General features: G+C 32.7%; 4 protein-coding genes across 4 annotated transcripts; 2 read left to right on the top strand and 2 right to left on the bottom strand.

Moving 5' to 3' along the window:
* Positions 1–16,472: 16,472 nt before the first annotated feature.
* LOC101221879 (probable protein arginine N-methyltransferase 6) lies at positions 16,473–31,675 on the bottom strand. Its single transcript, XM_031885986.1, is given in 15 exon segments — positions 16,473–17,055; positions 17,135–17,253; positions 17,975–18,168; positions 18,540–18,624; positions 19,032–19,126; positions 20,408–20,486; positions 26,061–26,138; positions 26,269–26,337; positions 27,402–27,436; positions 27,439–27,466; positions 28,290–28,326; positions 28,938–29,005; positions 30,389–30,454; positions 31,265–31,314; positions 31,317–31,675. Coding segments are annotated over 15 exon segments (1,089 nt in total). The 5' UTR covers positions 31,381–31,675; the 3' UTR covers positions 16,473–17,033.
* Positions 31,676–35,809: 4,134 nt separating this feature from the next.
* LOC101220233 (cysteine--tRNA ligase 2, cytoplasmic) lies at positions 35,810–43,170 on the bottom strand. Its single transcript, XM_004150144.3, is given in 12 exon segments — positions 35,810–36,462; positions 36,838–36,866; positions 36,869–36,953; positions 37,237–37,430; positions 37,433–37,469; positions 37,646–37,771; positions 37,859–38,140; positions 38,227–38,397; positions 40,260–40,421; positions 41,860–41,923; positions 42,449–42,640; positions 42,989–43,170. Coding segments are annotated over 11 exon segments (1,707 nt in total). The 5' UTR covers positions 42,616–42,640; positions 42,989–43,170; the 3' UTR covers positions 35,810–36,072.
* Positions 43,171–48,402: 5,232 nt separating this feature from the next.
* Positions 48,403–50,571, top strand: LOC116403668. The gene is made up of 2 exons (XM_031885064.1): positions 48,403–49,114; positions 50,185–50,571. Exon 1 carries the CDS (start codon positions 48,433–48,435, stop codon positions 48,979–48,981), a length of 549 nt encoding a protein of 182 aa, XP_031740924.1. The 5' UTR covers positions 48,403–48,432; the 3' UTR covers positions 48,982–49,114; positions 50,185–50,571.
* Positions 50,572–57,245: 6,674 nt separating this feature from the next.
* LOC101221651 (calumenin-B) lies at positions 57,246–64,780 on the top strand. The gene is given in 8 exon segments (XM_031886416.1): positions 57,246–57,924; positions 57,927–58,083; positions 58,370–58,472; positions 58,577–58,642; positions 63,023–63,193; positions 63,301–63,397; positions 64,107–64,242; positions 64,313–64,780. Coding segments are annotated over 7 exon segments (1,128 nt in total). The 5' UTR covers positions 57,246–57,516; the 3' UTR covers positions 64,233–64,242; positions 64,313–64,780.
* The last annotated feature ends 7,309 nt before the right edge of the window (positions 64,781–72,089 follow it).

The raw sequence follows: 72,089 nt of genomic DNA, 5'->3' as shown, positions 1-72,089 counted from the left end.
TTTAATTGCTTGGGAAGGACTACCCGAAAGCGAAGCAAGTTGGGAAAAGGAAGACACCCTATGGCAATTTCAAGATGAAATCAGAAGATTTCAAGAAAGCACAACGGGGACGTTGCGAAATCGAGTGGGGGAGGGTGTCACGCCCCAAAAATGACCCAACAGATTTTTCGCAAATTAAGGCTCCTTAGCATTGCCCAAGAGGAGCCAACCAAGTCCCAAGCAGTCCAAAGACCCAAGGAAGAGGAGCAAGTTCACGCCAAGCCTATGACACGCCAATGTGCAGGAGATTGGCGCGCGCGGCCCTGTAATGACATGGGCGCGCGCGCGCGCAAGGGCGGCAGGCAGACAAGCGGACGCGCACGGAAGCGGACACGGAGCACACGGAGCGCGCGGAGAAGCATCCGGGAACCTCTCGAAGGTTCCAGAAGAATCGCGAGCGGTCGAGAAGGCTCGCGAACACGTGCGAAGGCGCGCGCACTCCAGACGCACGCAGACGCGCGCGCACGACACGCCTCCAGAAGGCCCGCGCGCGCGCCAGACGGCCCCAGACGCTTCCAGAAGCTTCTGGACAGTGTCATGAGCGCTCGGGAATGTTCCAGATTGCTTTTGCCGACCTTGTAAGGCGGTTTAGGGCTTGTAAATAGATTGTATACTTCTATAAATACCCCAAAGGGGTCCATTTGTACAAACAACACAGAATCCTTGGGAATTCATCAACAAAGCTCTCTTAAGCATTTTATCAAACACCTTGTCTAAAACTCTTTGCCTACTTCTTACCTACGGATTTCCTTCTTCCTTAGTTTGTTCCAACAAGTCCAATTACTCTTAGGCTTACATTGGTGCAACCCCAACACCTTTGTGTCGCACGTTGGTTTTGTGATTAAAATAACCACGTGACACTTAGCCACCTTCTACTTGCATGAACCACCATTTTGCATGCTAAGGACACCTGGAAACCACTTAACCGACTGTCCAAAATGCCTAGAAGCACTTTTAAATGGCTATCCTTCACTTCTTCCTCGCCAAGTGTAATGCCTCCTCACCAAACTAACCTTTAATCACCTTGGACGCAAACCTCTTCTCGCCTAAGCTTGCTTGCTCGCAAAGCACAAAATAACCTCATAACTTCTTCAAATGCTTAGCCAAAACGCCAAGACATATCTAGCAAGCTTCCTCACCTAGCACTAAACGCCTAGGACATTCTTGTAGACCATCTCGCATAGCAACTTCCACACAATTGCCTCCTAACTTGGCACAATGCTCGAGATAACCTCTTTAGAGGTTTTTAACAAACCATCTCGTCTAAGCCAACCAAAACGGCTAATCATCACAAAACACTCAACACCATGTACAAATATAACCTCTCTAACACTTAGTCAAATTTTAACATCAACAAGTTTCTCTTCTTCTTTCCCTTTTGGGTTGCCAAGTAAAACCTTTCTTACTTAGCTAAATTTTACTTTCTTCTTCCCACCTAACAGAGGAAAACAACACTAAGCTTCTCAAAACACTTCACACTTAATATTTTAGGGAGTTCAAGAACTAGGGTTTACAGTCGCCGTCACACCTCCACATGAACACATGGAGTGACTGTGGAGTGGAGCTTGACATGGATACTTCCTCCACTGTAGTTTTGAGTTGTCCAAGGAGAGAGACAACATCCCAACGCACTATCCCCTTTGATCAGCATATTGTGTTATAGTTAGAGACCATTGGATTTCTTAGGGTTTCTTGATTCATGCAGTTGATTGGCACCTTATTATTGCTTTAGTAAAGCATTGGAGACCAGATACCTACACATTTCATATGCCTTATGGGGAATGTACCATCACGTTACGATCCAGTTGGTGTTATCGGTGGCATTTCATATGCCTTATGGGGAATGTACCATCACGTTACGATCCAGTTGGTGTTATCGGTGGATCAATAGCTTTTTGTGGGATCGTTAATGTATAATGTGAAGTTTCCTTGAAAGTTCTACTGCCTGACATGAAAGGTCAAATGTTGAGTTTTCCATGGTTGGTCGAACAATTCACATAATTGCCACCAGATGCTGGCATTGTGAGCATCTAAAGATATACTCGTGCATACATTACCGCCCGACATGAAGGCCTTTTGTTTACCGATAAGTTAAATACCTTGGTACACTTTATGTTTCTTTTGCTTTTAAGTAATTTTGATCAAGTTGGTACGTACTCTAAGGTCCCCGTATGCCTTGCATGGCTTTATATGGAATTGTGTCGAGCTAGTAATGCATAATCCTTAAAAATAGTTGGGCCACTAATGCTATTGCAAGTATGAGCATAAGGTAGATTTTCTATTGAAACACCACAAGTTGCATTTCAGACTCCATTTGCTCGACCTTTAAGTTGCATTACAGACTTCATTTGCTCGACCTTTAAGTTTCATGTATTATTTTATCTATATATTATTTTTTTATAAAATTTGCATTATGTATAACTTATTATTAATTTTTTCACACATTAGATGAAGTTGTGTTCTACCTGCATCGAAATAATATGCAAATATGTTGTTGATGTTGGGATTGATGCCCTAAATCTTGTGATTTTGTAGTTTGTAATTGTATATATTATACAAACATTTTATTTATCTAATAAAATAAAGTGTGTTATTTTATTTGACATTTAGTTGCACTAACCCACAAAATCAATAAACTAACATCCAAGGTTATCTTATGTAACCTAAACATATATGTGGAGACATACAAGTGGATTATGTTTAAATGATAACCTAAATGGTCAGTAGTAGATGGATAAGGTTGAATACCTTATTCTGGTGACACTACGAATACGACCTGCTTTGTAGTTGTTAAAATTGTTGTAAAGTGCGACAAATGATTTGATCCTAATCATTCATGTCGAGACATTAGAGCAGGGGTATTCTATACAAAAAGTCTGTATAAGATCAGACCACGAAATGAATAGTCTCTCTTATTAACACCGTTACTAGTTAAGACTACATTTCACCAAGATGACCATAGGTGACTTGACCTGAATCTTAAGTGAGTTGTGAACTCTTGCCTATGAAGGCAGTTCTTTGATTTGCATGGGTGAGAGTGACCTATATCGCCGACTCAATAAGCCTACCATTTTGGGGATTCGTTTGATTAGGGAGCTGGGAACACAACTACACAAGAAAGAATTCACTCATTCTCTATAGATAGAGTAAGTAGAGAAATTGCTCTCTTAAGGGCTGATTTCAAGGCTTGAACAATGTGGCGCCACACCCTCTCTTGGGCCGAGAGGAGTTTCGTTATAGTGGGACTATAACTATTGTTCATTAGAGGAATTGGTGGTACTTAAGGAGTTAGATGTAACTACAGGGACAAAACGATAATTTTTGGCCTAGCTGTACTTATGAGCAATTTGTGAAGGGTCATTTCACTGTTGATTGGTTATATCTAATGGACACAAAAATATATCTACAGTAAGAAGAGTGCAACTATTGGTCTTTAGTGGAATGACTGATAGTTAATGAATAGTGACTAATTTAATTAAAGAATTAATTAATCTCACATCAATGGAGCTTTAATCTGTAGGTCCATAAGGTTCCCTTGTTAGCTCAATAAAGATAAATGAGAATCAAATTTATTTTGGTTTAATTTGAATCGTTCAAATTGGTTAAAGGAAATAAATTGTATATGATACAATTAATATAATGAATTTGATACATTATAATATTATGAGAGAAGTTAATATTTGAATATGATTCAAATAATAATAATATGGATTCGATTTATATTAGAAATATAGATCATATGAGAAGATCTAAACCATTGATTATATTATATATGATACAATATAAAATTAATATTATATGAGATATAATATTAAATTAATATTATATGAGATATAATATAATTTGAATTTATATTATATTTAAATTAATATTAATTCAAATAAAAGAATAACTCGGAGTTATTCTAGGTAATGGGAGAGGGAGAAAATTATTTTGATAACTTCCCTCTCCATCTCTTTTCATATCTTTTGGTTAAGATATAAAGGGAGGTGAAATTTAAAAAAAAAAAGAAAACTCTCTCTCCAAAAATAGACAAAGGGTGTGCAAATAACTTTCCCTTTCAAACAAAAACACAGAAGCCCCACAAACTCTCAGTGTTTTTTTTTTATCTTGAGCATAACAAGGAAGATTCTGTGGTGTTGATCGTGGTGTTCATTAGAAAGTTCGAGATTTATTGGGAGGTTCTACAAATGTTAGTTTTCTTTCTTCTTATCCTCCATAGGAGCAAGTTTAGGTTTTCTCTATGTTTCAAATTGAAATTCTTTTGCACGGCGTTCACACGCTTCCGCTACGGGAATTACATTCCTTCAGTTGATGTATCAACAAATATTTGGTCAATTGATGCACACTCAAGTAGTAAAGTATTATATGAACGTTGTCTACTTATGTTTGTTTTTTTTTTTTTTAACAGATTAATTGGACACCATACACATATGATATTATGACATTGCTACCTGATCGATGTTATAATGGTGAAGATTGAGGTTTGGACTTGCGCGAGGCTTATGATATGCTTCTATATTGTTGAGTGGCATTTACCAGATCCTGCGTTGTGACAGTTTGATATGTTGCAAATCCAACCATCATTGTGCTTTACATACCTAACATTGCATTAAATTGATTTAAGAGGTAAACACGATCAAAATTATGGTAAGATTCATGATGAGTATATCATGAGTTGACATACACGTCATGATCATTGCGCACATGGAGAAGCAACACATGAGTCAACTGTATCAGTATCAGATGACTATTTTTCTTGGTACAAGTCAATTATACGACATTTCTTACACTCGATGACGTTTACTATTATTGCATGGTATGAATTTTAATATGATTTGTTTTCAAATTGTATAACATGCACATTATTTAATTACATTATTTGCAATCATTCACAATAATTTTGTTCAACATGTACACAATTACTTGATGGAAAACAATTTGCACGATTTGAGTTCAATGTGTGATCATACCTTGGTAAATGTAGAACATATTATTCAGTAGACAAGACGACTCAATGATGTAAATACAAATCGAAGACGTGTTCAACAGAGACGACGACGACATGGCGAAGTTGTTGGAAAGCGAGATTAGGATCTTGCTTTAGTTCGTAAATGTAAATTTTAATTCATATGAACTTCAATTTTAAATGTAGAATTATACGAATTTGCATTCTTATTTGCACCAAAATCATACTTCAAATAATAGGTTAATTTGGGAATTTGTAATTTTTTTAATCCAATCACCATGCAAGTTATATATATATATGAGATTTCAAATGAGTATGAGTTTTCAAACAACATGTATATTAGACTAAAAATAACTATGAAATTTCATGAAAACACCTTGCAAGTTTCATGAAATGTTTTGTTATAACTTTTACAACTTCTTTTAATCTAATCCCCAGTTTTTAGGCACGTAGACTTTGACGGGATTAAAGGAAGTTATATACGTGGTACATGACTTTCTTTAATTAAGTCACTTGTCTTTAACCACATAAGCTTTGACTCGGTTAAAGAAAGTAGGCCACTTGCTTGCCCACAAAAATCTCTCTATTTTTTTACAATAGTTTGTCCTTCTCCCTTATTTTTTTTGAAAAAAAACATTATTTTTTTTTATGTATTTTTGATATAAATCTTGGTAAGATTTTTAGATCCTTTTGTAACAAATCTTATTTTTGTTGTTGAAGTCCTTCCTTTACTGTTATAATTTAGAAAAAAGATACAGTTTTTTTTTTTGGTTGAGTTTTGAGTTTAATTTCAATTTAGTTCTTAAGTTTCAAAATCTACAATTTTATCCTTGTCATTTGAATTTTGTTTCAATTTAGTTTCTAAATTTCAATATTTACATTCTTAAACTCAATTTCACTAAATACTTATTATTTTTTGTTTTTATGGTTAATGTATTTAAAATAGGAACATTTTTAAAAATAACAAAAAAATTAAAATATTTACAAGCTATAGCAAAATTTTGGATTCTATCATTGATAGTCTTTTATCACTATAGCATATCAATGCCTATGTGATAGAATTTGCTATAGATAGTAAATAATTTGTAAAATTTACTATTTTAAAAATTCATCTTTAAAAGATTTAAATGAATTATAATTAAGAGACATTTTTCAAAATAACAAAATGAAATAAAATATATACAATATATCAAAATTTTGGATTCTATCAATGATATACACAAATAGATTTTTATCACTATCTATCAATATGATTGATAGAAACACATCAGCGTCTATTATTGATAAAATCTGAAATTTTGTTATATTTTGTCAAATTTTTCATTTTTTACCATTCTCCTATAATTAATTAAATTTTACTATTTTTCATCAATTTTAGAATTAAATTTAAATTTTTACTTAATAATTACTTTAAATTAATTAAGAAAACATTGGCATGGATGTTTGTTTGTAACTAAGTATTTAATGAAGATTGAAGTTAAAAATGTAAAGTGTTGAAACATACAAACTAAATTGAAACAAAACTCAAATTGAGAAGTATAATCGTAACATTTTGATATTTAGAAATTAAATTGAAACTAAAATCAAAACTTAAACATTAAATACATTCGGAAACCTAAATTATAAATAGAAATTAAACAAATAATAATAAATAAAAAAACTTAAGAACTTAAAAAAGTGTATAAGATTTCAAGTGTGCCCATTAGAAAGAGATGCTTTGTTTAAATAATGTATAGTTTTTTCTTAACTTCATACACCAAATCAACTACAAGTTTTTTCTGAAAATATGAACTCCAAAATAATTGTGTTTTGTGGTGTGTACCAATACTTTCAATGGCTTTTTATTAAAAGCCAATAAAATTTGGGAAGATAGGCCATGTGTTTGTTTGTCCATTTACATAAATACAACTCTTGGAGTTGAGTGGAGTTGTGAAAATAGAAAAAGAAAATGTTTTATTTTTTGTTTAAAGAAGAAGAAGAAAGGGAAAATATTTTATTGGTGGTATATACATGCATGAATGCATTAGAAAAAAGAAATAGTGTTAGGCTTTTGAGTAAAGAGACCATTAGAAAAGTTTGCATTATAGACTTATTTAATAACATTTAAAAGTTGTAGTTAGTTGTTACACCATATACTTTCCATTTAAATGCAAAACAATGAAGCACTTATGAAAGCAAATATAGTTTGCTTTTCATGAAACAATTTAATATGAAAATGTGTGTAAAGAAAGAGGAGGGGCAAACAGAAGGAATGTTCATCTTTCAAATCAGTAATGTGTCAAAAGTAGAGCAACCATCCTATTTAATTAAGGACACCTAAATATGTAATTTCTATTCTTATTTTATTTCAACCCTTACTTGCAAGTATTTGCGACTATTAGTAGATATAGAATAACGATAAAATAAATATAAATCTTCCAAAATCTACATTTCACTTCTCCAGTTTGTTATTCATAAATATAAATAGATCATATGGATAGACTTCAAATATCTTTTTTTTATTAAATTAATTTTTTCTTTTTTCTTTATATATATTTAAATATCTCAATCTCCATCTTCAATTTTTCTTATTAAATTCATTTTTTTAATTTAATTTAATTCTTTCAAAATTGTACATATATTTTTTTTTTCCAATTTTCAATATTTTTTTAAAAAAATCTATATATTAAACAAATGAAAATAGTAATAATTAAATGGAGTTGAAGTTACTCAAAATTTAATATATATATATATATATATAAAATATTTCAAAATATATATATATATTAAATATCTCAGTAATTTCAACTTCTCTTTATTATTATTATTGCTATTTTTATTTGTTTAATATATTTTTAATAACATACTTTGTTAATATATGAGTTTTTTTAAAAGAATTGAAAGTTGGAAAAAATTATATGTATAATTTTGATTAAGAAAGAATTAAATTCAATTAGAAAATGAATTTTAAAAGAAAAATTGAAGATGTAAGATTGTGATATTTAAATATATAAAGAAAAAAATAAAAAAGTAAATTAATTTAATAAAGAAATATATTTTTAGAATTTGAATGTTTAATATATATATTATATTATATGTGGGTATGTATATATAAATAAATAGAAAAAGTAAAATGTGTGGGACCATGTATATAAATAATAAAAAAAAATTTGGGGTCTAGTGTAGTATATATAAAAGTAAGAAAAAATAGAATATGTGGAGTCCACTGTATGGAAATCGTGTACTTGATACACGACTTCATCTCAAGTCATCTATTTTTAAAAATAGTTTTACACCCAACCTATTTTTGACATATGTTTCAAATTTTACATTATTTTTAAAAACGAAAATATTAGAAAATATAGTACCATGCAATTCTTTTTCTTTTTTTGTAAAGATGGAAAAATCTAGATTGACGTTTTGATAACGTTTAATAGTGATAGAAAATCATTATTGATAAATTTGTTATTACTGGTAGACCTATATGTCAAATGATATGAATAGATTCATATGAGTTAAGGCTTCTATCACTAATAGTAAAATTTATCAATGATAGATTTTACCTAACATAACAAGAACCTGTATGTTAATTTTATCTTCTGGTTGCCTTAACAATGCACAAGCTTCAAACATAGAGAAGAAAGTCACAAAATGGAGTTATCAACAAAATATTGTTGAGGCATAACCCTTCATGATACTATAATTATCAAACCACTTGAGGGCTTTTCTTTTTTTTTGTATGGATAGCTCTTTTTTTTGGGTCAAATGAAATTTGACCTTATGATTTAAATCTTATCGAAAGTTGCCTCTAACTTACATTAGTTGCATGTAAAAGTACCATTTTGTTCTCAAATCATACATGAGGATTTGGAGTTGAAACGAATTCTTGTTTCTCGTTCTAACTTCTAGTTATAACTTCTAGCTTTTTTTTCCTTGCCAGACAAATATAATTTCTTTGATTTTTCTTTTCTCGTTTTAACTTCTATCTTGTTCTTCAGATCAGACACAACTATATTTTTTTTCTTTGTTCAAATTCTTCCTCTCACTTAGCTTACCTTTTCACTTCATCCTCTTGTCTTCACCAAACACAACTACAAATTTTCTTTAAAACAGAAACAATAACCAAGAGAAAATTGTAGCGCAAAGAAGAAGAAAAGTGCATGAGGAGAAAAAAATGACACAAAAAATGGAAAAAAATGATGACACTTGAAAAGCAAAAAAAAATGATAAACAAAAGAAGAAAAGGAAGAAAGAAAAATAAAACATAGAAAAAAATGAAAAAAGAAAGAAAAAGTTGCGATAGGAAGAAGGAAGAAGGAAGAAGTGTCAAATAAAGCTAAAACTTGTATTTTTAACTTGGGTCTATTTTCAATTGGACCTCTAGAAAAGGACACTATACAATTATCCCCTCTCAACTAAAATTCATTTTCTTTTTCTACATTGTTAATACGACAGATAAGAGGATGATCTTGGGTACATAAGTGAGGACAACTATTTTCATTGGTTTGAAGTCTTTTAGGGTTGTTATACCCAAAGTGGACAATATTATATGGTTGTGGAGATATTTGGGGGGTTTGTGGACAATATTATATCGTTGTGGAGATACTTGGGGGGTTTGTGGACAATATTATATCATTGTTGAGATTTTGGTCTCACTTTCTTTATTTTTAAATTAATTTAATTCAGTTGAGATTGTTTGGTTGCTTGTTATAATATCCCATCATTCTTGGGTGGTTTGGATTGGATTGCTTAGTTCATGGTTATTTCATATCATTGGATGAATGGTTGTTATGGGTGGTGAGAGAAGAAATTTTTTCTTTATTTTGTGTGATTGACAATATATCTAGACTGGTGGTAAGTTTCGGTGTACTTCTTAAAAACCTATAGTTACAAAACTACACACTAAAGATAAAAAAAATAAAAACAATTCAAGATGGTTTGACGAAGATATTGCAAGTGGTCATTGATTAAGGAGGAGTTGTCCTTATTAATGTTATGACAATTGTTATTGTACAATTATTAATTATGATGTTTGTGACTTAGTCCATGGCTAGCACATTGATCTATGTTTAGAGTGATGTACTCTCAATCATAATATTGTAATGATCAATTACTACACGAGCAATATAATCTCTTATCATGGGTCTAAGACCCCCCGATATAAATGTTGTGTGATCGAACTGGGTTACCAAAGTTTGATGTGCTTTTTGTGCTTCCGTAGTTATTCTTTATGTTATTAACTCACGGTACAACAAACGGTACAATACTAACTAAGTGTGTGTTTTCTCAACCGCCTAATGACAATGATTGCTACTTTAAAGCTAGAACTTCTTTCTCCAAGAACTAATAGCCTAGGTGATATTATGAGTGGGGAGAAAATAATTAATGATAAAAGGGTCTTGGATTCTTAAGAAGTAATGCATACTAGTAATGCGTATACAATCTTTGTTTAAGCTTGTGATAGCAAGATTCAAGCTAGTGTTTCTGAAGTGAAGTTAAGAAGAATAAAAGCATGTATTCTAAAGCAAATTCAAGATCTTTTAAGGAAGTGGCTCAACGGATAAAAGCTCTATAACAGCCAAATAATTTAAAGAACCATTTCTCAAATTAATTTTGGAAATCTTAAAATACCGGTACATTGGCAAAAATTTAGAATCAAAATTCTAAATAAATTCTAAGTACGCTTTTAAAGGATAATGTACAAGAACTTACTTTCAATGACGTCTCTGAATTACAAATCAATCTCCAAATTGAGACACCACCGTCAGAGACCTTCCTATCCTCTGGGATTGGTTTGTGGGAACCAATTGGGATGAGAAAAGACTTACAGATTTTGTAAGAAACTCTTTTTGCATAGAGAAAAAGCTTTTGTTTTTTTTTTTAATAAATTTTGTTGAAGAAAACTGATTTCTTCTAGATATTTATAGCTCTCTTTTCTTCTTGGATTAGGAAAAGAAGTAGAAGAGAATCATGAGATTCTTAATATCAAATCTACTAATTAATTAACAATTAATCAATTAGTTAATAATTAATTAAATTTTATTTAATTAATATTTCATTCAAATCTTATTTGAATAAATATCTCTCTGATATCTTATACATTTATATTAATACAATTAATTAAATTATATTTAATTAATATATCTGCAATATCATTTTATAAATTTAACTAAATCAAATTAAATTAAATTATTAATTAATTCTACAATTAATTAATAGCTAAGTTAAATATAAGATATTTAACTTAAATTAAATTTGAATCATATTCAAATATAATTTTCTCTCATAACCAATAATTTTAATATGAATCCAATTCACATTAATATTTGAACTTATTCAAATATCTTATCTCTCATAAACTAATTTTGAATTATATCCAAAATTAAATTTATAATAAAGTTTCACAAACTTTATATTATAATGTATCACTATACATTAAACTAATTCCCTAAGTATATTTGAACATTTCAAATTACAACCAATATAAATAAATCTCATTACCCTTTACGAGCTAGAAAGGGGACCTAATGAATCTACAGATCAGAAGCTACAACGATTTGAGATTAATTGGCTAAACTCATTAACCACATTAATCAACATTCGTTAACTGTGTGTACACTCCATAAAAGACTCACAGCTGAACTCTTCTCACTGTAGATATATTTCTGTGTCCACGGATATAGACCAATAACAGTAAGTTAGTCCTTCACTGAGTGTTTGTAACACCAGCTAGGTCAATTTACTGTTTTACCCTTGGGTTACCTCTAATCCTTAAATATCAGTGCTCCTCCAATGAACAACTTGTTTATGGTCGTACCAATAAACAGAAACCCCTCTCGTGCCATGGAGAGGGTATGACCCTTTGTTCAAGATCTGGAGACACCACTTAAGGGAGCACTCATCTACTTACCCTAAAGTAGGGAAGGAGTGAATTCCATCTTGTGTAATTATGTTCCTAGCTCCCCACTCGATCTTGTCCCCAAAATGATAAGCTTATTGAGTCGGCGATCTGACCACTCTCACCCGTACAAATCAATGGACAATCCCTCGTAAACAAGAGTTCATAACAAACTCAGGATTAAGACTAAGTTACCTAGGTCATCCTAGTGAAATAGAAACGTAACTAGTTAACGGAGTTACATCTAGTGGTTACTAATTCGCGGTCCGGTCTTATGCAAACCCATTGTATAGGATACCCTCACTCGCATGTCAACTACACGAACGCGTTGGATCATTGCGTTTGTATCAAATACAAAATTAGCCGTATCAATAGTGTTACCAGAATAAGGTACCCAGCCTTATCCCTATACTATAGACCCTTTAAGCTGATTTTGAACATCGATCTCTATATGTCTCTACATATTGTTTATTGAATTTGGGTTATTAAGACAAAACTAATAATTTATTCAATAGCAATTATTACAATAATAACACTTTATTAATAACGGTCAATTAATTATATTTACAATCTACGAGTTTAATGACATAAATTCCAACAGTGGTCGGATATGCCACTTCTATGAGAAATCTGGTCATCTTAGGCCATTTTGTTATAAGTTGTATGGGTATAACAAGTCTGGACATACAAGAATGAATTATGGCCATAATGAGAAAAATACCTCAAATAAATTTTCTCCCGTTAAGATTGAATGGCAAGTTAAAGTAAAGAAGGATCACAGTAAATGTAATGTTGCATTTAAATTTGTTCATGTTTCTAATTTTGAAGACTAGTATTTTGATAGTGGCTGCTCTAGACATATGACCGATAATTCTCTGTTTTTTTAAAAGAATGCAGCGTTGGGTAGATTACCTTTGGAGATGGACTGAAAGGAGAAGTTGTTGAACAAGGGTACCCTTATTAAAACAATCTATTGATATTTGATGTTCTGAAGGTCCTGCTTGGAAACAAGTGAAGGCCTCTCACAAGTCTGGTGGTAAATGTTATATACATCATGTGTTGGATCTTATTCATTTGGATCTAATGGGTCTTATGTGAAGGGATAAAAGCCCTAGGCAGCGAAAGTTTTTACAAAACTATTTCTCAATTTAATTTGGTAATCCCAAAATACCAATAAATTGATAAAATAATACAGAAACAAAATTAATTATTATAACTTAAATACTAAGCACGCTTTCTAATTATAGATTAAAGAAAGAAAAACTTACTTAGTTTGACGCCGTTGAATCTAATAAAACTTTAAATTGTGACACTACCCATTGAAGACCTTCCTAACCTCTGGAATGAGATTGGTTTGTGGAACCAATTGGAATGGAAAAAATTTAAAGAAAAACCTTTTTTTTTTTTTGTAAAGAGCAAAAACATTGACTTAATTGATTAAGAAAAACAGTTTTGCTAATGCATATTTATAACTCCCTTTCTTTAGGGAGGAGGAGAGAATAATGAGATTTTATTAATTTAAAAATATTAAACTAGTAGAGATTTTAAATCAATCAATTAATAATTAATTAAATCATATTTAATTAATATTTCATTTAAATCATATTTAAATCATATCTCTCTAATATATCTTATAATTTTAATTTGATTTAGTACTAAACTACTAACTAATTCTTTAATTAATTAATATTATAAATTAAGTATCTTATATTTAACTTAAATTAAATTTAAATCATATTCAAATATAAATTTCTCTCGTAACCAATAATTTTAATATGAATATTATTTTGAACTCATTCAAATATTTTAACTTATATTTGGTTGGTCTGGTACAGTTAGTGTAATAGAGAGTTAATGATTCCCCATTTTAGTTTCATTTAATGAGTTGTACATTTTTTGTTTTATGATTTATTTTGTAGTGGTAAAACAATTGAGGTTGATGATATTGTTTTTGACCGATGTGTAAATTTGATAGTTGGCTCAAATCTGGTTGTTTTTTTTTTTTTTTTGTGATTTCTAGGAGGATCTTCAAGGAGACTATTACATTTCTACTCACATTGTATCTAAATAATATAATCTTCAAGGACACTATTACATTGCTCCTATCCTATTTTCGTGGTAATTAAATATGTTCTACTTAAACCCATCTCTTGCTCCTTCATTTTCAAATTCTTCATTCCTTTACTTGGAATCACAGTGAGATAATCAGGGTGATTCCACCTCAGGTTTATATTTGAATGCCACATGTCTCCAACATACAAACCTTTTCCAATTTTCCTTACTATTTATGTTTGTGATGTTTGTGTTATTACACTAAAGTATAAATATTATATTTATGTACATATAATTAACTTAATTAGAATCTTCTTTTAGGTAATGTTCTTTAGTCGTAATACTCTAAATAAGATTTTGTTTTCTTACTAGGTTTGAAAGAATTCATTGGAGCAGTGAAGCCAACTTAGAGCAATTGATTGATATATGATTTTTTGTATGATTGGTACCAAATCTTGGTTCCAATGTACTTATAGGCTTGTTGGTAGCTAAAAATGTCAATGTTTATTCTTTTTGTATGTAAACTATCTTTAACAAACGATGATTATTAGTCAATCCTAGTGTACGAATATTACAAAGTGTATCATAAATATATATATTAAAGTGTATATTATTTGTTTTCATATTGGTGTGATTTAGTATAACCACTTTGTGATTGAACTGATTAGTGTAATGACAAAGCGGCAAGAAGAACAACAAATGTATTCTATTGAAAAAAAAATGTAATTGAGAAATGTACGGCAGAATTTTTTTTCATAATATACGAATTCGTGAAATTTTGTAATTGTCGTCAATATCGAAACAATGACATTTAATTTTATAAAAACTGTCACGGTTGACATATTCTTGACAGAAAAAAAATGTTATAATAAGACAAATTCGTGACATTTTGTAACTATTATCAATTTTGAAACAATGACATTTAATTTTACAAAAACTGTCACGATTGACATATCTTTGACAATTAAGTGGAACTCTAGTACTGAGAAGACTAGGAAGGGACATGGAACCTAAAGTTTAGAAATAGAAAATTTTATTTCATCTTAGGAATAAGAGACTCCATGGAGTCGAGAAATTAACTAAGCTTTAATTAATCTACGATTTGGTTGCCGATGAAAATATTAAGTAGTGGATGTATAGAACATCTAAAGAAACTTGATACAAGACCGAATATGTATAATTTAATATTTGTGCTCATGCATACATCACTATTTTGGTGTGTTGCCACAACATCACTTTTGTTAGTCCATGTTTGATCATCATTGTTTACTGTTTAAATTGTATTTCATTCTTTACTTTGGTTACTTTCAATTTCATTAAGTCACATCCATAAACAATTTAAAATACTTTTACTCATAATACTTTGAGATTATTTACTTCATGGGCAATATATGCTTGCACTTAAACCTAGCTCACTCATATTTTTATCATCACACATTTAGTCAATTACTTGTCTCTACGTTCAATCCTAAACTCAGCAAGACTCTATTTTGGTATATACTTGAGTCTTAATAGAGAAAACATCGAGTTTAACGCAGAGTATTCATTTTTGTTTAGCAACTAAAAGATGACATGAGGCTATAATTTCATTAACCATACTGAACTCAACAACAATTAAATCCTCAAAGAGTTTAGAACAAAAACTTGTGAGTTCTGTTTTTTAAATTATTTAAATTCAAATTAAAATAAAAGTATACATTATTATTATTATTACGAAAAAGGATAAAGAATAGAACATTTAACAAAATATTTTTATTTCATAAAGAAAATGAAGTGTAATAAATTTTATCTTTTACTGTAATAATAGTTCATTATTATTGGTTTAAAAATGAACCGCATAGATATTTTTTAAACTAATTCTCATTCAATCATTTCAACCAAATCACTTTGCTACCAAATCCTTCAAAAAGAAAAGCGATGTTTAACAAAATAAAATAAATAAGTGATTTTGTGATGCTGAAATAACTTTGAAAGATGGTTCAAAAGATAAAATAGGTGAAGAAGAAAAGGCAAATTTTTGGTATCGCATACGACCATTCTATCAATCCACTTTTTGTCCCCCAAATTCAATATACAAACCAATCATATCCCACACATTTATGTCCATTTGTACTTTTAGCAGTTGAAAATAAACTCAATCATAGACTGAAAAGATGGTATGGATGCTTTTTAACACCACCAGTACCAACCCAACAACATATAATAAAATCCAAACTAATTTAACTACGTATGCAACTGCACATATAATAAGCAAGAGAAACAAGCTAGAAGATAAGAGAGTAAATATTAGCTTTACATTTTTTTTTAATATTTGTGACTGTCTTGTATTTGTACTTGGAGTAATCACATATGAGACACCCTCTTATAACATTTGAGTGTGCATGACTCAATCAGTTAAGCCGTTCGAATCCTCTGCACATGTTAAAGTCAAACAAAAAGATAATTCTTTCCTTTTCCTATTGAAATGAAACATCTCGAGCTCCTAGAACAAGAGGACGTGTAAGATTGGATATGGAAGAAATGAATACGAAAAAAAAGTTCACAAATTAATACTTCATTGGTTTCAACTATCATATAACAGTTCATAATTAAGGCATTAAAATGTTAGTACAAGAAGGATGAAGGTATTGAGAGTCATGAAGAGATGAGAGGGAAGCCATCACACTTCTAGTTTGGGTGTTCTACTTTTACACAACGGAAAAATTGAATCATAATAATCAAAAGGCTAAGTCCTATTAGTTGTAATCTCAAAGTAGAGTAACATTACAATAAAAGAATTCTTCATGGAGTTGTATCAATCAATCTCAGCCTACATATCTTTCCCAAAGGAGAGATGACAATGTGAAGAAGGCCAATCAAGCAATCGCAAAGCACAAACACGATCAAGAGTCAACTGTCTTTTAGGCTTTTGGTATGCAATCAACCAAACCAGCCGGCTTCAAGACGCTTCAATTTCTATAAATGTTAGTTTAATAATAGTTCCTACAGTTTTCGGAATGTTACCGTTTCAGGAAGGTTAAGCCTTGAGAAGAGTTAATGGGGACTTCACATCATGAAATAAAGCAAAGAATAGAAATCACCTCATCACCGACTCTTTCACAAAGGACCGCCACCAGAACTACAAGATCAAATATGAAAACCAAATGAGATGCCTAAATCAAAGCAGTGACTGAGAAAATGTACAAAATATAACTCACACGTATTCGAGGCGAATATTCATGAACCGACGGTTTTCTCTGCTTTGTGATAGAGTAACAGAACCTTCAATTAGTTGGTCTTGTTCAACCTCTAATGGGTCATAGAAATAGACTATGGTCTGCAAAAGAAATCAGATATTCTGCTGACCAAAGGGGAATTAAACTATAAGATTAAGACAACATGATTCGAGCTAAATAATGACTATCTGTGTAAGCTTTGAGCAAACAAGGATCTCCACACACTTCACCGCTTTCCCCAAGCACTCATTTATCATGTTAATACCATATAGTTTTAAGGATGTGAAAAGTGGACTTTAGTCAAGAAAAAATAGTCAAGCAGTGTCAACACATACAGACGCGGACAGACACAGACAAACAATTCTAGTACAAAAATATGTTTGATTTCTAGATCTTGGTTTTACTTTTGTATCTACGTACACAAGATGGAAAAATTAATTTCAATATTTAATTTTATATTTGTATGGCTAAAGATTTTTCGACCCTACTTTTCTTAATATTCTTTATTTTAATTTATCTTGTTTTCTATTCAGAAAAAAAGAATCATAAATGGGAGAAACAACTTCAGTCTTGCACTGAAGATTACAGAAGAATTTAAAATATGAGTCATTTTCAAATATAACAAAACGAAGACTTCTATCTCAATGGCACCAATAGAAGTATACACGTCTATCATTGATAAAATCTAAAATTTTGCTATATTTGTAAATATTTTTAACAAGCTTGACACTTACAATAATTCTCCCTCAAATATTGTGTTATAATAGTATTGTTATAATTAACTTTGTTTTAAAAAAATTGTTATTATTCGTTATAATGGACCTGTTGCCAATGGGTTGGAGGGTCCTCAGGTGCAGTGGACAGTACGAGTGCGTCATTGGGATTTGCACGCTTCTTCCTCTGGCTGCCATCATTCACTTGATTATCATCAGGATTTGATGGAATTAGACCATGCATGGCAGTACCAGGCCCATAAAACTCCACGTCAAACCAGAATGCAAAACCATGCAAGGGAGCTGGAAATTAAGAAGAGTTCTTAATGGCACAGGCACAAAATTGAAAATCGAAGAACAATATATCAACAGGAAAACTACCCATAACAAGCATAAAAATGGATCCATGACATGATAAAAGGATTATTTGGACCCTAAGAAGGCACAAACGATAAATAGTGAAGATGATTAAAACATATCCATATGGTCCAACTTAATGCAACGCCCATCAAATCCACACTCCACATTCTACGTAAACAACACAAGCTAGAAAGCAAGAGGCTATAAGGATTCTCTACAGTGACTTCATATCATATGACAACCAACTAAGAAGTTCATGTGTGAATGTACGTGAACACCACAAGACGAGCAAAGAATGGTCAGAGAGACATTACCTCGCATCATTGACTTGAACTTGTAACTTTTTGTGACAGACTCAAGCTCGCTGATTGAAACTGTATAGCAGTCAATATGTTTTACCTGTAAAGGTGAACATTTTTAATTACTCTAAGTCTGCCAGTAAGGAATCAACTAGTAGTTCTTTCACTATCAAAAGTTGTTCTATCGCTTTGCTTTTACACTAAAGTTCTCATAGTAAGGTTTTAGTCAAGTTGATCCATGCTCTTTCCCATCATTAGCTGGACTATTGAAAATAATATTAACTGAGGAGATGCAATCTTTCCTAAATTGCTTCTATGCCATTGGGTGGTTAATCCATCACAAGCACCCTATTTGCCTTTTCATGGTTGGAAACTGTGATTAACCATTGATATAATCTATTAAACCACCAAATCACCCAAAAGCTTAAACCAGTGGTTGAGGGCAAATTTAATTATATATCACTACCATAATCAAACCTAAAACAGAAGGAAACTTGGAGTCCTCACCATTTCCGGCCATGTCAAAACATTCTCTCCTGATATTGTCTCAATCGATGGCTCTTCAAAAGCGCACTGTTTTGCTAATGGCAACATTGCTGACACTGCAAACCCCAACTCCCCCCAGCACCGGAGGGAGAAAGAAAAGGGAGTTAAAAAGAGAAAGAAAGAGAGTTAAGTTTATATACTGATTATCAAGCAACAAATAACATTATCAACACAACACACGGAACAAATAGCAGAAACAACTTCCTCCCTTTAGATCTACTACATGCCAAAGAAATGGGTAATTTATAAATGCACAAGTTCTATATGGATTGTAACTGAAATAGTTATAAACAAACAGGTCTCCCGTGCTCTTTTAGTATGAAAAATAAAACGAGATCTCCCAAAGAACAAAACAAAAATTTGGAGCTCATATAAAAGAATATACAAAAATATTACTGTGCATGGTAAATAACATTTTGAATTTGAAGCCCAAAGAGAACAACGGATTTACTATTTCCCATGATGAACTAGAGATCAAATTAAATAGATGTTGAAAATGTGTAGGATGTTTATTCAGGAAGAGAACAAACACGTGGTAGTTTTGCTTAAACATTCTCGTGAAAGAAGATGAAGGGGAAAAAAACTAAACAAAAGAAGAGAACTTTAAGAAAAGGAAACAATCATTATTATAAAAGATTTACATATGATTCTTCCTCAACCTTGGATCTAGAATTTATAGAACTACAAGACCCATCCTTTTTCTGTCAACAAAAGCCACATGAATTCTGCGACATTCTTACTTTCTCAAGCTTGTCTAAAATGAAAATTTGTGAATCCGTGTATATATTATTACATCTTACAAAATAATGGCACATATGTACCACTCACTACAAAGAAAAAGTGTTTTTTTAGAAACAACTTTTACTGAGAAAAAAATGAAAAAAAAAAAAAAAAAAAAAGGCATACAAAAAACTTAAGCCACAAAAAACCCAACCTTGATCAAAATTAGATTCTCCTCATCACTTGATCCGACTATATGATACATATTTTAACTGAACCAATACAAAACCCAAACCAACTGAACAAAAATGAGCTTCAGTACAAAAATAAATAAATAAACGTCTACCTCTTGTTTTCTATAACTTTTTCAACAGAGAGTTTGGTTTCTAACGAAAAATAGATAAGTAATTGAAAAAAAATAGAAGAATGAGGTGCTGATAAGTCTATTGAATCGATTGAATCGTTCAGTAGGAAATAGGTTAGCAGTTTAGATTTCTTTTGAGTTTAGTTTATTGGAATATTATGGATTTTTAGATTATTTTTGTTTTCAAGTTCAACATGTACCTACTTCCTTTCTAAAAAAAATTAAAATAAATAAAAAATAAACAGATCCTTACTATCAATTCCATATACACTGCGCCAGAAATCAATGCTCGCACTGTATCTATCACTGTGAGTAACAGGTGCCATGTACAACTGCAAGCAAGATAGATATAATCAGAACTGTATCTGCCAAGCAACTCAAGCCTTTTAAAGAAAGCACATGCACACACACACACAAGCACAACATAAAACAAGCTTTGATTCTCAACATCCAGTTACCCAAAGTTTTAGCACTATTCCTTCATTTTGCACATTACGCTGATTATTTAAATTTTCTCACTTTGATAGCTCTTGCTGTCGTATCAATTGCTTTCATCTTTTTCTATTAAAGTTCCATTTCTCATTTTCCCCTTTTTTTACAGGAATATATATATATATATATATATATATATATATATATATATATGCTGATAGACAAGTTATACATGCAGGAGGAATCCTTTCGCATAGTTTTTTTCATTTTGCACAGGTGTGCTGTGCTGATCATTTGAAGTTTTGCCACTTCAATAGCTCTAGCTTTTCTTTTCACAGCTTGCATCTTTCTAGATGAATGTTCCATTTCTCATTACAAAATGAAGCACCCAAACCACTACGAGATTCTACAGAAAAATAGGTAATATAGATGCTGATAGAGTGATACTATAAGACATGTCTCATGGTATTGAAAGTAGAAATGTAAAACACACATAAATTTACGTGGAAATCTTAGTACAGCGAGAAAAACCACAATGCTGATATTTCTTTTTTTTCTTATGATAATAAAGATACAAAGGGGAAAATATTTATAGGCAACACAAGCCTAATTAAAATAATAAAAAATTAGGACAAAATAAATTTCAACTACCCTTGGGCCTTCAACATGATCCAAGCCCACTTCCTAATACTCCTCCTCAAGTTGGGACATAAATGTTGAAAAGACCTCAACCCTTTATTGGGAGTTGCTTTTAAATATCTCAGAATTCTGTTAACTGTCTCCATCTAAATGAACTGACTGATAGTACTCATACCATAAGGAATGGCAGGCCCAGAGTGAGACAAGTAAATAAGTTTTCCCACAAGGCACTGATATTACTCTTTGTCAACAGGAATCCTATCACCCGAATTTCCAAGTTTGGCATTAAACTCAACAAGCATATCAGTAGGATAGCATCCCACCATACCTGTTTCAGCTAATAAATCAATGGAGTACTTTATCTGGGACACAGAGATTCTTTATCTGGACTTAGCAACCTCCATCCCAAGGAAGCACCTCAGATTCCCCAAGTCTTTAATTTCAAACTCATCTCCCATCTTCTTTTTTGGTTGGATGATCTCAAAGGTGTCATCCCCAAATAGCAAAATGTCATCAACATAGACAATCAACACTATAATTTATGAAAGTAGTATCCTTGAGACTTGACAAAAGTAGTAAGTCTATGAAACCAAGCTCTCGGTGACTGTTTCAACCCATACAAAGACTTTCGAAGCTTGTAAACATGATTATCAAACTGAGCTTCTAATCTTGGAGGAGGAATTATATACAGTTCCTCCTCTAAATTTACATTCAAGAATGCCTTCTTAACATCAAGTTGATATAGGGGCTAGTCTTTATTTATAGGAACTGACAACAAAACTCTAACAGTGTTCAACTTTGCAATAGGTGAAAATGTCTCAGAATAGTCAATCCCATGAGTCTCAATGAACCCTTTTGCAACTAACCTGACCTTATGTCTGTCAAGGATACCATATGCTCTGTACTTGAGTGCAAACACCCATTTACATCCCACAGTCTTGTGTCCCTTGGGAGTTGCAAAGATACAAGGTCTTGTTCTTTTACAAGGTTCTCATTTCTTCCATGACAGCAATCTTCCACTCAGGACAATCTAAGGCAAGGTGGATATTCTTGGGTATCATAGTAGAGTCAAGGCTAGCAGTAAAGTCTCTGAACTGAGGTGAGAGGTTCTCGTACGAAACATAGTTAGAAATGGAGTGTTTTGTACAGAACCCGATACCTTTCCTCATTACAAAAGGAAGATCCAAAGGAGGATCATACTTATGTTTCCTGAATGGTCCTACTTGGTTTCATTTTCAGTAGATTATGCAACAACCTCATTCTCATCCACCCTGACCTCTCTATTTGTAATGACCTCATCAGTACTGCCCTTCTCAACCATATCTTCAAGGATAGTTGTTTCGAACCCGTTATTTGCAGACCCGTCATTCTCACCCACCTTACTGTCGGTATGTGCATTAGTGGAATTCGTCTCAGGCTTGTCATTCTCACTCATTTTGTTATTTATATGTGAGTCAATGGAATTAGTCACAACTTGATCTCATAAAGGTTCAGAATCTTGGACCGGAGTCAGTTGAACAGCAAAAGACCCAACTTCCTTTCTAAGATTCCTCCTATAGTAGATTTTCCAGGGAACTTGGTTTGTAGGTAGGATTGTAATGTGAGAATTTGGGCAGGTAAGGTAACCAGAGAGAGGGATAAGTAGACTACAAGGAAACTACATAGTTAGACTCTTCACTCACACTCTCCCCCTAAAGTAGGCTAACGAGATAGAAGGGACGATCCTCAAGAAAGGTGACATCCATGGAGACAAAGTATTTACGTGAGGATAGGCAAAAGCATTTAGAGTCTCGTTGGACAGAAAGTATCTAACAAACACACAAGCCTGAGCCTGAGGAGTGAGTTAGATTGGTTAGGACCATGGCTATAAACATAGGTTGAGCACCCGAACACCCGAAGGAAAGGGGAACATTAGAAATGAGACAAGTTGAGGGATAGAATTCTTTGAGACACTCTAAGGGGGTTTGGAGGTGTAGGATACGAGAAGGCATTTGGTTGATGAGATCAGCTACAGGAAGTACATCGCCTCATAGAGAGGTAGGAAGGAACAACATAAGTGAACGGCAACTTCCAAAAGGTGATGGTTCTTTCTCTCAGCAACCCCATTTTGTTGGGGATGTAAGCACAAGAACTCTGGTGGACAATTCCCTTAGAGGACAAGAACTCATTAAGTGTGTGGTTTTGAAACTCGTGAGCATTATTACTGCTTAGGATTGCAATCTTTGCATTGGATTGTGTTTCTACGGTGTGATAGAAGTTTTGGAATGTGGATATGACTTCAGATTAGTCGAAGATGAGGAAAACCCAAGTAAGGCGGGTGCGGTCATCAACGAAGGTAACAAACCACCATTTATCAGAGGAGGTAGTGAACTTGGACGGTCTTCAAACATCACTATGGACAAGAATGAAAGGTTGAGTTGGCTTATATGGTTGTGAGGGAAGGAGACTTGATGTTGTTTAGCTCAAATACACACATCATAAGACGGGGTAGAAATATCAACTTCAGAAAAAAGATGAGGAAATAAATATTTCATATATTGAAAGTTGGGGTGGCCTAAACGAAACTACCACAATATACAATCTTTTTCTAAAATAGTAAAATATGAAGATAAAAGACTAGTTCTAGAAATGCTACTAGAGAAGGTGTTATTAAGCAGGTAGAGTCCCCTACTGTGTCGAGCAGTGCCAATCATCCTCCCGAACTCAAGTCCTGAAACGAAACAGAATCAGGTAAGAATATCGCTTTGCAATTTAATTCACGAGTAGGCTTACTTATAGACAGTAGATTATAGGAAATTTGGGGCACATGCAACACACTATGTAAAGTCAATCCTTCAAAAGGAAAAACCAACCCCTTCCCGACAATGGGAGCCAAGGAACCATCTACTATCTGTATCTTCACATTGCCAGCCCATAGAATATAAGACACAAGATGTTCTAAGGATCTAGTTCCATGATCAGTGGCGCCAGAGCTCAGAGTCCAGGGATTCTTCCATCAACACTAATAAGACTGAAGGACTGAGGTATAATTGACTAGGCAATAGCTCCCTAGTGTAGTCGGACTAGGATCCCCAGGTAGCTGAGAAGGGCTAGCAGAGTCACTCACCTAAGCTCGCCCCATGTTTTGTTTGTCGTTGAAAGGGCGTTTCTTATCTCCTAGAGGACAAACGATCATGTAGTTCCAACATTGCTCCTTGGTATGCCACTATTTCTTGCAGTGTTCACAGACAGGGATTGGTTTTCCACTGTGCTTATCATTGTCATGACTAAGGGACCTCGCACAGAAGGCAGTGGAATCAATATCGGGTTTGTCAGACTACTCATAGCACTGATACCATCTTCCTCAAGGAAAACCTCACAACAAACCTCCATCAAGGAGGGTATAGGTCTTAGCTTAGTATACGTTCGTGAACAATATCGAAAAGACCTGCAAGAAAAACATATATCCTGTCAACCTCCTCGATCCTAGAGTACTATATGCCATCGCTAGGACAATTCTAGACAATTTCTCTACATTGGTCCATTTTCTGCCAGCAAGAAAAAGTTTGTTGAAGAAGAATGTCACATCCAGTGTCCCCTATTTGCATTCATGAACTTATTTTTGAAGAGGGTATAAACGAGAGTCATTCTGACGTTTGGAGTACAATTGTTGAGCCATATCCCAAATGTCGTTAACAGTTGCAGCATACAATAAAGGCTTGCCAATCCATGGTTCCATACTATCGATTAATGTGGACCGAATAAGAGTCCTCCCATTTCCAGTATCGTTCCTGAGGGTCTCCCAATATAGATATAGAACTAGGTATCTCCCAGGTCAAGAAACCAAACTTGTGGTGCCCTCCAAGATCGTTTTAATAGACTGGGACCACGAAAAATAGTTTTGACCATTCAATTTCTCACCTAGAAAATATCTTGTAGATTGTGCCACTGGATTAGACACATGAGAAGAGAACAAAGCATAGAGCGAGGTTACCAAATTTTCAAAATACACCAGTGGGGTCAAATGGTTATTGGACGGAGCCCCTGGCGTTGCCTCAATCGCTGCAATATGTTGTCGTAGCATGTCCAGCTAATGTTGAGCAATTCCGAGAGATGAACCTCCCCATGGGCCATTAACTGCGTTGAGGACTCACCTACCTCAAAGGTTGAGTGGGCTGGATTTCCAATCTCGGAGCAGCCACTAGGGTTTGCAGCGCAAATAATGAAGGTGTAGGTGTAGACGACAATGCGTGAGGGCCAGGCAACGAGTATGAGGGAATCTGAATTCACGGTGCGTGAGAGACCTATGCAGCTAAAGGCTGCTGGTTGTCTAACACTTGCGACTGGGTAAGAAGGCTAGCCTATGGGTTCTAAAGACGCCGAAACCACTCATCCACGGCGACGCTAATCCGAACATCAACTGCGGCAGCGACAGCTACACTGATTCAATGGCTATCCCTTCTGCTAGGGTTCCATTAAGTGTTTGATTGTCTAGGGTTTTTTCGATATCACGCTCTAATACCATATTGAAAGTAGAGATGTAGAACAAATACAAATTTAAGTGGAAACCCTAGTACAGGGAGAAAAACCACGATGTTGATATTTCTTATTATTTTCTTATGATAATAAAGGTACAAAGGGGAAAATATTTATAGGCAACACGAGTCTAATTAAAATAATAAAAAATTAGAGCAAAGTAAATCTCAACTACCCTTAGGCTTTCAACAATTACCCAAGTTCACTATTTCTAACACATAGTATAACTCAATGAAAGTAAAAGCCACAAAGGGAGAAAATTTGCCACCAGTGTTACACAACAGATAAAAACTGAAGAAAATATAAGAAAAGCAAGATACTGTTGCATTTGATGGTAGTATCAGGCCTTCACGTTTTAACCACCGATCTCTAGCGTAAATTATACTTCCAAGCATGCTCTGCAATAGCAAAAACTCCACTATTCAATAAAGAGCATAAAGTAAAAATGGTTCTTTCCTTAAAAGCATCAGTGTAAACATGCTGATAAGGTAGTTATTTCCAGCTTTACAAGTCACTAAACATAATCACCTCGTATAAAAGCATATATCCCATCCACTCAGAAATGATAACATCCACACCCTCATCAATTTGAACATCCTGCATGATTTTAGGAGAAAAAAGTCAACAATGCAACTGCTACTGATATTTATTAACAAATTAATCAAAACTATTAAATAATTAATTATAAACAGCTAAATGATGTATGTGTTATCAACATGCATGGGGTTTAGGGGGTGGAGATTTTGTTTTTTTATATATATCCGTGAGTGTCCGAACAAGCTTACGCGCACCTTGACTAATCTCACGGGACAACCCACCTGACAATATTTGAACGTCAAGGAAACTCGTAGGAAATTAATTCTCAGGTAGGTGGTCACCATAGATTGAACCCACGCCCTCTTAGTTAGATATTGAGACTATGTCTCCCTTTTCACTAGGTCAACCCATGATGGTTTAGGGAGTGGGGATTTGATACCAATTGCATTAAAAAAATGTATAGGTGGGGATTTAAGCCTCTAATGTTTTGTTAGTAAATGTCTTAACTAGTTGAGATGTACTCAACTCGGCAATAACTAAGTACTATACTAATAACCTAATGTTGTATTAACTAATATTAAAACTCTCTTTCCTTTTACTAAAAGGAAAAAGGGGGAAAAAATGAAAAACTTCATGTACTTGTGATGCCAATAGGAACAGAAACTATAATTGTAAATTTAGAGAGATCACTTTCAGAGTTTAACTATTTAGATGAAGATTGGCTGATTTACACGGATTCCCAATAACTTAGAATAGAGACATTTCTTTAACCAACTTGAAAATTGAAAAAGGCAATGGCAACCAAAGCAAGGAGTCAATGCTTCATTTGAACTTTCTAAAAGTCTTCTAATTCTTCTCATGGGGAAAAAAGGGGTCTTATTAGTCTTGTACATTTACCTTACTAGATTTGTTGTCTTCTATTTGTCCTGAGGATCTTTGTCTTCATTTGTTTACTTAATATTGTGTATTTTAAGCATTAATCTCTTTAATTTCCTTAATGGAAAGTTTTGTATCCTTAAAAAAGGTCACCAGAAACGACTCGAATCATTAATATACTCTTCAAATAATGGAAACATTTTAAACAGATCAATAAGACAAAGACCATTGCAACTAAAAGAGCTCACCTCAACTCTACTGTGCAATACAATGATTGTGTCGATAAATTGTTAGCCTTAACAACTTCTGAGGCCTGCAAAGAAAAGCAAAATCAACTCAGACCCAAAGCACAAATTCTGCTTTTATCATGATTCATAGATGTCTAAGTAGGATCTTTAATGAAAATACGTTTATAAATTAATATTTATAACAATTGCAGGTGGAGCACACACTGATAACTAAGAATGAAACAAAATGCATCAATATGTAAGATTCTTTTTAATAGTAATGACGAGATGAGGCTATGGTTTAATCCAGTAGGATTGCAATTGATACTAAACCACTAAAAGAAAAATTGGTAAGAACAATTTTCCTCTTTTCTTTTTCTTTTTTTTTTTTTTTTGGAGGGGGGGGGTAAGAAACCAAGCTTTCATTGAGAAAATTAAAAGAACATACAAAAAAATGTCCAAGATAAAAGGGCTTAGCGTAAGGTAATGCAAGAAGTGGTGATTACGAATAAAGCAAAACATGGGTGAGGTATATTACAAAAAGAATTTTCAGGTAACAAGAATCAAGAAAGTGATATCTAGAAACACACAAGTGTTTAAAGCTCAACAGTATACTATTTACTACTGTTAGAAATAGTGTTAGAAATAGTGGGTTAGGTCATGTTGAAAGCCCAAGGTTAGTTAAGATTTACTTTGCCTAATTTTTTATTATTTTAATAAGGCTCATTTTGCCTATAAATACTTCCCCCTTTGTACCTTTATTATATAAGAAAATAATAAGAAATATAAGTATCGTGGTTTTTCTCCCTGTAGTAGAGTTTACACGTAAATTTGTGTTTGTTCTATGTCTTTACTTTCAATAACAACCATAATAATAACTAAGATACTAATATCATACTGGAACAATACCTGCACTGCTATGTCACTTGCATCAACTGCATAAACCTGACAAGAGTGAGAAACAACGTGTATTCAAGAAAGTTGCACAGTGATAAGTATTTTTACTCCAAATCTCAGATTAACAAATTAAGTTTATTTCTAAAATTTTTAAAGTTTTAAAAACAGAATAAAACAGCAGGATTAAATTCCTAGTACTAGTAAAAGGTACATCAAGCTAAATCCCTAAACCAGGCTTTCCACTCCAACCCAATCTGTTTATTAAAAGAAATAAAAAAAACAAATGGGAGAATGATCTAACACCACCCCTTCTTAAAATACTCTTGATTTTTCCTATTTTCTGCTCAAAATTTGGATAATAGCATGTATCAAGTTCTGATAGTAATGGGCACTCCCTTGTGTTTCACTGCATAAACTTTTTGTTTAGTAATAACTAAGCAATTTTTTATAGAAATGTACGATTAAAAAAGGCTGTTTATGAGTGAATTTCAAGGAATTGGATTTAAGAGAGGGATGTCTAGGACCTACAGCAACCAATATTAAAAAATGAAAATACTCACTATTAGAAAAGCTAAGAGTTCAAGTACAATTTCAAAATAGATCACCTGCGTTTTTCCAATAAAAATTTTGAAAAAACACATTTAGGTACAGCATAGCTCACGCCTTGCACCAGCCTGAGCACAAAATATGGAGAGAATTCCAGTGCCACAGCCAACATCCATTACAACCTGTATTCAACTGACTTTAGTAAATAAACAGGAAACCAAGTACAGATCCAGATATGGGTATAAGGAACTATACAAATGAAAACCGGTATCTTAACCCTGTTTTGATAGAGTAAAAAATAATGCATAGTGAGTGCAAGAGTCAAAGACAAGAAACTTCGTGAATAGCAGAGAAAGACCAAAGATCATAGATTAGATTGAAATTTACTATTTATAGACTGTTTTCCTTTTTGGGTGGCATAGTATCAAAGAAATATCAGCATATGTTATTCAGTTCGATAATCTGTTTGCTCTACTCTATATTAAAGCAGAGGTCTGATCGTGACCAAATACATCTATTTTTTCTGCGATCATATTTTATTTTTTTTTAAAAACCAACTTCATTAAAAAAAATGGGAAGAAAAGAAAATATAACAGCACAGAAAGAAAGCACAAAGAAAAAGAAGCAAAAGAAAACAAGGACACTAAGCTTTCAGTGTTTATACAGTAGCAAGTTTCAGAATAGATTTTAAGAATTTTTTGTGTTACATGAGTGTTTGAAAAAAGAGCAAATGACAATATTTTTTAGCCACTTTGTGGCACGGTGCTTTGATGGATAAATGCCATAAAATGTTATTTGGGACATCTGAAACGAAACTTTATTTTTGTTTTTTTTTTGAAGTAGGGGTGAAAACGTGGATTTAGCCAAAGGGACAAACCTTTTTGTGGTGTTCTGTTCCAAGCTCTTCCTTGTAATTCATCTCATAATGTAATTATTCCCAGTTGGGGACATGGGGGCATTTTCATGATGTTTTGGTTCTTAAAAAAAGTCGAGCTTTTTTTTCTCATAATATGAAATTGTAATTTCCTGTGTTTAGGAGGATGGTCTTCTCCTAAAGGAAGATGTCTTTTCATTATCCATCTGTAAATTTTAACTATTGATGATAATTTCTATTTCTTTTATCTGAAAAGAAAAGGAAAAAGACAAAAGAAAATTGGACAAGAGACTGTCATGTTAGAATACCATTTTGATCTTTGTACTTTGGACTTCAATCCATATTAGTCCATGCACTTTCAATAAATTCTAAATTAGATTCTTCAAAGTTAATAAACATCAATATTGATTAAATAACAATAATAATTTTGGTAAGAATAAACATCATGTGAATATGATTCCAAAATTCATGGAGGGAAGGCTAATAAAGACTAGATGTTTATAGAAAAATCAACAACAAACTAATAATAGGGACTGTTCTTAAGACTATCAAAAGTATAAGGACTATGAAAATATACAGACTAAAGTAGAACAAGTCCAATGTAATGGGACCAAAATCATGTTTTAGCAAAACTATTTCATTAAACAAATGACGAAGAAACAAATTTAATAGCATTAAGACAAATTATTACTTTGCCAGCAATAGAACTCTGATGTTGCATGATTGCCGCCCTATATGTTTCCGTCCGTACACTATCCTGAAAATAGGTATTTCAATCAGAATATATATCAATGTAAAGAAAGAACAACACGATTGCAGTAGAATTTCTAAACTTAAGTGTATTTTTAGCTAATATAGTTCATTCATTCTAAATAATTAACACAAATTAATTAAAAAGAACTCAAAACATTTAGAAAGGCTACTCTTGGATGCAACCATAAGAATAATGTGGATACTGTAAGGATTTTTCTTGTGTTGGCCTGGTTCTAATATGAAAAAGCTCATACCATCGCATGTCCAAGCTCTCCAATATTTCCAAGCATGTTTCTTTCAATTTCGGCAACTGGGTTTCGGTTAAATTTAAAGAATATGGCTGACAAGGAAGCCGACTTTATGTGATGTCTTCAAAGGCTTTAAAGGTGTTAAATTTCTAAGATAAAGTTTCTTGACAGTATTTTCATCGAGGAGACCATTGAGGACAGATGAACAGAGAAGAGCCTCTTCATTTAGGCAAATCTTGACAGCATTTATATTCTTTCCCTAAACCAAAACACTAGACTAGAGCTCAGTCCATAGTTCCTTCACCATCAGCTCCTTAGTGGGTGTTCTTGTCGTCATTTGCTGGGGAGGACATCATCTCAGAATTCTTATATATAAAAGTCCCAGTAAGTGTATGGTGTCCATGGGTCAGTCTTTCTTGAAAGTTTCTATATCAATTACTAAGTCTAGAAAGATATCCCGAAGGGGCCAGATAAAGTTTCAGCGGTTCTAGTAGAGAAAAATTAATGCAGGAAATTGGCATCATTTAGCAATTCTCACAAATAGGAAACAATAAAACCAAACAAACCTTGATCATTTCTTCGTGAATACCAACGTGGGAGTAGGACTGGAAGTAGCCATGTCGAAGTCAGTACAAGGAGGTCCCTCCACTTGTGTCGGCTGCTTGTCTTCAGAAACCCTCATTCCGCCGCCACTGGATGGCCGGCTACCTCTTCCCCGGCGAGGCCGACCTTTTGAACGGTTCCAGGACGCTTCTCGAAGAGGAGGAGCTGCCGTCGTGAAAGCCGTTAATGTGGCCGGAGTTGGTATACATTTTTTTCCGGCTAGTTCGCTCTCTGTTGAAGTGAATAACGGCGGCGTTTATTGTGTATTTTAACACTAAAAAAAAGCGAACAACAAAGGGCGGGCGCCTTCGAAGATATCAAAGTGTTCCTACAAAACGACATCTACTTTCTTTTGCATTTTCTTTTCAAATTTTCCCCTTTTCACTTATATTCAACTCCAATTTATATATATCATTTTACTCCTCCAGTTTCAATATATATATATATAATATAAACAACAAATTGTATACCATTTTTTTAATTTACTCAAATTTTACGAAATGAAATACATATTAAAAAAATTATTGAAATGTAGTTAAACGTCAATTACATCATACATCAACATAATGCAAAATAAGAAAAATAATGGAAACCAAAACAAAAACGGGTCGTGCAATCAAATAGACAGACAATCACGAAATATTTGGGAATTACAATTAATTAAATATATATTTTTTGTGAAAAAGTGAAAAGGGAATATATTTATATTTTGAAAAAAAGAGAATTTGAGAGGGGAAGAGAAAAGATTAAAAAGGAATAAGGAGGAATAAACTTATTGTATTTCCGTTTGCTTATAAGTTCATAAGATATATACTTTTTTGGTGTTTGAGTGCACAAAATTGGACTTAAAAATTGTCCACATGGCTGCTTTCTAGTTTCTTAAAAGATGTAATTCATTCACACAACAAACTGGGCTACAAAACGGAGACTATATGAAAGAATAACATTTGATTCAACAACATTCCTTCATCACAACTTCTGTTCTTTCTTTTTTCTCAAAACTGATTGTTTATATCTCCATTTTTTAAGTGCATGAAATTGACATTCATCCATGCTTTCATTTACCCAATTTCATTCATAGTTTCTTAAGTGAAAAGAAGCCTATAAAGGCCTTCTTAATGTGGGTTTAAAACAAAAACTCACTTGGACAAGTTTTTAAGTCCAACCATCAGCCATGTCCACAATTTTTAAGTCCATCATATTACATAAAACTGTGTTCTCTTCCATCAATCACTTCTTAAAGTGCTATCTACAAATACCAAAAGCTTTGATATCTACCAAATTAAGAATGGAAGGGAAACTTTTTCAAAACATAAACATGAAAACGAAATTGTTATAAATATAGGGCTTTAATATTTGTTTTCAAAGATTGTGCATGATTTCTTGCTATCATTTTTACCCTTTCCAAAAAAATACTTCAATTCTTGATTTTAAAATTTGGAGCGAATTTTAAAAAGATCCTAAGAATTAGAAGCAAAAAAAAAAAAAAACGTTCAAAAGAAAGGGTTTATAACCTAATTTTTGAAAGCAAAAAGACCGATGTGTCTAGACAATTCATTTTGTTGCCAGGTAGGAATATAGTTCATAGGAGTGAGCATCGGTTAGTTGAAGTCGATTTTCTAATCAAATTGACACTAAACCAACTATGATCGATTTAATTAATTAGTAATGTTCAAACTGACCTCAATCATAAAGGAGTACAAATCGGCATTAAGTCAGGCAATCTATTGGTTTAGATCGTTTAAGCATTTAAAATTTTTCAAAATGTTTGTTAGTTTGGATTTTTTCCAAACCGAATTGATCGCGTACTCTCCTTATCTTCGATCAACCGCCTTCGATTTGGTGGGCTTTGTAACTCCTCGATCATATCTTTCCCTAATCGCTCAAAATAATATATATAATATTTATAAACTTGACAATAATTTTTTAGCCCATGGATGTTAAATCTAGGGATCTACATTTGAATATTACAATTTTCATGTGATACTGAAATTCGAAATATCAAGCATGCTATTGAGTCTTACGTTTTATTTCATATTACATCTAGTTTTAAGATGTACATTTTACCAACAAAGCAAAGTGAACATTAACAAAAGCTCGAGTAAAAGTGTAAAAACATCATTCTTTGGAGACTAAATGAAAACTAAACTCAAACTCAACGTCAAATTTAACATTTTCTAAATCTAACTATCAAATGGAAATGACATTCAAAATGATTAGAAATGTAAACTTTAAAAAAACCTTGAAGATTAAAATAAAAATTAAGACCCAAATAGCGATTAAAGGCTTTTTTTTTCACCAAATATATATAATTATATATAGATGATAAATTAACAAAAATGCAATTCAATTAATTAAAACCACATTATTTAAAAACTATTTGGTTTTAATTTTTTTTTTTTGAAACTAAGCCTATAACCTTTTCTAACTCTAAATTTTTTGTTTTTAGAGCTCTAAATTTGTTTGTTTGTTTCCTACTATTTTACCAATGTTATAAAAAAAGTCAACCAAAAAGTTTAAAAACTATTGAAAATAAATAAATAGATTTTAAGATTTTGTTTTGGTTTGTTTTTTCAAATTTGACTAAAAATTCAATTCCTTTAATTAAAAAAGACGGAACTCACGGTAGAAATTGAGAGGAAATAGAATTTCTTTTTTTTAGAAACTAAGAGATCGTTTGAATCGTAAATATTGTTTCATGCACCCGCAAATTTATGTAGGGACCAGCGGAGCACATGGATCTCACGTTATCGGTTTGTGTATTTTATTAATTTTGAAGTGTTAAATTACATTATTAATGCATAAATGTAAACATTTGTTCGTGGTTGTACCTCTTACAACTAAGTGTAAGAATATGGGTTAAGCCCGAATAGCCCTAACTACCCAAACCATATTATAAGAGTTGGGTTCCGTTAGATTAAAATATGAATTGGATTTGGTTAAAAAAATTATTTTTTTTTTTTTGTTGGAAGGTTGAAAAATTCGGTTCAACCCAACCCAACCTGAATTAATATAATAATTTAATAAAAAAATAAATTAGATATATAAACTTTAAATTTATTGTATGAAATTTTGAATATGTATCTTTGAAATTTAAATGTAACAATTTTGAACTTTTATAATCATCAGAAACTATAAACGAAAAAAAAAAACTATACAACCCGACAATTCAACCCATATTTTGGTTGGGTTGGGTTAGAAACTAAGTTCGGGTTATTCGAGTTGCCAACCCAAATAACTCGAAAATATGGGTTGAGTTGAGAATGTCTCCCAACCCAACACGATTTCACCCCTAGTTACAACCATCAGATTGTGGCTTCAAGTCGTGCTAGTGCCCCTCTATATAAAATTTTTGGATATGCTCTAGTTGGATTTTAAAAGTCCTACAAGTTTGAAGTCCATTAAAAAACTCATATCATGTGATTTTAACGTTCCTTGGATAAAAATGTCCTGAATTTTAAAATATGAAAATTTGTGGAACAAACAAGATAATTAATGTATGTTTGAAATTCCATGACATGTCCTAAATGGTTACTAAACGAAACCTATAATTATATTTATGGCTTTACCCTTCTCCAACTTATGCAATTTGTTCTTAAAATGCCACTGTCTATATATAAACATCAATTGTGTTCGGGCTAAATAATGAAAGTACTATATAAATAATAAATAAATTATATTTCCAACAAGTTTAGACTTAAGAGGTCAAAAACTAGGGTGTTTGAGACAAGAATTATTTAAGATCGTAACAAGTACCTTTTAAATACTATTAGTAATTATTTGTGTGTGGTACACTCGTTCATGAAATTTATATATAGTTTGTTATTATTTTTTATTCAACTTCAAAGTTACTTTCAGATATAATAAATCTATTTGTAAAGTGAAAAATGAAGGACAACTTTAACTATAATCATATCTCTCATCAAACTTTTGGATTCGATGTAACCAATAACCACTAATAAAAAAAAGAATCAATAAACACTTAAAATTAAAGAGACAGTGTCCTAAAGATGGAAGAATGCCAATAAACATCTAAACTTGAATAGTCACATCCACTTGCACCCATTAAGTTGTGTCTTGTCAACCTAAGGTTGCTTCTATTGTTCTAATGTCGCTCAATACCAAATGGTGGAAGCACAAAGTAGTTATGTGAGGGAAAAGAGAATGCAAGAATTCTCCTACTTCTCTTCTTTTTAATATTCATATTGTTTAGACAGATATAGAATCACTCTTTCCAAATAGCCTACAACCTAAATACAAACTATGTAACATTTGGCTATAATAAACTCCTAAACTTTGTAGTACTCAAAGAAGGGCTATATTTTTTAATGATAATAGGAACAAAATATTGTTGGTAATCATAATTAGTTTTTCTATATATACATATTATAGTGAGCTATACTTTTCAAACCAGACTTAATGAAAGAACACAAGGACATAAATAATAGTTTTTTTTATAAAAAGGAATCCTGCCTAAAGGAAGGGAAAGAAGGGCCTCCCCCAATGCATTCTTAAAAGTATCCTTCACTATCTTCTTTGTATGAAAACTAAAATTCTTTCATGTGTTTGACATAATACTTGGGGAAAAGACTGACAAAAATTGAACTATCAATTTCTTCTTGGCTCATAATTATTTCAAATGAAAATTCTCAAATAACAGGGAGTTAGATGGGATTAATTTTCAGTGACTAAACCTATAAGTTAAATTACGTATAAATAAAGCTACATATGTATGTAGGCTACACACTCTTCCAAAATGTTTAGGTTCACCTCAACAAACGAAGAAGATACAAACATCAGATGGCAGGCACGGTTGCCTTCTTTTCTGCCTCGTTTGTCTGAGCATTGTCAACTGTTTGCTGTTCACCTGCTGGTGGCTGAGCAACTTGCTGCTCCATTGGCTTTTGCTCTGCTTGAGTCGCCTTCTGTTCGCTGGAGGAACCAGCACCGCCGGTTCTACAGGAACACATGGCCTCCAAATGGTCTCTCTGCCAACGTCCATGAGAGCTATGCCTAAGGAAGATAGTTTGGCTCGGATATTGTCACTTTTCCCAAAATTCTTGTCTTTTCTTGCTTGTGTTCTTTCTTCAATCAAATGCAGTATATCATCTTCCACCATCCCTGCTCTCTTCAGTGCTTTATCTTTCAGCTGCTGCAAAACCTGCACAGTGGAAGAATGCATCTTTAATTCTCTTTAAATTCTAGTTCAACATAAGGATTTTCATCTTCGTCTCTTCTAATCCCTAATGCTTCAAAATATTTTGTTTTTATCTTTTCATGTTGCATAGACATGATTCATTTCAGTCATTTATATTGGAACTTGTTCCACACACTTCTGTTTAAGCTATGTGCTAAGATTTGGAAACAAGATTTGTGTTAAATGTAAGACGCAGATCTACAACTACATTTATGTGAAGTTCGAAAAACCAAAGTATTTTGAAGAGTGAGAACGACCAACAGTAGAAGTGCAAAGATTAAAGACGCAAAATAAGATATGAATCTATGGAACTAAAAATATAAGATAGATCGTATTTACTTCAGAGTAAGTAGATGTGGAGAGCAATCAAGAACATCTAGAACTTCTCTCAATTCCTTCTTCACATTGACAAGGGACTGAATCATCGAAAGTTGTTGTTTCTTTGGTTGCTTCTTCTGATAAAATAGAAAACATGAATTGTTATTCTACATCGAAAAAAACAATGAAAAGGGAATTCAAATATATATACACATATATACATATATATTCCCACTGTATTAAGTAGCAACTCTCTGAGTTTGAATATTTTTTTTTTGTTTTAATGGAGGCAATGACTTCACTGCTTATTCAAGTTTTCAAATTTCGATTTCATAAAATGAGAACTTCTTAAGTAATGGTATAAAACAAATTCCATAGCATTAGCGCGGAGATGTACAAGAGGTAGGCAAGAAATTGTACCTTGAGTGAGGTTAAGGTACTATTTATAAACTTCAGAGCTTCCTGGAAGGCGCCAGTTAATATATGTGCTGTGTTCAAGTCATCTGCCATTCTAGTTTGAAATTCAGACCGTAGATTAATGATGCATTCTTCAGCAGCAGAGCTAACAGGATCTTTTTTGCCTGTTTTTCCCAAACCGTCACTCAGGTTTTCCCTTGATGTTGTGATAAAGCATCTTCGCAATCTTGCATAGTCTAACAATTAAACAAAAACAGGCCATAAATATCAAGGACTGATGGTTTCGGGATAATTTATCGCGAGTTTAATATGCCACCACTCCAAGTATAAGTGACTGACCACAGGTTTCGTTAAGAAAAGATATATATAGTGTTAAATGGTTAGCCATGGAATGACTGAAGAGATCCCAAACCTGGTATATATAATAAACTGTATCTGATGCACTATCCAACTGAGAGACAGTGTAGTTGAGAGGAGAACGATAATGAGCACTTATTAAGAAGTGTCTCAAAACTAATGGATGATATCTTTCCGTAATCTGCAGTGTAAGAAAAATATAGTAAGACAAACCAAAAACTAAACAAAAGGTTAAACAGCTTCAATAGCTTCTTTAATACCATACTACCTGGCGAATGGTGAAAAAATTACCCAATGATTTGGACATCTTTTCGTTATTATTGGTAACATGCCCATTGTGCATCCAATAACTGATTTTACTCTCTTGGCAGGCAGCACAGCTTTGTGCAACCTCATTTTCATGATGCGGAAAGATCAAATCAATGCCACCTCCATGAATATCAAACTTAAACGTGAGATAATGAGCACTCATGGCACTGCATTCTATATGCCATCCAGGTCTTCCAGGACCCCACGGACTTTCCCAACTTGGCTCACCAGGTTTTGCAGCCTGCGCAGCTTATATTTATTACAAACACTATACAACTAATTCATATTCCTACTTACTTCATAGCCAAATTCATATCTGATTTTTACCTTCCACAATGCAAAGTCAGCAGGATTATTCTTCCTTGAATCGACAGCAACCCGTTCTCCTGCCCTATGATTTTCAAGCTTTTGCCCTGACAGTTGTCCATAATTTGGAAATTTGTCCACAGAAAAGAACACGTCTCCATCAACTGCATAGCCATATCCATTCTTTATAATCTGAAAATTTATCAACCAAAAATCAAGATTGGGTCATGACTTACGAGAAAAAATTCCCCTTTAATCACATCTGGAATAAGGAAGTCTTCCGACAAGGAGAAACGACTAGACACTTACAAATGTAAAACTCCAATGTTTTCAACTACTGGAGAGAACGCTCCATAGATTAATCATTTTTTTTTCTTTTTTGGAAAACATCCTTTGATCTACAGGTATAATACATATGAAAACTGAGAGGACAATTTTTTGTTTTATATTTTTGGTAAAAACACTTAGATTTGATAGAATCAGATTTTATTATTCCATTCTAAAGAAATATATATAAGGGGAACAAGAGTGACCAAAAAAGGAAAATGTAGGAAAGGCCATAAAAGGAAAATATAACAAAGATATTTACAACAATAGAATATCCCTAATATTAGAACTATAACACTCCCCTTCAAGTTGGAGCATATATGTTAATCATGCCCAACTTGTTAGTTGTTACATAGATAATGCAGGCATGTTCCATTCAACGCTTTCGTGAAGATCTCTTAATTGTTCTCCAGTCTTCACATATCATATAGATACCAAGCCTTGTTGAATTTTCTCAGGTACAAATTGACAACAACTTCAATATGTTTAGTCCTCTTGTGGAACACGAGATTAAATGCGATATGAAGTGCTGCTTGATTATCACACCACAATTTTGTCTGTGGTAATTTCAAATCCCAATTCAACAAGAAGTTGATATATCCAAAGCATTCCTATTTAAATGACTTCAAATTCTGATAAAAAAAACTTTCTGCGAGATGGATAGGATCCAATAACTTGCTTGGCATTAAATTCTTCATTAATATGGATAGGATCCAATAACTTGCTTGGCATTAAATTCTTCATTAATAAAATATGAATCAGGCACATTATTGCTAAGCAAACCAGACCCCTTCACCTTCTCTTGAGGATTTGAAAAGCAAATAAATCAACCCGATTGGTAGAAATCAAACTTGAAGCTTTAGATCGTTCAATATCACCATATCTAAGGCAAAATTCCCCTGCTTTGGATCCTTGAATACAATTTCAGCAGAAGGAAAACCACACAATTTTTTTTCAATCTGAATAAAAGCAGCCGAGCAATCCAAACCATTGAGTATTGTTGAAGAAATACTTCTTAAACCTCTTAAATTCTGACTAATGGTTAAAAAAGCCAACCTCCCAATATTTTAATTGCCTTTTTTTTGTATTAACCCGTCCTCCATAACTTTGAATAACATTCAGATGAGACTGGATAGGGTAAGACCAAAACTCATCTTTTAAATGCATTTTGTCAAATACAGACCATTTCCCAGAAGGAGTAATATCTGTGTGTATCCCAACACACTTGAAAATAACTTTATCAACCAAGATTTGATTAATAATAATTCTAGCTTGGAAGTCTTACAGAACCAACTTGATCTATTCACATGAACAATGTGCCATTAATTTTGAACTCACAATATTAATTAAAATTTCAGCACATAATATCATGCCCATTTTATTTATAGTTTTTCCCATTGTAACAAATATAAAAATAGTCATTAAAAGTGTCATAATTATCTAGAAGAAAACAACATTTAGAGAGTATATTCAGTTGGTAAGCACACTACACCAGTAATATTTGGATCATAGACCTACCATTAGGAATCCTTACCGCTAATTTCTGAATCACATTCCTCTAGGTATGGGGCAAAATTTTGTGTGCGCTCTAAAATACAATTGTGCACATGAGACATGGATGCATTCAGATTCAGTAATTTAGAGAAACAATAGTCAAAGTATGTTGTAGACAAATTGGTGCATGTTGCTTTTATGATTTATCATTCGGTTGGTGTACAGATTCATACCTGAGTTATCATATCCTTGATTTGCTCCAAGTGATCTGACACACGAGGTTGGTGTGTTGGAGAAAGGCACTGAAGATCAGCCATGTCAGACAGATATTCTTGGCAAAAGCGATCACTTAAGGCAAAAGGATTCTCCCCACTCTCATTTGCCCGCCGAATTATCTGTTGATTGTAAGAATAGCAACCTCAAGTACTGAGAAATTCACCGTGCAGAAAATTATCTTTACCATTAGAAAATTATCAAAAACAAAGAAATTAAGATTTTTTTTCCTTTTCAGTGAATACCAAACTTTTGCTGAGAAAAGTGAAAAAAAGATTAGGGGCATCAGAAAAGAGAGCCCACAAAATGAGGGCAAACTAAAAAAAATAGCCTCCAATGAGTCCAAACTAATAAAATAATACCAAGCAAAAAGACTTAGCCATGGACACTGACAAAGACACATTGAACCAAAAACAAGACCAAGCCTCACCAGGATGTCTCTCAAGCCCAAAACTCTATTGTTTCTTTCTCATCAAAGGCCCTAAACGATAGCACACCCCCAACTTGCCACAAAATCTTCCTTTCTCACCAAAAGGATGATGGAGCAAGAACTCTCAACCATATTTGTACAACGTCTACATCTAGCCAAACTCACACTAAGCTCCTCCAAAAACAGACTCCAAACTGAATAAGAAAGATTACACTCCAAAGAATGTGACCAACATCCATTGCTTCCTACCCAAGATTTGCCATTTCGGGGCCATCAAGTTGGGAGCCCTGCTCAAAAATCTATCCAAGGAGTTAAGTCATCTGTAGATAATTTGCCAAAGGAAAAAAAAACATAACTTTCAGCAAAAGTTTTACTCAAACATGAGGAATTAATTACAAATAAAACAGGACTTATATGAAACCCTTTAGAAGAACTATGGTTACAAATATGAATCTCTCTCTCTTTTCGAGCAAAAATGGAAATCCTCAAGCATCAATAAAAGATCGATACTATCCAATTTCCCCATCAGACAAAGTTTGACAAAACCCCAATGATGGATAAGATGCACTAAGCCAAACTTATAAACACTAGAGAAGGCACCTGAGATTCTAATACCATCGATGTTAACAATCTTTTCAATCTCTCTTCCAGCACTTTAGCAATGATCGTGTGAACACTGATCACTAGAAAAATAAATAAGTCTATAGTCTCAAAAGTCCCCTTGCCCATACTCCCTAACTCTTGAGGACCCTACATACAAAGTGTCAGCCAAGAAGCTAACCAAGACTCCACTCTCGATTTTAATCTTTTTAATGAGAACCGTTCAACAGAATTTCATGGTTTAAATGTGACAAATTAAACAGAGAGATAAATAGCATGGCTTAAAATCAACAGCAAAGGAAAGATTAAGATTAGGGAAGATCAACTGGAAGGCATCTCACTTCAAATTGGCTGTCCCAAGGCTTTATCAGGTGACAAATTACTTTTTTGTTTTTAAACGACAGTTTGTCTGATATCAGAAAAAGATGAAACTCTTAGAAATCATCCAATGTAAATCATTATAACAACTTCTTGCTTGATGTAAGAGATATTTATAAACCCACATGTAATTCTAATTTCTACACTCTCACCTTGTCATCAACATCAGTAAAATTCCGCACATAAGTAACTTCATATCCCAAGTGCTTAAGGTATCTGCAGGGACGTAATTATCAAGTTAGTTACAACTTTAAAGCATTTTGATTTTTTTTCCTTTTTAAAAAGAAGCATTTGATGAAAAATAAAGCTTCAAAACTGCAAACAAATCACTAGACATGCAGAAAAAAAATCTAAGAATCAAGAAATTATCCAAATGCGAAAAAAAAATATATAAATCTCAAGAGGGTTGGATAGATGCTAGGGATATCATTGGCTCACATAAAAAAAAGACTCCACTATTCAATAAGCAACTTAGATTATAGGAACACCTTTTAATTCGTGCTTCACTTTCAAGGGCAGTTGAAAGATACTAAAATTTGAAAATCTCTAATTTATTATAAATATTAAGAAGAAGAAAAACAGTTGAAAAGATTCACTTTAGGTATTCCATGCACTAAAATATAAACAAGGAGTATTGAATCCGAACATATTACATATATGACTCCTCATTATCCAAAACAAAAAATTTAGAGTAAATGAGATCAATTGCATAAAGAAATAAGAATGCAGAAATTGGTAAACCTGTAAAGCACATCAAAGTTTACGGCGGCACGGGCATGACCAATATGGCTGAAATCATAGGCCGTGATGCCACAGACGTACATGCCAACCTTACCAGGCTCCTTCGTGGTGAAGACTTCCTTCTGCTGCGTCATCGAATTGTAAACCCTAAATTCCTCCTTTGCCATTTCGATGGCAAACAAGAAACTAAATCTGGATGGGACACCAAAGAGGAAAATTTTTCAACTTTATGTCAACAACGAGTCGAGTCATTAAACTTTAGGTCGGGGCTTCAATTTCGCAAGTCTCAAATGAGAATTGTATTCAGAATTAAAAGCATTTAGAAGTTCAGTATCCGTTTCAAAAAAAATTAAAAAAAAAAAAGTAACAACATAGATTTATTCGATTTACATCGTTTTGTTTCTTCACTACCATGATCTTGATCTAAAAACATGCTGAGGCTGTTCTTTCACGCAAGTCCTCTTTTCTTTTTTTTCGTTTGAAAATCCTAACTTGGGTTGGAAGAGAGAAGAAAGGCATAGATTGAGATTGAGAGAATACCAGTAGAGAGATAGGAGGAAGGTGATAGTGGTGGCGCGAGCAGGAGTAACTGGCAGAACGAGGGAGGGGAACCGGCGCCGGCGTCGGCGACGGCGTTGGCGCGAAGAGTAAGAGAGAGGGGGATGGAGCACGCAAGAGTATGTGAAAGGCGTGGATTGAGAATTAGGTTTTGCCTTTCTTTAATTTATTTGATCTATTTTCATTTAATTTGATAAATGGATTGAGCTCTCTTTCTTTAATTAAAACGTACCTTTAAATAATATTTATTTAGGGAAATTTGAGTATATAGCAATTTTATAAAACTCCATTTTAATCCAACAAAATGAACCAACATACATTTATTCCATTTACAATATTTTTCCATTTAAAAGTAACAACATACATTATTCCATTTACAACAAAATGAATAGGTCTTTTAATCGACACTTCACCATCCATTCACAATTTGAAAAAATGTTGGATTTTTCTACTAACTTTAGTCAAAATGGTAAAATTGTCTTTTCACACTTTACCTCTAACGTCAAAAGTTAACTTTTTTTACTTTTATCATTTTATTCGTCTTCACTAACTTCAATCTTGAACATGAATCTGCTTTCATTTTTTTCGAAATTCAAATCACATTTGAATTTATAAATTTAAGGTCGGTCAAAGTTTGACTTTTTAAAGTCAAAAGTTAACCCTTTACTTTTTATAATTTTGACTATTTTTACTTTATGAACTTTCGAATATGAATGTGCATTCACATTTTATTATTTTTAAATCGTATTTAAATATAAAGGTTTACCTCTAAACTTAAGACGACCATTATATCATATATAACTGTTGGTTTCCCTCTTCTTACCTATTCGAATTATTCGAACTAATTTAACATATTGTTCTAAGTTAATTCCATATAACCTAGCAAGGGAACCTAATGGACCATAGATCAGGGACTTCAACGATTCGTGATTAACTGAATTAACTCTTTTAGACCGAGCTAATCATTATTTGTTAATTAACGAATCATGCCACTAAAGTCTCGTAGTTGCACTCCCCTCATTATTGATATATATGTATCCATTTGACATTGTTGAATTTTATGTCCTAAAACTCGTAGATAGTAAATGTAATATGTTGCCCGTTATTATAATAAAGTATTGTTATAATTTCAATAAAACATTATTGATTATATTATTAGTTTTGACTTAGTAACCTAAATCAAATTAATTAATTAACATCCTAAGTTGTTTGATGAGTATTAAACAATATGTAGAGACGACATATAGGGATCAATGTTCGAGATACAATTTAAAGAGTCTATAGTATCGGGATAAGGCATGGTACCTTGTCATGGTAATATTATGGATACGACTCACTTTATATTTGTTACAACGCAGTGAATCAATGCTTTTGTGTAGGTGACATACGAGGGAGAGTATCACATACAATGAGTTCGCATAAAATCGGACCACGAAATAGTAACCACTTGATGTAATTCTGTTAACTAGTTAGATTTTTATTTCACTATGATGACATAGATAATTTATCTTAATCCTAAGTGTATTATGAACTCTTGTTCACGAGGGATTGTCCTTAGATTTGTACATGAGAGAGTGGTCAGATTACCGACTCAATATGCTTGTAATTTTGGGGACAAATCGAGTGGGGAGCTAAAAACATAATCACACACACTATGAGATTCACTTATTCCCGACTTTTAGGTAAGTATATGAGTGTTCCCTTAAATGGTGCATTCGGAACTTGAACAAAGGCTCTACCCTCTCTATGGCACAAAATGGTTTTTTTTGTTTATTGGTTGAACCATAAACAGGTTGTTCATTGGTTTGACCATAAATAGGTTGTTAATTAGAGGAGCACTGGTATTTAAGGACTATAAGTAACCTAGGGAGTAAAACGGTAATTTGACCCAACGGGTGTTACGAACACTTGTAAAAAGATTTCAACCGACATAACCTTGAAGACTTCTTTAAAATTTCATTTTCTACCTACAACTTCCTACACAATCATTTAGTTTTCTACATGATTCTTCAACTTCTTACAAGATAGTTTAGCTTTCTATACAATCGTTTACCCTCTTACATGATCGTTTAGCTTTCTACATGATCGTTCAACCTCTTACACGATAGTTTTAACTTTTTATACAATCATTTACCCCCTTACATGATCTTTTAGCTTCCAACTCAATCGCTTAGCTCTTAACTAATCACTTAGCTGATAACATGATCGCTTACCTTCTGAATCGGTTACTTACTTTGAACCTGATCGCTTAGTCTTCAATTCCTTGACACTTAGCCAAACTTCCTCTTTTCCAAATATCATGACATACTTTTAATGACACAATCAAGTCTCTTTTAATCTTAATTCCAAACAACATCAAATCTTCCAAGTTCTTCACAAAGACTTAGTTTCTCTAAGATCCAAAGTTTACAATAAAAGCATGTTAGATAGAGATAACATATTGTGCTTTAGATGTAACCTTGTTAATTCTAGACATGCAAGATTTTGATGTAATTTTAGGGTTTAGGGTTTAGGGTTTAGATTTTGATGTAATTGTCGTCTCACAAAGATATTGACTTTGCCATTGAGTTAGAGCCAGACGTCGTTCCCACATCGGAAGCTTTGTAAAGAATGACTTCAGTCGAGTTGAAAGAGCTGAAGGTTCAATTACAAGAATAGTTGGACAAAGGCTTCATCTGACTGAGTGGTGTCACCTTGGAGAGCACCAATTTTAATTTTTTTGTTGAGAAGAAGGATGGGTTGATGTGGCTGTGCATTGACTACAAAGAGTTGAACAAAGTGACAATCAAGAACAAGTATCCGCTGTTCAGAATTGGTGATTTGTTTGACTAGTTGCAATAAGTCATTGTTATCTCCAAGATTAATCTACGATTAGGCTACCACCAGTTGAGGATTAAGGATAGTGACACTCCCAAGACTACCTTTCGTTCCAGATATAGATATTACAAATTCATTGTGATGTCTTTTGGTTTGACAAGTGCTCCTGTTGTATTTATGAATTTGATGAACAAGATGTTTTAGGATTTCATTTTTGTGATAGTTTTTATTGACGATATCTTGGTTTACTCCAAGACACAAATTGAGCATGAGGAGCATTTACATTAGATTTTTTAGACTCTTCGCGCCAATAAATTGTACACCAAGTTTATTTTATAAGACTCTTCGAGACAGAGGCTTCTGTAATTGAATAACTAGGATGTCAAATAAGACAATCACTCTTAATAATCTAGGGTTTTAAGTTTTAAGTTTTAAGTAAAGACTATGTGGTAAATTAATGTTTTATTGAAGAACTTAAGAAGTTATTGTTTTCGAGGTTTTGATTGTCACCATTTTGGTGCATTGTCATTTTAATTTAATTTTATCAAAGAATATGCAATATTCATTTCATCTACATGTCTTGAGTTTGGCATAGTTTGTGATCCATTGAAGTGCTTTTTTTCTCTTTCTCGATCCCAAAATTTTCTTCTTCCTTTCTTTTGGAGGTTTTGAGATACATTGTTATAATATTTTATCTGCAATTTCATAGAGTTTATATACATGTGTTGTATTTATTTTATTTTTCTAGTTTATTTTATCTTGTTATGGATGTTAAAACCAATATGTTAATTCTGTTTTTTTTATTATGCTCAATGTGGTTCTAACTTGCTTCAAGATTTTAATTTCAACAAATAAATAAACAAAGGGTGAGTAGTCGGAGTGGGAACGTGAGGGATTTAAGCGTTGGAGAAAAAAACAATCAAATTAAGTTTTTAATTTGGGTTTATTTAATTCAAACGTGTTGATTATGTTTCTCTGATTTGGCATAAAAGGTTTATAGAACAAATTAACTAAGATTTATTGATTATTTATTAATTTAATTAATATGATGAATTTAAGTCTAATCATCCAAATATAGAAGTCACATCGTTAATTAGTTTAACGAAATTCTAACATTGCAGGTCAAAGTAAGCTTTTTTTTTTTCAAAAGTTCAAGGACTAAAACATACGTTTTTTAAAAGTTTAGAGATCAAAATAGAAAAAATACAAAGTTTAAGAACTAAAATAAAATTTTTATAACCTTAAAATCTTAGTTTTAAAAACAATAAAAATTTAACTCTTTTAATAACAAGGTCACACACTAAAGATTCAACTGTTTTGAATAGCATCACCATATATCGTACTTACTGCACACATTATCGCCAACTTCATGAAACAAGCCAATCTATGAGCACCACCATATAATGAATATGTAACTCACCCGTTGGCCAATCATATACATAATGTTGGAGTTTCTTGGCTAGTTGATGAATAAGACATAAGTTATGTTTGGTTTAACTTTTAAAGTATTATTGAATTACGAAACTAAGTTGTTTTAAACAAAATTAAAGTGTTTGACAATTACTACTTAAAAGGTACCTTTTAAAATGTATTTTGACTAGTTCTTAACAAAAAGAATTTAAATAAAAATGATTTTTTTAAAACATGATTTTTTCTCTTATCAATCTGAAAAAGATTCATAGATTTTTCTTGTATCCCCGTTATGAAAACTTGCACCACAACGTAAATACTTATGTTAAAATCTGCCTAACTTTTCTTGACGATTATTTCTTCATACATATTGTATTTATCTATAGTATAGTTATATTTTTAGCCTTTAGGAATTATTTTGAATTTGTGCTTTGGTTTGATCATATTAAATATTGATCGTCAATTTTCTTCAAATACGATGGTGTTTTCACTAAGTTGTAAGTGTGTCAAAGTCACAAATGGCAATCTCTTGTAGTTTTTGGCTCTATTACTGTCTACTCTATTGTGATTGCTAAAGGAATAGAATATGGTAGAATCTCTATCTCAAAGTTCTCAACTAGAACTTCAATGAAATGGTGGAGTGATAAAACTTTAGTAAGACTTTGATCAGAAATCTCTCTTTTGTTGGTCCGGCATATTTGCATAAATTTCATACTATGTTGTGTAGCCACATCACGTCACAGATTTAATGGTTCTAGTATGCTTTGGTCGAAGTCGACCACTAATTTGCTGATTTGACGCTTGTCGTTTTGTGTTTTCATTCCTGGCTATTTTCGACGTGTGTTTGTTGACTTGTTACATACTTTTGTTCACCACATGCAAGTTCTAATTATGGTCTTCCCATAATCAATGCTTCTTATTTTCCAAATCTTATATTCCCAACATAAAAACACATTACATAAAACACTTTCTCAACACTATTTTCCTTCGTTATTCTAAATAAAATGTTATAAGAATGGAGATAAATAGGGTTAGTTTTGGAAAATTTAGGTGAGATGATGGGGTAGAATTCAAAATTTTGAAAAAGTGGGCCAATAACCATTTCAAACTTTCAGATTCAGTTTTTAATTTTATCCCTTTTGTCTCTAGAAAGAGGTATTATTTAACAAAATTGCTAAAAAAAATCGACGAAAAAGAAAATGGATTCGAGAAAGAAGACGGGAAGAGGCAACGACGACGAACAGGAACAAATCGAGCAACTGTTACAAGCAGCTCAAGACGATCTGATGCTCAAATTGAGCCTCGATTCTCACATGTCTCGTGTTTCCCCTAACTATCTCGATTCCGATCTCGATCGCCGTTTCCAAGCCCTAAGATCTCGTCCTCCTCGCTCTTCTCACCCGCATATTCAGTCCGATTCCTCGTTCCAACCGCCGCCGCCGATTGAAAATCTCGTCGTCGATGGCGAATCTCAGTCGATTCTCGGCGACGATCTTGCTGCTAGATTCGCTGCTCTGAAGGCGTCTTTGCCTTCCTCGGCTGCTCCGCTTTCATCCTCGATACCTAATGATGCTGATAGCGAGGACGAAGAGGATGAGGTTGAGAAGCTGATTCAGTGGGCTAAGGATGCCGCTCGACTCGATCCTTCGCCTCCATCTGAGGAAGGCGATGAAGAAGAGGAGTTCACTAGTTCCGATGAAGATGTCGACGATCGGATAAAAGAGCGTCGGAAAAAGAAGGGCGGATGAGCGTTGATTGAAACTGCTATCTGTTTGTGCATTATTGGATTCACTGATTTTGTGGCATTTAGAAACTGGAGATTCGCAGATTGGATAGATACAATCCGGATTTTGGTTGAACTAGATCGTGATTCATGTTGAAGTACGTACTCTGTTCCTCACTCAATCAATTTAGCATTGTTTGATATTTGAGATAATCAAGATGGTTGAAAATAATCCAATTTTCTCTCACTTTTTTTTAGGAAAAAAAAAAACAAGTGATCTTAAATTTGATTTAACAAATTTAAAACTTTTATAAAATTGTTAAGAGTAAATCTTCCAAACCCTACAAAATTAAAGGAATTTGATAATATATATATGCTGTGAGAACAATTTTTTGAAGCCCTGTGCTCAACTCCAATGACGATTATTGTTGATGACATGCTTATGGTGACCAACTTGGACAATCATTTTGACCGTCAACTGCAAAACCAAATATAACCTAATGTCATTAACCATGACACCTACCTTTCAAACCCTACCTTTGATAACTAACTTTACCCAAATGTTTAAAGTACAAACTTTACCTCTTTCCCATACTTTGTCATCAATGATAACATTTTGGATATATAACTAACTAAGAGTCCGTTTAGTAATATTTCTGTTTTTCATTTTCTGTTTCTTTTCTAGAACAAAAAAGGAATATATTTGATACTTGTTTCTTGAAAAACAGAAACAGAAACTTGTATTTGATAACTGTTTTGCTTTCTTAATAATGTCCTACCTTATACATTCGATGAAATTTATATTTTTTCAAATTCTTTGTAATCCATTGGCTATGTTTTCTTGTCTGACCATAGTCCTCACCTCTTAATTCATCAATTTCAACAACCTCGTGACACAACGTTGTTCGGATTTTTTTTGTGATATCTAAAATGTAGTACTAAAATTAGAAAAGAAAGAAAATCAATAAACTAGATAGTAGAAAGAGGCATAGATAATTCACCATTCAAGGTTGTTTTGTTTTACAAACGAGGATAGTCATTTCCCTGTACTTGTTCTTTACTTCGATGAGTACTGACAACTTATCTAAATTCCTTGCTTATCGGTCCCATTGCATCTACATATACATAAAACTTACAGCTCAATATATACAAATATGAAATAACTAAGATATTGAGCTTGGAACAACATAATCTAAGTAGCTTAAATTTAAGGATCTTATGTACACAGGCAATGGGCTTCAACTCCTTTTTGGTTCAACTGCTTCTCTTGAGCAACGATTTGTTTCAGATGGTTGATCTTCTTCAACCACATGGACTTCCTCTACATTAGAAAACATGACTTCAGAGTAAGACACGTGCCTATGGTTTCTTCATATTCTCCAGTCTACAGAAGTGATTTAAAACAAATATTTGTATGAAAGTTTGAAAGAAATGCCAGTTTTTCACAAAATATAGACTACAACAGCCTTGAATCAAACCAAAAGATAAGAAGGTAAGAGCAAGATCATGTATCATGTATCATGTATCATGTATCATGTATCATCATTAATTTCTATACATCTGAAGCTTATCCTTGAATCAAACCAAAAGATAAGAGGTACTCTTAACAACAAAAGTAAACACTGGATTCATAGTTTCCATTGCTAGAGATGATTTCAATACATAAAACAAGAATTAAACTCTTAAAACTCATCAATTACATTCAAATTTAGACTAATCTTCTAAGTAATAATGTGAAACTTATCACCATTGGGTTTACCTGAAAGATGTTCGGCCAAATCTCCATTTGCCATGTACTCGTAAATGAGGCCAATATGGTTTTCTTCATTCAAATATCCAACAAGACTGTTCAAGTTTCTATGGTTAACTCTCATAAGAAGCAACTTGCATTTTTTAAGTTATCAGTTTATGTTTGATATAAAGTGGTAAATGAATTAGTAAATTATGGATTTAAGTTAGCATGCCTCCTGCTTGAAATTGTCGATATCCTTGTGATGATGATAAAAACATCTTCACTGCCACTTCAACTCCGTGAATGACACCATAGTAGACCTCTCCAAAACTTCCTCTACCCAAAACTTTTTTGAAATTGTTGGTCATTTTCACCACCTCAGAATAAGTAAATTTTCGGGTTTTCACCTCCAATGAAGTGCCTATTATCATCAAATAGGACATAAAATCAGTATAAATCGAGCAATGCCTGGAATCTAAAAGGGGTTTTGAATGCAAAAACAGAGGATTGGAGTTCTAATTTGACAATGAACAATGATGACAATAAGCAGCAAATACATGGATTCAATTTCAAGAAACAACATCCACCTTTCCACTAAACTTCAGCTGAAACAAAAAGGTTTAAATCTCAACAAAATTCATCTCAGAATTGAAAATTTGAGGAACCCAGAACAGAAAGGAAAGGAAAATGAGCGGAAGTCAAGGGAAAGTGAATACCTAGAATTCGTTGCCCAGGTTCCGCTTTGGGAGTGAGGAGGAAGAAAAGTGGTTCCTGTTGATGGAGCAAAGAGAATCACAAATTTGGAAATTGATGAAGAGGAAGTTTGAGAAAACTATAGCCATAGCTTGAGAAGAGAAGCGGAGAAGAAAGCCAGAGAACGAAGAGAGAAGAGGAAATCCGGAGAGGAACTAAACGAAGAGGAATGGAGAATCGGAGACGAAAGCCCAAGAACGAAGAGGAGAAACGGAAGGAAGAGAAAAAGAAACGGAACGAGGAGTTTTTTTTTTTTTCTTTTCTTTCCGATTATTTAAAAAATAAGAAACATATAAACAGTATCAAACGCATCCGTTTCTTACAAATTTATAAACAAAAATTTTACCAAACACATCCGTTTCTTACAAACTTATAAACAAAAATTTTACCAAACACATCCGTTTCTTACAAACTTATAAACAAAAACTTTACATCCATTTCTTAAGAAGTTATAAACAAAAACTTTATCAAATGAACTAAAAAAATACACATACACATATTTTCAAAGAAATATAAAACGTGTTTAAATAGGAATAACTTTTTGGAAAATATTTTTTCTAGTCTAAACATATCATGTCAAGTTTCTAGTTAAAAGAAATCAAATGACAAGTTAAAACTGCATCAAATGACAAAAACATTTTTAAAAAATAGTTCATCACAATTTTTTTTGCATTTTGCTATCAGAGGATTATAGACTTTTAAATTTATTACTTTTGCAATTTAGAAAAAATAGTGACATGAATTTTATTGTCATAATTTGTTTTTTTTACAGGTGCGTCTTTTATTTTAAACGAAAACTATTGAAATATTTTCAATTATATAATCTCTAATATACTCTTATTTATATATCTATATTCGTAAAAAAGTTTTGGTTATTTTTTTTTGTTTCGAATGAAAAATTATTAAAATTGAATTTCAAACAAAAAGCTTAGTAATTCTTTTTTTTTGGAAAATAGTCTTATCATAAATCTTGACGTGAATATTTGATATTAAACTCTTAAAAGTGTGGAATAAAGTAAAGAAAAACTAATTAATTTAGTACGTATTACAATTGTCTTCTACGATTTTTATGTTTTAAAATCGATTCATGATAAATTTATTAGTTAGCTTATCTAATAAATCCTTCTCAATATAAGCACAATCATTCATCTATTGGTCTCTCATTCGATTACGCAGTTGAGTCTTCACAATATTCATAGCAGAAGTATGATTTCAAGGTTGACAAAGACCTTTTTTAATATTATAATTATATTCAGAAATTTCAGTTCTTAGACTAGGATATGTATGTAGTTCTCCTAAATTGATTTATGTATAAGATTTATCAGCATCATGTATTTGTCTCTTGTTTAAAGATGATGCCTCCATAGTTTAGTTATGAAATAAAATAAAACAAATATATGCCTTAGTAACGTAAATATGTGAATTTAAAAATTGCATAAAGAAAAGCATACATTTTTTCGTGAAATATTGTTGAAAGAGTGAAAGTTTGTTAAATAACACGTCTTATATAGATTTTTTTTTAGAATTCTCAAAAATAGCAAATTTTACAAAAATTTTGCTGGTTGTAAATATTTTAATTTATTTTGCTATTTTAAAAAATGGTCAATTTGATTTAAACAGAAGTTGTTAGAGGTAGAGAGACGACAACCACTATACTAGAAACTAAATTTACTCTTAAAGAAGCATTATTTAATATGTATTGTATTTTCAAACTTCAAAATTAATATTAAAATACAAAAATTGAGAATGTGAGAGGGGCACGGGAGCCGTTGACCCTTTAATAATATATGCCTTGATTTTGTATATAATAGATTTCCAAACGTTCAATTTTGTGTCTAATATTATAATTGACATATTCATTAAAAGAAATTCAGTTGGTTGTAAAATAGGTTATGATTGTTTAATTAATTTTATGTTTAGTAAATTCTCCATGTCCATTATATATATTCATCTATCTCCTGGATACAGACTTCAAAGTTCAGAGTTCTAAATTGAAAAGTTTACACGTTTATTATACATTTTTTAGAGATTTTATAATGAATAACCTTTTTGGCATAAAATATTAAGTATATAATAATTTGTAAATGTAGCCGTTTTTGTATTTTTTTAAAAACTATTTCGAAATTACCATTGTTTTAAAAGAAATCTCCACAATTTTCTCTTTCTCCACAATTTTCTCTCATTCTCCACGATTTTCTCCATTTTTCATTTTCACCGTTGTTTCTCCATTCTCCATATTCACCGTCTTTTTCTCTCTTATCCATCTTTACTATTGTTTCTTCTCCATCTTCGATGTGATTTTCTCCTATTTTAAGATCATTCCTTCTCTCCACGATTTTCTTCCATCTCACTTTGATATTTTTTTAGATGTGATTTTTTCCTAAAATTTTACTTTATCCAATTTTTACAATTTGATTTAATTTCATCACTCGATTTTGTTCAATTCAATTGATTTTACCAATATTTTATATTTAAAAATGTGCTTAATTTCACTTGTATTGTATTTCATTTGTTTGAGGATTCATAGAAATTGAGCATATTAAGAATTTTTCTATTACAAATTTTAGGTTAAAAGAAATTGAGATTTTTTTTCCTAAAAATATTGATGAATACAAGTTATCACTGATAGATTATTAGTTGGATTAGTTAATATGAGCATAGTGATGTTAGTCTATCATTGATAGAAGAGAAAATTGCAATGAATTTTTTAGCAATAATAATTAAGGATATAACAACATTTAAAAAAAATTGTAAATATAGCAAAACTATCACTAATAGACTTGTATCACTGATAAACTTTATATGATATATCAGCGATAGACCAATATTTGCAACATGACCTATCAGTGATAGACTTATATCATTGATAGAATTTGACAAATTTTGTTATATTTGCAATTTTTTTTAAATTGTGTTATATACTTAATTAATTTGAATTTAATTGCTAAATTTGCAACTATCCCATGATAGAACTGTATCCTAATGCAACACTAATATCCTATGTTATCATGATAGTAGTCTATCAATGATAGACTCGTATCCTAGTCCATCACTAATTGTAGTCTATCAATGAGAGACTCTTATCATAGTCCATAAGTGATATTAGTCTATTAATGATAGACTCTTATCTTAGTCCATCACTAATAGTAGTCTATCAATGATAGACTCGTATCCTAGATCATCACCGATATTAAACCTCATCCTAGACCATCACTAATACTCTAAGTTATCACTGATAGTAGTATATCAATAATAGATATGTATCCTAGTCCATCACTAATAGTAGTCTATCAATAATAGACTTGTATCCTAGGCCATCACTAATATTAGTCAATCAGTGATAGACTCTATCTTCTATAATGCTATGAGTGTAACACTATGATGATAAACTGTATATTATATATATATTGCAATGATTCAGAATGATGATTAATCAATGTTATGAGTGTAATACTACCTCTATTTTACGAGCGGCAAGCATAAGGACCACGGAAACAAAAAAAAAGATTAATGAAAAGAAAAATCATCAAAGTGTAGTAATTGTCATCCTATTGGTCACAAAATGATGTGACATTACGTTGTTGATGAGAATCATTCTGCTTGAAGATAGAGAACATTTTTTTTGTTAGCAGTAGTTACTTTATTGTAAAGTAGTAATATGAAATAATGTAATGAAGTATAATTTATAGTTTTACTAAGATTTATAGTTGATAGTTTATCAATGATAGACTTCAACATGTATATTAACAAAAAAATTTCTCAATAAAATGCATCAATTAATATTAAATTGCAATTGTTCAACATGTATAATACTAATTTCTTAGTGGGAACACAAAAGCTTATAATTGCAATGATTATTCAACTGTGATCGAACATTTTTCTATATTAATATGATAAAATCAACTAAATATGAAGAGGTAACGCCATTGTGAACTTTTTTTCATCATTATGATATTCATTAATAAAACTTCAACATCCATTGAAAACCAGTCAATTTGCAATATTCAACTGTGGTCCAACATTTCTATATCAATTGACAAAATCATATAAAATATTTCTATCATGAAATATCGCAAAACTAATAATACAATATCCATTTACTCAATGAGAGAGTTGCAAATGAAAACTAGGGACAAATAAATCGGTCTCTTAATATTCTAGTTTTTGCATTATCCAACATTTTCTTTGATCGGTTAAGTTGTCTCTCGGCCTAACATTTATAACATCCTTTGCTATTTCCATCATTTTCATTTTTTTTTGAACAACCTGAAATGATAATGTCGAATTAGAGTTTATAAATATATATTATAATGAAAACAATCTAAACATCTTCCAAGTCTATTAGTGACAGAAACATATCGCTAATAGACTCTAAACAATAACACACAAAATATGATTTCACATTAAACTAAAGTATTTACTAAACATATTACAATCTATCAATGATAGAACGTATCATTGATAGATTAAAAAATGACACTTAAACTAAAACATCCACCAACATATCTTACCCCAAACAAACCAAACATCCTCAAGGTCTATCAATAATAGAAATATATCACTGATAGACCATAAGCAACAACATATAGAAAAATGTGCATTGAACTAAAGCATCTACTAACGTCTTAATGCAAACAAACTAAACATCCCTCAAGTCTATCACTGATATAAACATATCACTGATAGACCATATCCCTAAGCAACAAAACACAAAGTTTAGCATGCTAAGAAACAAGTTCAACATCCTCCAAATCTATCAATCACTAACAAGAACATATCATTGATAGACCATGAGCAACATCCCAAATACGTTTTAAAATGGAAGACAATACGTAAAGTGTATTTGGGGGTATTTTTGTCTTTTACCTTGAAATTTAATTAAAATTTGCCATACTTGCAATTCTTTTAAAGATTTGCTATAACCTTAATTAATCGGTAGATATTTGCTATATTTCCACTCACCCCTACATTTTAAAATGTAAAATGTAAAAGTTGATGATTCGTTAGGGAGTTGATGGACGTCTAATAAATTGATGATTTGTTTTAATAGATTGGAGTGATATGTGTTATGTTATAATTCCCTATATTCCACCTTTAACAACACCTACCACAATTATACAAATAGAATTTTATACTCTTCAGCTAATAAATGGGACCGTTGAGTATAAATTTTTTAGACAAACACGAATTATCACATTATTATTTATTAAATTAATGATGAAAAGTATAAATAATTGAATTTGAGACTAATTAAAAAATTGACATGTGTCCTAAATTAAAATTGAAAACATAAATGAGCCAATTCTCATAGTGTCACATGTTTTCATCATAGCGGTTGTATCAAGTTAATTATTTTGGTTCAATTAAATATTGTTTACTTGGTCTAAGTTCAATTGAGCAAAATGCTAAATATGACCAAAATGCATGTGATTGAAGTCATGAGTGTGGTCCATTGACTAAGAAGGCTCAAATCCATAAATTTTATCAAATAACTCTTTAAATAGATAAGTTATTGTAAGAGTTTGAAATTTTAAACTCCAAAAGGTCAAGAGAATTCTCCCATAGCTCAAGGACTCTCTAACTCATCAAATTGTAGAGATCAAAACTTATCACATCAAATTATAAACAAATTTTTTTCAATTGGATTCGAAATTTAAAAAAATAAAAAAAATGATAGAATATATTATAAAATTTGATAACTTAGATCGAGAGAAAAATTGGTAAAATAGTTAAGAAAGTTAAGAAAGTGAATAATTTAGCACATAATTGAAGAAGTATAGATTTTGATGTGAATTCATTGATTTAGCTTTGAGGAAAAACAGGGGATTTCATCAGATCTACAAATGTCATCAATTGATCACCAATGACGAACTCCTTTTAGTCCAAATCGTCAACTCCTTTTCTCTCAACAACTTCATCGGATTTTCATCTTCACTCAAGGAATCTCCTTCCGCACGTCTTTCTCTCCTTTTCTCAATCCTTCTCATTCCATCTTCATCAATTCTTCCTTCATTCAATCCCCCCCACATTCTCCATTATTGTCAGCCATTGTCGGCCATTGTTTAACCTTCCAAAATGAGTAAACTTTCCATTATCATTTACATTACACTTGCCATTCTTCTCCTCCTTCTCCTTTCCCACTCCCCTAAGAAAACCCCTAATCACCGCCATCGCCGTCTTAAGCTTCGCTCCAACTTCACTTTTACCCCTTCTCACCACCATCACGAGCCTGTCCCCTTTGACCCTCTTGTCGCTCACATTGAGCGCCGCCGTGAAGACCGCCAATGGGAGAAGCAATATGTAGAGCAACACTATCCGAAGATGGCGGCGCATTTGACGGAATCGGCCCCCGGTGAAGAATCGCAACCCGAGTGGGAGGATTTTGCGGATGCTGAGGACTATATTAATGATGATAATAGGTTCAATGTGACCGACCGGCTCATGTTGCTGTTTCCGAAGATTGATGTTGATCCAGTTGATGATGATTTGTCACTGTTGAGGAATTGACTGAGTGGAATTTGCATCAGGCTCAGAGGGAAACTTTGCATAGGACTCAAAGGGAGTTGGAGACACATGATAAGAATCATGATGGGTTTGTTTCGTTTTCCGAGTATGAGCCTCCTAGTTGGGTTCGCAATTCAGGTATGTTTTTCTTCAAATGCTCTTGGATTGGAGTCTTAATTCTTGTATATCTTGCTCATTGCCAATTGTTTGGGGTTTGTATTGTCCAATCTCTAGGACTTCGAGTTTGGAAAATGTGTAGATCGATTTCTTAAGCGAGAAGTATTTTGACACTAAAAATATGTAATTGCTGCAAATATGATGTAGATTCACAGTAGTTTTTCCAATTCTCTTATGTTTTCTTCTACTTGTAGATTCTTTTTAGGCAGTTCTTTTGTGTGTTACTCATTATGAAACTGCTCGCCAGATAATAGTTCCTTTGGCTACGATATGGGTTGGTGGAAATTGGAGCATTTTAATGCGTCAGATGTGGATGGAGATGGCCTTTTGAATTTGACCGAGTTCAATGAGTAAGTTTTAATATTTGAAGAGTTATTTCTGTGGCGAGAATGGAAAGTTTATTGGATATGTTGATTGATATGCTTATAATTTTTCTTCATCTCTGGACTTTTAGCTTTCTGCACCCAGCTGACAGCAAAAACCCAAAGCTAATTCATTGGCTGTGTGAGGAAGAAATACGGTAATGAAACTTTATGACAAAACTTTTATTGATACTATAGATTCGCTTCTATTAGTTTCCATGTCTTTTGTTTCTAGCATGTTCACTTATTCTTCGTCTCTGCTGAAACTACTACTAGTGTTATCATGCTGCCAAGCTTCCGCTGTTAATGACTACATTTGAATTGTTCGTTTTAACAACATATGAATGAAAAGTTTGTGGGGTTCTTCTCTTCTTTATTGTAATATTCAGTTTAGGGATCCTTCTAGTTGTAGAAGTCTTTTACTTTGAGCATTTTTTTAAAATCATTCATCTGCGAAACTAAATCAAATTACACTTAATCAACCAATATTACAACTCTATTCCAACTCCAGAATGGTGTAATGATAGAGATTCATGGTGACATTGTATCAAAAAGTTGCAAACGTACAAAAATAAATTCTCATTACCATTTGTCAATGAACGTCAAACAAAAACTTTGTAATGAAGCTAAACCAATGTACAATATTATGCTCCAACTTCCTAAAGGCAATTTCACAGTCGTAAGATCAAAGGGCTCCAAATGGCATCAGTATCTGATGATGATATATAATTTACACTTCCAAGAACACCTAGAGAGGGAAAAAAACACAGCACACTGAATCAAGAAAGAGATGTCTTTTATTTTGAACGTTGTTTTTCGAATATGAATGACAGTTTGTTGTAATTCTTTTCATCCATTGTGGGAACAGGGAAGACTGATTTAAATAAAGGGAATTGCATTTAAATATAGAAGTGGATGACTACGAGGTTGGTCATCAGTGAAAAGTTGATTGATGAATCTCCTTCGCTGATTTGAGAGTTGCTTGTTAGGAATAGGAAGAGGGATATCAGTGGAAATCTTCGAAGCATTAAATCAGTAACAGTCGATTTCCAAATTTTCTTTGGTTCAAGGCTCTTAAAATATTCAGGAGCGCCTATATCTTCTCCATCCAACTGTCTCTAGGATTGTACATCTTCAAACCAGCCGCTTGGTATAATATGGGGAAACTCTTTGAGATAATTATCCCCTCAACCCCCACAAAGATTTACTTTATTGCCATTTTCTTTTATTACAGACAAAAAAGATACCATTAAGGGGGAAAAGTACAAATAGGGTGATAGGAAATTCATTCACCAGTCAAGCCGGATTACAGCAAGCTTCTCCAATGTTGACATAAAAGAATCACCATTACAAAATACTTGCCTTGCACTTCAAAAGGAAGCTTTATTTTGAATGGATTCTGGAACATTCTTCTGTCTCCCAAGCATCTTTTGAGAAAAATTATGGTTTCTTTTAAGCCATGTCTTCACAAATAAAAGCTCTGAATCTTTCTCCGAAGAATCTTGGCTTTCCTCATAAAGTTATCAAAAAGCAGTTGGTGTGGAGATTGCCTGAAGGTACAGCAGAAACTCCAATGGACACCAAAACTATCTACTAAAGTTCCAAAGATTTGGTCTATATAGCAATTTTTAGGTTTTTGTTTCTCAAGCACATAAAACCACACCTAAGAGAAAGCCCAATAATGATTTTCCATTCTTTGAAAATCCAAGCCAGATTCCCTCTCAGTCCTAGAGTAAAATCTGCATGAAAAATGTTAACTCTTCGCATTGGCGGTGCCTCTTTGCCCAGTAGATTTGAGAAGTTTCAAATAAGGAAGGATTTTTTTGTTCCTTAAATGCCAAAAAATACAATGTCACAAGTGAAAATTCTGCTCTTCTCTAAAGTCCAAAAATATTTATCTTAGTGGTTAATTGTGATTTGCATGAGGGCAATCATATTATTCATCTCCTTATTAGAGAGAGGCCTTCCGAAATCAGGACTCCCACATTGGAGATGAAGCTCTGATGATCTTTGGCGATAGTTTTTTTTTACCTTTAGCCACATGTTCTAATTTTCCTAAGAGAAGGTTTAAAGAAGTTTTTGCTGCAAAGCGTAGTTCTCTAATTTTTATTGGCTGGAAAGTTTCACGTGCCTTGCTAGTGTGCTTCTCTTTCTTTGTGAACCAATACAACTCATTATTTGCTTGGGCATATTGTCTGATGGGACTGAGGATGGTTTTTCTTTTTCCATCAGACTGTATTTGTCTTAACCAAATCTGGAGTAGAATCATCATTTGGCTGGTTTTCTAGGTTGAGTACTTGGGTTACTAGGGAAACATGAAAACAGTTGGGATGTAAGTACTCTTGTCCACCAGAAACAAGTCCGTTTTTCCATTATTGCGACTTTTAACTTCCACGAATGCCTGGTTATATATACATAAATATTATTCTTCATATTGGTCGGTGTTTGAAATGTGGACAGTTCTTCATTGATCCTTTGGATTTTGACTTCAACTAGTACAAATCTAAGAGCATTCTCTTTTACTCTAATGTAAGCTTCTATTTCACCTAGCTGAGTTAGCTGTTCTTTTGTACATTCAATAAAACTGAACTTTGGTTATTTCATCTAATTTTTAGCTGTTGATCACGTGAGGGAACTTCAACCATCCTTTCACATATACCCAGCATTCACTTCTAAGCAGTGCCAAAGGTTCTAATACAAATCTTCTTATGGATCTGTGGATTTCTTGAGAACTTTCAGCTGGTTGTCGTGGAAGCATCTACTCAAAACAACTAACCTATGTTTCCAAACCTATTTGCACCATTTACTTCAAACTGTTCTTAGTCAGACCTATTTCTTACGTAGCGCGTCTTCATCCTGTTCATTCCTTCTAATTGGTTATTTCATTGCGAAGGATCTATTCTTCCCTCTTGATTTGATCCCCTATCTTATCAAGTTATCATCTTTCAATTAAAATCCTTCTGAAGGCGTAGGAATGATTGCCTCTCTTATCATCGTTTGACATTTCTGATTGGAAGGCTCTATTCATGTAGGTTCTTTTATTTCCTCCTTTTGAGCTTTTAGGTTAGGCTTCTGGCCCTTAGGTTGTTGCCTTTTTTCTTTTATGAAGTTCTGAATATACCTATTGTTAGGTGCAAATGAAGTCTCACGTTGGCAAATGTAGTCTCACGTTAGCTAGAAAAAGGAGAGATGCATGGTGTATAAGTGAAGACATTATCTCTATTAGTATGAAACCTTTTGGGTGATTTTAAAAGAAAAGGTATGAGGGTTTATGCTCAAAGTGGAGTCGTAAAATATTATATCATTGTAGAGATTGTTAGAGGTTCCATTTGTCCTTGATGTTAACCCTGTCGTCGTTCCTTATAAAAAGAGAAACATTCTGTCGACTTCACTGGGGATAGATAGATTGTGCTTCCTTCCATTGTTTCTTAGTGATGGCCTGTTGGCATCAGTCCCCTCTTACAGCCAATCAAGGACAAAACGGGCTTCGCTAGAAGAGGATGGCAACATGAGAGAAGCTAGGAGATGAAGAATTGGATTACACCAATTACTTCGATTGTTTTTCAAATTCATTTTTTGTTTACTTTTTATTTCCCCCCGTCTTAAGAGAAAATAAAAAAAAGCAGAGTGAAGAAACATGCTTTCTAGATTTCCATGCTCAAAAGCATATCAATTGGGAGGCGGCATATAAAAGGAGCTCTATATTAAAGTCCACAAGAACAAATTTACTGAAGAGTACTTCTTTTCCCTTTTTTCCTTTGAACTGACTTGGTAGTTCTTCTAAGCATATCTGTCAGCTCAGGAAGTTCAGAATTGACTTTGTAGTTCCCTTTGTTGTAAATTTCAAGACGAGAGTCTGGTAAACTGTCTATCACTAGATCTAAAATCTTCATCACTCGGAGAGAATATCATGTTCAACCACTTCATTGTAACTGAGTCTTCCCCAAACTTGAACTTTAGTAGGTTTGGGGTATCAAGCATACAATGTTTTTGAAACCAAGCCTGGGCGACTGGCTAATATATTCAATTTTGAGAAGTGACGAACCGCAGATATCCTCTCTACCAGTTCCATGAAAATGTTTGGGTAATCTTGAGTCCACAATGAAAAAAGCACTTTTAGTTAAATTTTTTTAGACTACATGTACATATGGTAACGATACATTTCACTACGTAAAAAAAAAAAATTTACATTGCATCTAAACAAATGTTTTTGCCCTATAACACGTGACAGATATTTTTGTTATTGTAAATAAATCTATTGCCATTCTCAAGAAATATTTATTATGGTGTATGCACTCCCAAATCTATAGCCTTTTATACATCATTTAATTGCTTCAATGGAATGTTCCTTAAAAATAATCTGTGAATCAAAGGAAATGAAGGAGCTTTTACATTTATGTATAGCATCTAGTTGTGCTTATCTTTCAACCAGAATTAGTGTATATGGAAGGGCACTACCTTTATTATTATTATTTTATTTTTGGGGGTTGGCATTTCATCGGTTTTGCTAACTAGTCAATTGGTGAGTGGCCTTATAGGGAGAGAGATTCAGACAAGGATGGAAAGATAAACTTCAACGAGTTTTTCCATGGACTGTTTGACATGGTGAGAAATTATGACGAGAATCACAATTCTTCACATCATTCTGAAGATTCCAGGGATGGCCCAGCTAGAAACTTGTTTGCGGTGCTAGACAAAGATAATGACGGGTAACCAAAATTTATTTATAATGTGGACAACCTCTCATTTGTTATAACTGCAGAGTTCCTTGGCAACTTTAAGGATTATTTTGTGTGTTGTATTTTGTTTTTCATAGACACCTGTCTAATGAAGAGCTGTTACCTATAATTGGAAAAATTCACCCATCAGAGCATTACTATGCAAAACAACAGGCAGAATATATCATACAGCAGGTACTCATCCATAACGAATCTTAAAACCCATATGCAAGTCGATGAATTTTTTAGCTTTACTTTTACGATTGAGATATTGCTTGGATATTGTGGCACATATTAATGTCATCAACAAACATCTCATGATTCTTATGTATGGTTGTAGAAACAATTTACTCTTTCTTTTCCTCTATCAGTGAGAGCTTGCTGGGTTGTCCATGGATTGTTTTATACTCTGTACAGTTATTTTAATTTTTACTTGACCGACCACCCATCACATATAAGTAATATTGTGTAAAATTCATTTTACGAGTAGTAAAATCGGTCATATTAAAACGCAGTCATTACACCAATTGTTTTCTGTTTGCACTTTGTGGACTGAATGGTTATTCTCTTGGAAGTTCCTTTATCAGATTTCATTATGAATCTATTGCATCTGACTTTTAACTCAATAAACTGTAGCATAATTGTTAATGTTATTATGGTCCTCATTGATTTTAATAAGATAGACAAGTGTTCTCTATCAGCCTCAGAACATAAGATATAGTATGACGTCATTTATCTTATCATTTTACATGGAAGAACTTTCTTGCAAATGTTTTCTAAATGAGAAAACATTACCATAAGGCATAAGATCTAGAATTAGACTAGGCCTGGAAAATATTTTCATCTTCCAGAGGGAGCAACTACATCTGTTGATTAACATCTTCATTCTGTCTTTATTTTACAGGCTGATGCAGATAAAGATGGACGTCTCACCTTGGCAGAAATGATCGATCATCCTTACGTATTTTACAGTGCCATTTTCAACGAAGATGATGAGGACGATTATGATTTCCACGATGAGTTTCGTTAAGTTTTTTCATGTATGGACACCTCCCTCTATCTAACAAACTTCCCGGACAAGATCAGTCTTGATGTTTGTTGCTGTTGCAGGAATAGTCGAATAGTCAGATAGGATTAGCAGTAGAGAAAACGGAGTTCTTTCGCAGCATGGAATCGGGATACAGAGTTTGAAGTCTTAGGCAACAACTTGGAGGAGATCTCTCTGGCATGGTGGTCAGAACTGGGTTAAACTTCTTCAGCCATGGCTCGCCCATATGGTGGTATCCCTCTTTTTGTAGCATATGAAACCCCCATCTTGTCTAAGATAACAATGGTTTCACACCTTAGATTATAGACATTTATTTGCAAATAGTTTTGTTAAGTTCAATGTCCTTGGTATAGAATTACCATTTAATTGTTATTTGTTACTAATTTATTCTTCCTGATAGAAAATTATCAATTATTCAATCATATTTATCTTTTGAGTATAGGGTTTTGAAAAGTGAGCTACAAACAGGTGTGTAATTTTAGATTTTGTTGCCTTTTCAAATATGATGTTGGATATGATATTTGGTTTAAGAATTTTTGGACCAAGTACAAATAATTGAATTTAGGACTAATTAAAAGTTGACATGTGTTGACATAAGATGATCACATATTTTCATCGTTGGTTCAAGTTAAAGTTAACTATTTTAGGTTCAATTAAATATTATTTATTTGTACAATTTTAGCCTAAGAGCTAAATATGACAAAAATTTATGTAATAAGGTTAACTTGTTGGAGAGCTAAATATGACAAAAATATATGTGATTGGATCCATGAGTCTGATCCATGGATCAACAAAGTCCAAGCCCATAAGAGGACTATAAATAGAAGAGTCCTCCTCATCTGTGGAGATAGAATTTTTATCCATAGGGTTTAAAGAGAATTCTCCTAGAACAAGAAGACTCTCGAGTTTAAAGAGAATTCTCCTAAGAACAAGAAGACTCTCGTCGACCACCCTCCAAGATTGAAGAAAAACATTATGTGTTGTAGCTTCCTCAAATCAAACATATAGACATTCAATCGAGAGAAAATTAAAGGATCAAATATTAGAAATATTGTTTGGTCAAATTGACACGTTCGATGGGATATCTCTACCTCTTATCTCTCTCTCATCATCTAAATCTACAAGCAAACCAATGACAATAAAGAAAGCTTAATCCAAATCTTCTATAAGCGACACTTGCACATCTTCTATTGCAAGCGACGGTTACACAGGACTAGGACCTGTACCCACAGTGTTCAAGGGAAATCATCCAGGAGCAGAATCAAGGTTCTGTCATTGCGTAGAGCATTCTTAAGCAATTGATGGAGTTTCCTAAAGTTGGGATTGTCATCAAGGAATCCCAGCAATTGATGGAGTTTCCTAAAGTTGGGATTGTCATCAAGGAATCCCTTGCTATAAGAAGATCGATAATCACGATAAGGTATATAGGGAATAAGTTCACACCTAAATGAAATGAAATAGACCCTACATTGTCAAAGAAGTTTACACAAATGAAGTATACAAGATTGTTGATCGAGATAGATTAAAAGTTGCCCCAATCAATGATAGGATTCTCAAGACATTTTATGTGTAACGTCATTATGTAAAAAGCTCTTTATCGCAAGAGCTTAAACTGCATAATCTCCAAACCCACACGAGCTTAAAAGGTGAGTGATAAAAAAAAAAAAAAACCCAATCAAACTATTTGATCTCAATGTTATAAAAATGGTACGTAGGCAGCTTAATGTTAACTTTAAGTTCAGTTATATGTGCAAGAAAAAAGTTTAGTAATCGACATTATGACTTAATCTCATAGTAAATGGTATGTAAGCAACATGAAATAAGAAATTTTCATTATCATTAAAGCAAAGTTTTGTATTTACTGAAATTAAAAAAAGAAAACGAATAAAAAAAAGGGAAGGGGAGCAAAGTCAAATCTTCCACATGAAGCTCTTAAATTCCTCGTGTGTAGCCTCCATACTCTTATGAACTGTAGCTAGAGCCTCGATGCTTCTTCTTTGATAGCCGGAGTGTTGACTTCATTCTGGATCTTTGCAACTTCTAGTTCTTTCTTGTCTATGTCTTCGTTCTTCTCACAAGATAAGATAGATAGCTGTTTAGACTCAGTATTTATACTTTGAAGTCTGCTTTCTAGTTCCATCTTTTCCAAAGCCAATTGTGCAACCCTCTCTTGAATAACTTTGGCATCTTTTCGTAATTGGTTTATCAAAGTTAAGGCTTCTTGTCTAATTGATGAGCTTTGTCTGTCGACGACAACTACGCAAAATACGAAGATTGTACAACATTGAAATTGTCTACCCTCTTAAAATAGTTGTTTAAATATTCTTCAACAAGGAGTTAGGTTGTCTGCATAGATCTTCGCAATTCTCGAAAGTATCGTCGTTATATTTTGTCTAAATCTTGAGATATATTTAAAAAGAGTGCACATGATCTTGTCTTGAATGTCCTCTCACATGCATAAAGCCGTTTTCTGAAGTATGTTTGAAACTATCTTTTCACCAACCCATGAGAAGGCACAGGGTGTCCTACCATCTGCTTCTTGGAAGTGTTTAAAGACAACTCAGAAATCTGGAGAAGAGCATGTGTGGATATGACATTCTCTGAAGTTTCTTTGGGGCAGACATTTCCTTTAGATGGAGGATTCAAATTTTTAACATTTTTTTCATTCACTTTCATCTTACCACGTCGATTCTCCTCGAGGAGAGCACATGATTGTTCAGCTTGTTCAGCAACTAGTAGTTTTTAGGTACCAACTTCTTTAATGGCCAAATCCACAACATGAGGCCGTGTCAAAGATTCATCGTTGCATTGCTCAAGCTCTTGAAGATGATCATCTAAAGGTGACTATAGAAATAAGTAATGAATAAATCATCCACTAACAGAATAATAATAAAATAATAATAATAATAATAATAACAATAATACAAGAAAAGAAAAATATGTGAACTAGTAGTGTCGAAACTTTAGGAATTTTCAGAGCACTCAAACCCTTTCCATAGAAATCATCACCTAATGCCTTTGCTTTCTTCGAAGGTCTCTTGCAATGACGATCACTTCTGCTACCATCACTTTTTCTCTAAGCTCCTTGGCCTCCTTTTGGAGGGTAGGAGCCATTGCTTTAACCAAATGAATATGTTTACCACCTAGGTTACTCCCTCAATTCTTGAGTAGTTTGGGTGCTCACCAAATGGTGTCTATTATCCTTAAAATATGTCTTGTGCTTTGTTGTCCACCAATTTCTAAATCGTGTTGTCACATGCTTGCAAGACTCTAACGTATGGGCAAGCAAGAACAACCCAAATAAAGATTTGCACCTCGTGCATATCTCCACTGATATAATGTGTTATTTGGTGTAATCACAAGTGACATTTCCTCTATATCATTTAGGTATATCATGGTAAAAGCCAAACTACTCTTGAAACTGATATGGACTCGACGTCAATACCCTTTCGTCTTTCATCTCCCTCTTCTTATTTATATTGATATATTATATTAGTGCTTCATGTTACCCTAAACCAAGCAAGGTTTAGAGAAAGGGAAATAGAATTTTTTTGGGAAAAGGGAAAAAAAGAAAAAGGTAAAAGAATTGAAATGATAAAAGGTAGAGAAAAAGGATTTGTACAAGTTGTTAGAAAAAAGAGAGAAAAAAAAAAGGGAAGTTGGGAAGTTGGGAGGTTGAGGTTGAGGTTGAGGGGACCAATTATGGGAAGTATGTGATGGGCAATACACAAAGAAAAAGGCAGCCTTTATTGATGTGCCTTTCTCATCATCATCTCACAAAGCTCATCCAATTCAATATATGAAGATTAAATTACCATTGCTTCTTGTTACTGTTACCATTCTCATCACTATTTGACAATAAATGCAATTAAATTTACAACACTAACAAAATTCATAAAAGAAAGGTAGAAATAATAACAATGTAAATAAATAAATAATTGAATTAAAAATGCGGCTAAATTTAGAGAAAGAGAGAGTTACTTAATATTGACATATAAAACACAAAGTTCAATTATATGTTAACTTTGAAAACAATGTTCAATATTGTGTCAATGCTATGTTAGACATTGTTGAAAAGTTAAAAAACCTATTTCATATAAAGGTGAAAGATGATATTTATAATCATATATAGATATGGGATGTAATGGTTTTGGTTAAACTTATAATTTAACAAAAGAGAGATAAAGGATAAGAAATCACTATCCTCACCTATAAACATCTCTATTACACAAAAGAAAAAGAAAAGAAAAGGGAAGTAATTGTTGTGATTGATGAAGTCATGAATGCACAAGTCCATACAAATTGACTTTAGTACAAGTTTGAAAGTATAGCTCAAGTTTGAAAGTATAGCTCAAGTTTGAAAGTATAGCTTTGGCATCATTGCTATTAGAATGGGGAGCCAAAAGGACAAATAATATGTTGGTACAACAAATATATAATATCTCCTCCACTCCTAACTTTTTGTCCATTTCATTTTTGAACTATCCAACTTTAATCTTACCTTTTATCTATAATCATCTAACACACTTCTTCTTTAAGCTCTCATAAACCCATTTTTATTAGTGTTGCAATCATTGCTTTTAATAGAAATAGAAGTATCAACATTTCAATTTAGAGTAGTTGTTAATGCTTAATGCTTTTTTTTTCTTTTTTTATAAAATAATTCATGGAAGACGAATATGAGGAGTGATTCATATGGATGTAACATCATTTGAATGCCTATCTAATAAAAATGACTAGAGTTTTAGAAGTGACTCAAAAATGAACTGCTGAAGCATCTTGTGAATTTACTAATTCATCCTTATAAATTTGCAGTACACTTATAATTGAAAAACGCTAATTGATGCACGATCTATTGTACTTAATGCTCGATACTTGATGTTCTATGCTTTATATTATATTCTCTATGTTATATTTTAGATACTAGATACTAGATACTCACTCGATGCTTTAATGCTCACTCTTCAATACTTGATGTTCTACGTTTTATTTATGTTATATATATGTTTATCACTTGATGCTCTATACTTGAAAAAAAAAAAAAAGCAAAAAAGAAGAAAAAAAATATAGAAAGAAGAAAAAAAAAAGCATTTAAAGTTAAAAGTGATAATTTTAGATAGTGATACGATCGTTAACGTTTTTAATTGGTTTTAAAAAAGTATGAGATATTTTATTTGAGGTGATATATGCAAAAATTTCAAATAAGGGTGTAAAACTTTATAGCTATATTTGCATTTAGAATAAATATTTTATAAGGTTATTTATCATAAGACAACAATAAAATTGTGAGAGGTTGGATTTCAAAACTTTTACAAATTTAGGAACATTTTCATTTAATACTTCTATTCATTTGACAATATTTATAGTGTTATATCATTTAAAATAATTTATATTATTCAAAATCAATTATTTTGCTTTCGATGCCTTTAAAAATAGCAATTGATAAAATATTTACAAAATTAAATTTGCTAATTTTGTCAAATTATTTTGTTGATGGAATTGAGTTGGTTATTTTACCAACTTACTCCAACTCTCTCCAATTCTTCGTCCATTCAATGTTTTAAATGGTTTCCCCCATTGGCCTCCATTAACAATTACCACTACCACACTTTGGTGACATACTCCGACAACTTTGAGCTTATATGACCAACTTTGATGATCACCTTCACACAAGCAATTTCAGTGACATACTTCGACTTCTACCTTCGTGTCGCCAATTTCATCAACCAACTTGGGGCTCCGCTAACCACCTCCGACGAAAATCCTAGTGACTAACTCTAATGACTACCTTTGCACAAGCAACTCCATTGACATATTTTGAGCAGCCACCTTTAGGTGACCAACTCTAGGCTCCAATAACCACCTCTAACCACAAACTTCGATGAATATCACTTTGGATGATCAACTTCAATGACAACCATCTCTGGCAACCAACACTAACATATAATCAAGAGACCAACTTCGATGAAGGCCACCTATAATGAGACCGTTAGTGATAACTCTATTTTTTGTGAACACGTAAATAGACGTTTGCACATTTCCTCCAACTAGTGGACAAACAACGAAACAAGATAGGAATTGTTCTCTTTTTAGCTAACATTTATGATGGAGTTAAAATTAACTGAGAGTTCAAAATTGAAGGTTAGGGAGTAGAGAAAAATGTTCATTTTATTGAAATATAAGGTGTCAAAGTATGATATATGTTTACTTGGTAGAAGTTTTGTTAGATTTGAAGGAATAGAAGAAAAAAAAGCATTTTTTAGTAATTTTTTTTTATAGAAAAAGTAGTGTACATTTGGAGGAAAAAAAAAAAAAACTCAATACAAACTCAATTATGTTTTAGAAAAAACGCACCACATATACGTCAACATAACTTTACACAAACTTTTAACTTAGCTCAACTCACTACTCCAAAGATCCAAACACAGACATTCTAACTTTCCAAATAATAATTACCAACCTAACTTAACTATGCACAGTCAACATCTCGTTAAAGCTTTGTTTGAAGCCTCAAATTCTGAGTGATTTTATTTTATAACAGATTTCAAATAAATTTCGTTGTTTGTTATCACATAAAAGAGAAGGATTTTAAAATTTGAAATGATTTCAAATCATGTTTTTATTTGAAAATTTTTCTTGCCAAAATAATCGGTTTTTGTAGGATTTTATAGGGTTTAGAGTAAATTATATAATTGACCTCGTCATTTTCTAATTTTCAAGTAACAATCATAGATAAAAGTCTAATTTAGTGAATTCTTAACTTTTTTTTTTTTTCAATTACCATCCACATATGAAATTTTAAATAGGTTTTCTTTTTAAAAAATCTAATAAACTAGCAAAATATTACACTGTATTGGACAATTTTGAAAACGAAAAAAGCTTGCAAGCCCACAATAGAAAATACAAAAAATATCCCAGTCAAACACGTGATTAATTGGTCAGTCACATACTCGCGTGTAATTTTTCTTCTACGATCATGATATGCAATCACGTAGAAAATGATATACAATCGTATAGTTTTTTCTAACGAACATAAAAATGCTTCAAATCTAAACGAATGTGTTGACCACACTTTATGATCGTGTTGACTATGTAAACAATCATTTAGATCATATCCACATGATTTTATAGTTTTTTTTAAACGATGGAAAAATGATTTAAAACCTAAACGATTGTGTTGACCATGCTAAATACGATTTTGTTGACTAGGTAAGAGATTGTTTAGATCATATAAAAATGATATTCATACGACTTTGATGTTTTGGAAGAGGATCTAGAAGAAAGAGAAGATGAAAAAAATAGAAGAAAAGAATATGAATAAAGTAGAAGAAAATTTGGAAAAAGAGAAGAAATCTAAAAGAAAATATGGATATTGCAAAGAATAAGAAAGAAAAATGACAAATTGTCCGTAATATCAAAGACAAACTTGAAATTTATGAAAATATTTTACCGACTTTATGAACTTTTTGTTTTTGTTACACGGACCGTAAATATTTTGGTATTTTGTTACATTTATAAAAATTAACATTTTAAATATAGTTATATAAACAATTTCTCATTTAAAAAAAAATAATTATTTTTAATATTTGTGTTTGAAAACTTTCCTACATTTTGAACCTTTGAAAATGCTCCAATGTTTTATTTCATTAATTTTTCTCCTAAAAGAGTTGTTTTCAAATATGACAAAATGAACAACTTTTTTACAAATATATCAAAATATAACAGTCGATGAACAATAGACTACTTTCTGTGACACGATCGCTAACTCTGTCATAGTCTGTCACTGATAAAGAAAAAATATAATATTTTGGTGTAATTGTAAATAATTATTTTAGTAAT

This window comes from Cucumis sativus, chromosome 5, assembly GCF_000004075.3.
Source record: "Cucumis sativus cultivar 9930 chromosome 5, Cucumber_9930_V3, whole genome shotgun sequence".
NCBI classification, from domain to species: domain Eukaryota; kingdom Viridiplantae; phylum Streptophyta; class Magnoliopsida; order Cucurbitales; family Cucurbitaceae; genus Cucumis; species Cucumis sativus.
Note: the sequence above shows the minus strand (reverse complement) of the source record. Positions and strands in the feature narration are given on the sequence as shown.

Coding starts and splice junctions, on each gene's coding strand:
- LOC116403668 (XM_031885064.1), top strand. CDS start 48,433: ATGGATTCGAGAAAGAAGACGGGAAGAGGCAACGACGACGAACAGGAA.